The sequence below is a fragment of the Oenanthe melanoleuca genome, chromosome 13, assembly GCF_029582105.1.
Source record: "Oenanthe melanoleuca isolate GR-GAL-2019-014 chromosome 13, OMel1.0, whole genome shotgun sequence".
Taxonomy (NCBI): Eukaryota; Metazoa; Chordata; class Aves; order Passeriformes; family Muscicapidae; genus Oenanthe; species Oenanthe melanoleuca.
The window spans coordinates 7,252,100-7,324,188 of record NC_079347.1 but is presented as its reverse complement, the minus strand read 5'-3'; the positions used below and the strand labels follow the sequence as shown (position 1 = coordinate 7,324,188).

Sequence of the window (72,089 nt, the reverse complement as noted above, 5' to 3'; positions counted from 1 at the left end):
TGTTTTCCTGGGTACTGAGAGGCAGAGGCATATTTGGAAATAAGGGTTGGATGTAGAATTCTGTAAAATTGTTGATAGAATTCCTACTTAAAGGGAATATTGGAACTTAAAATCTATAAATAACTCTGGATTTTAAATTATTATGTAAGTTCTCAGGGTTGCTTAGAAAAAATACTGTTTTCTGTTTGGAAGAATCAATTTGATATGATAAGATGATGGTGTCATCTGAGGTTCCTGTGATGGATCTGTCAATTCCAGAACATAAGTTTATTTTCAGTTCAGCTGAAGGAGACACAGAGACTCGTGGAAAGACCCCCTAAGCAAGCTGGGAGGTGCTCAGACAGCTTATGCTCTGTATGAAACCAATTTCCTGCAATTATCCAGCTGGAGAGGGCTGGCAAGAAGACAGTGGATCTCAAAAAATAAATGTGATTAGGTTAATTCAGAGGAAACTGATTTAGATATCCCTGCTGTGGCCATGAATTACCCTGCAGCCCAGTCCTGCAGATCAGCTGTTTTTACACAGTCACTTTGCAGTTACAACAAGCACTTTCTGGTATGTAAATCAAACCTTGAATGCACAGTCCCTAAAGCACAAGGTGAGAGATCATCTCTGGTTCACATATTTTATTAATGTGGAGAACTGTGTGAGATTTCAGACCAAGTCTTTTCCCTGACTCTTAGTAGGAATTGTACAGCAATCCTGGGGCTGTGTTTGCACAAACAAATGGGTACCAAGGCCTGGGTGAAAGTTGTAAATAGTATCTACCCCTCTAGATAAGTTACACTTGCAAAGATTTCTGGTGTGCAGGTAAGGCTTGTGTGAGCCAGACAAGCTGTACTTTTTTACTGAGTTCCTCCACTTTTGTCCTGGTTAAAGCATTATTGCCCTGAGGTTTAGCATGGTTTAATTGCTGCTGCTCCTTAGAGTAATTTTATTTCCTTGCTGAAGGCTTGTATGGCTTTGAAGGATATTCAGCTGGCTGCTGAAATTTTAACTGAAACAATGCATTTTCATCAGTTTAAACTGGTCTAGTTTAGTAAGTGGAAGGATTTTGAGTCATTCATTGTTTCAGAAATCCCCTTGTAAAGAAAAGGAACAAATCTGCTACAATTCTTTATTCGCAGCTCGTAACTAATCTGAGGTAGCCTTAACCAGGCATTTGTCTTTTCTGTGAAACTAACTCTGCCCCCATGAGCTTTCTGTTCCCTCTCAACCACTTTTATTTACAGTTGGGATTACTTGGCATGTTTCTGAAATGTAGCAAAAAGATTTTCAGCTAAGGCTGATTTGGCTGTGGGCTATGTAAAGCAAAACCTTCACATTTTCTCAAGTCTTTGGGCTTCTCATTGTAAGAAGAGTTTTGGTGGTCTGGTAATGGCAACCACAGTGTGCTACAGTGCTTGGGGCTTCTTCATTGCTATTGTTGTGAACACAAGTGTTGTGCCAAGCTCTGCCATACTTGTACATAGAGTGGATTTCTACATGGTTTTTAGATAGATACTGAAGGGAGAGTTTTTACAAGAATATGTCATGACAGGAAAAGTAGGAATGGCTTCAAACTGAAAAAAAAAAAGTAGGTTTAGATTAGATATTAGAGAGAAATTTGGCTGTGAGGGTGGTGAAGGCCTGGCACAGGTTGTCCAGAATAGCTGTGGCTGCACCATCCCTGGAAGTGTTCAAGGCCAGGCTGGATGGGGCTGGTGGAAGCTGTCCCTGCCTGTGGCAGAGAGTTGAAAGATGATCTTTCATCCATCTTTCTAAGTCAGGCCATTCTACTATTCTCTTCTATGATTCTGTGTATTTTGGTGAAGACTGGTGATGTTCTCTTTCTGTTCTAGTCCATGAAGGCAGCCCACTGGGGGAGCTCCATCGCTGTGTCCGAGATGGTGTCAGGATCAACGTCCACATCCGCACTTTCAAAGGGCTTCGTGGAGTCTGCACGGGCTTTTTGGTTGCATTTGACAAATTCTGGAATATGGTAATTGTTGTTTCAGCCCTTGATTTGTAACTGCTACATTGAAAACTTGAAATTTGTGATAGGTTTAAGTAAATGGCATATGGGGAAGGTTGATGTGGTTTTGTGCTTCACAAACTAATTTGCTCTGGTACCAAGTGCTGGGTTTCAGACTTAGGTGGTACTTGGTGTTGGACTGGTACATCTGGGATGTGCCCAACATCTTAAGTTTTAGGTGAGAGAGAATCTTTGAAGTGTTCCCAGCATCTTCAGAGGTTTTGTATAAGAACACAGGAAGGTGGAATATGAGGAATATCAGAAGCTTCCAGAGCTTTCTCTGCAAAACCCAATCTTTTTGTAATGGTGGATGCTTCTCTGTTTTCTCTCACTAACATCACTGAGCTGCCAGTTACAAAAGCTTTTCCCTGTTTTCTACTTTGGGAAGATCTTTAAGACAGTAGATGGAAAAGCAGCTATTAAATATTTGTGAACCTGGAGGCGTGAAAAGTTTGGAAGTGGGGAGGAGGGAAGGATTTTGCATATAAGGATAATAGAGATTTTGGATATAATGCAGAATGAACTTTGCTGCTGCTTTTGTACTTCAGTACAATTTAGATAATTAACAAACCAGCTCCAAAGCACAGCTTGTTCCTGGGATGGATTTTCTCTCAGAACATAATTTCATAATACTTTGACACAAAGCTGGTCCAAAGCTGCTTCATGTTTTATTTTAATTCCAATCTTTCAGTTTCTTTTATCTTTTTTAGGCCCTGACAGATGTGGATGAGACTTACAGGAAACCAGTAATGGGCAAAGCCTTCTATGCAGAACCTCAGCTCTCACTGACCCGAGTAAGTGACATCTCCTGTTTTCTTTCTTATTAGGATGTTCTTTTTCAAAGTAATAAAAGGGGAGCATTGATTTGGAGTCCATGTTTACATTTGAAATATTTTATCTCCTTTTCTTACAGATGACTCTAAAATAACATGAACTGAGCAAAAAAAATACCCAAAATGTGTTCTGATGTTTCTGAAAGTACTTTAGTAATTCAGTGTTACAAAAGCTCCACTTTAGAATCAGATCAGAGTTGCTGCCACTGCTTAATGTAACATGCTGAGCTTCTAGAAGGTCACTCAGTGGGTTTTGTTGTGGGATTTGTTCTGTCTGTTTTTGCACCTGTGGCTGATCAGGTCCATGTTTGTCGTGGCAGGGCATCCCTCTGGTACTCTGGTTCCTCATAACACAGTCTGTGTCTGCAGCCAGAGAAACAACCAGCTCTTTGGTCATTTGAGCTTCCAGTCTGGGTACTGTGAAGCCCAAGATCTCCAAAGCTCTCTACTCTCTAGGATCCAGCTGCAAATAGAGTTGTTTACCACGTTGACAACTGAAGACATGATAGATGAACTTCTGAACAATGAAGGGAAAAAAAATGTGACAGGGCAGTGCCCGTTGAATGGCAACAGCTCCAGGCCTTTTGAACATCAGAGGAGCATCACAAAAACCATTTAAACTGTTGCATTGTGAGGAGTTTGCTTTCAAATTCCTGCCTTTTAAATCTGTTTTCTCATAGATCCCACCCTTCCTTTTTTTAAAGATTAGTTAAAAATAATCAAGTTGTCATTGTTCCTTTAGCTCACTCTCACAGTCACTGGCTTTCCATCCTGTTGCTGGGAAGAGAGAGGCTAACCAAAAAATCTCATTTGTCATTATTTCATAAAAGCTTGTCTGCTGCCAGAGTAAAAGCAATTTCTTTTCCAGTTTCAGCACCATGTACTCTTAGATTAATGAGTTCATACAGTGCTTTGGGTCTGCTGCTGTAGCTTTTATCATTTTTCTGTTGTTTGTGGCCTGCTCACCTCCCAGAATATCCACACGTCATCTTTTACTTTGTTTTGGGGAACAGTTTTTTAGTGTACAGACTTTGCTAGTGGGGGCCCCTTATCTTAGGGATTCATGACACAAGGGTGGAAATCTCTCTAAAATTGTCTGACAGCATTAAAAGAACATGGGGAAAAGTGAGCTGTAGGAGCAACTTGGTATCTATGTTTCTCCTGACCAAGGTTAAAGGCTACCACCCAGCACTGTTGCTCCCAAGATTAAGTCCCCTGGTGCTCACATTAAGATAGTCATGACCATGCAAGAGACTCATTCACCTTCTGTCAGTGATTGACTTCGGTAAGCAAACATGGTCTTTATTGCTGATGGAGATCTGTTATACATGAGAATACAATGTAAAAGTGTGGAACAGGTGGCCTCTTTTGTTTTACCAGTGCGGTCATAGATACAATTGTCCTTTTCCAGCTGTTTGACAGACTCAAGCTGCAGGAATCCTCGGGGAAGAAGGGAGCTGACTCAAAGACTGTCTCAGAGGAGCTGGCCCTGACAAATGACTCTCAGACGCTGAGTTTGAGAGCTGGATCTGGACGAGGGAGAGCAGAAGAGGAGTATGAGAGGCAGAAACACTTGGGCAGAGCTGGAGAGAAGAAGACCCCAGGTGACAGAAGTGAAGCTGATGTGGGCAGCAGGACTGCCCACACAGAGGGGGCCAGTGCTGGTGGGGCCCGAGCAAGGAGCCAGTCCCGGAGGAGGAGGCGGCCCAAGGTGGATTATCAGCAGGTGTTCACACGCCACATCAACCAGATCTTTATTCGAGGAGAGAATGTCTTGCTTGTCCATTTAGCACATTGACTTGGCTGGGCCTTTGTCAGCATATTTATTTGATAGCATGACTTGCTGCTGCAGCTCCCATTGCTATTTAGAGTTGTCATTGAATAGGATGGTACCGTGGCTGGTTTCCCATTGCCACCACAAGGTAGGGGAAAGAATTGTAACTTGAGCATCCTGGGCTTGATGCCAAAGCAGCCCCCTTAAATCCCTGTTGGGGGTCTCAGGAAAAGGTCAGCAATGCAGCTGTTTCTGTGATATGAGGGAGTTAAGCACAGATCCTACTGTTTCTTAAAAAGAAGCTAAATGGAGAGGGTTGTATGAAAATTTTGGTGTACTCTCTTACAGGAGCTACATGTGGCATACATTTAAGGATAAGGTAAATAAGACCTGCAATAAATCAGAAATGCTCTTTTGCACATTCTGAGTAATATCAATAGGAAATTGCTAATGAAACCAGCAGTTTGTCTCCTGCTCTCCCATGGATGTCCTCTTTTCCAGGCATAATTCTGACAGTCATTTTGAAATTGTTATAAAGTACAGGAGTCACATCCTGCTGATGGCTACTGGCCTCTTTGCCATAGTTAGCTCTGTAATGCCCTGTGCGATAGGAAACCTCTTAATTGTAAACTGCTCTTTAAATGGGTGATGGTGGGACTGTGACTTGTTTCCAGTATCAAAACTTAGGCTCTCTTTGTAGTGCTGTGCTTTGGCTCTGTGTCACCAGCAAGCAGATGATGTAGCTGATCCAGAGACCTCCCTGTTTGGAGTTTATCTGTGGGTGAAGATGGAAAACTATCCTTCAGTATTTCACCCACTTGCTACTTAGTGAAGCTGGCAAGGATTGGGTTTTTCTCAGGTGTGTTTGTGCTGAGCACACCTGTCCTGTATTTAGACACCTTTCAGGCTCTCTCTATTGAAACCAAAGCTGCTCTGTCTCCAGTAGTTCTAATGGAGCAGGAATCTTCATGAGTCTTTCTTGTCCTTGTGAAGGATGCATCATCTAATTCCAGCTGAGCTTTGGACATGCGCCTGAAAAGGTTTTGGAGGATAAAAGTCAAACTCAACTCATCAGTGTTTCATTTTAGCAAGGCTGTTGAATTATTGCAGGTCAGGCCAGGGTTCTGCAGGTATAAACTGCTTTCCAAAAAACCTACCTGCAGAAGTTTGAGGGTAAATGAAGCTGTTCCATTATGTAGCTTGTTCCCTTTGTTGTCAAAGGAGATTTCATGCTGCTATTCTGTATTCATCTCAACTGCCTTGTGCTTTGCAGCAGCTCTGTGTGTTTAAGCTGAAGTTGGGAAATTGCTTTATAGCAGGACTTATATTGCATATAGATGCCTTGAGTTCTCAAACTGAGTGGCTGTACTGTGGGTGGCATGAATTTCAGTTGCTGCAGATGCAGCATTCTGCTTGCTTGGTCGTTAGGGATATGTCTGGTGTTTGGGTGAATCACAGTAATCATTTAGCAGGCATTCTGGGCACACAAAGCAGCTGTTTGCCTCTGGGGGAGCTTGAAACTTATGTCAACATTTCACATGACATGGGGCTTGATGAGCTCAGCCACTGAGCTCAAAGTCAAGTTCAGCTTGGGACAGAATAAAAAGTGTGGCTGAGGCAAAATAGTTTCATCAAGGGTAAAGAAGAAAAGGAAAAAAATTAAGTATTCTCTATAGCTTCTTCTGAAACAATGCTTTACTGCTGTAATTCCATCCCTCTGTGAACTGAGTCTAGGCACTGAAAAGTTTCTTCTCATGGAGCTTCTTGTTTCCCCTCCCTTCTTTGCTGTTTGTGTTTGCATTCATGTGCTCTGCAGTTTTTCCCTTTTTTTCCTTCCTTTCTTTCTTTTTCCCTTTCCTTTCTCCTGTCAGTACTTTGTCTCCTCAGGACATTCTAACTTCTGGTTTACAAAGACTGTTCTTGTTTTCCTGGCTTCTGCACCCTTTCCTGGTTGGTTTTCAATGTACTAACCAGAACCCTCACAAATTACTAGGAACATGTGTGGCTAGAAACAAGGTGCTTATGTCTTCTCCTGACTTCCCAGCAGCTTTCATTGCAAGTGAATATTTTCTTCCTTATGTTTAGATTGTGAGGATTTTCCTCTCTTTTCTGGCAGCTTTGTTTTTATTTCAGCTGCTTGGGATGACTCTTCTTTGCCTTTTCTATTAGTACCAAAGGCCACTGGTTTTGACCTCTCCTCTTTCCTTCATATTTGACCAAAGGGTGTCAGATCTCCCTCAGGCTGATATACAGTGACAGCTCATTGAATTCTTGCTTTTCTTCACCTCATATTCTTAATTCTGTTTGTCTGTTTAGTTCATGCCTTGTGCATTAACTAAGATACAACTACTATGAATGTTTTCATGGCTGTGCTGCCCTCCCTTGTCAATTGACACTTCCCCAAATTCTCAGTTGCTGCTGGAAGCCTCAGTGTTTCCTTTCCTAATGGGCTTTTCCCTGAAACCTTACAGATGTTTGTTGCTTCACATCTAGGAGTTTCTTTGTTTACATTTTATGAAAAATGCTGGTGCTTAGACTTAAGTTTGTGCCTTGATTTTTATATCATCCCTGACCTGTTCTTCCAGAATCATCACCTTGGTGAGAAAACCTGGTTAAGGATTATAGTTAATCTACTTTTTTTTGCACTACCTCATTGGTAAAATGTTCCTCCTCTCATCTATGAAGCTGGTTAAACTGCTCTCTCCCAGTTTAGATTTAATGAATTATTTGTTGGTTGTTCTTTTGTTTCCTACTTTCCAGTCTACCTTTCTCATAATTTCCAAGCTGCTTCCCAAATACTGTTGCTTCCTCTTCTACAACTTCAGATCTTCCAAACTGTCTTCCTTTCCCCACTTTTTCTGGCATTGTATATTTTTAAAATGCATTATTAAAATGCTATTTTATGGATTTTGTCTCTTTCAAGCATCGTGATTGTGATGAAGCAAGTGATCCTGTAGGTGTGTTGTCACTTGCTTGTTCAATACTTCAGATAATGTTGCTCTTTAAATGAAATTGAATGTCATGTTCTGAAATGGATTTTTCTACCTCACTGAAGTATTCTCCCAAATCTGTTATTAAAAAAAAAAAAAAAAACAAAGAAAAAGAAAACAACCTTTGGAAACACATGAACTTTGGTTTTCAGTGTTTTTTTTTTAATTGTTTCTGTTGTTCCTTTCTATGGCTTTCCTTTTCCAAACTCAACATGATTTTTTTTTCTTCAAAAAGTTTTTTGCTCCCAGCCCTTCCTCTCTTGCTGCAGTGGTGCTATGAGCACAAACACACCAAAGTCTTTGTGCTAAGGAATGAAGAGTAAGAAGCAGAGAGCAACATGAGAGTGAAAAAACTTTGGACAGATATGAAAACCTCCCTGGAAAGGATCCACAGGTTGCCACCTGTCCTGTATTTCTAGAACTTTGCTCAGCCTGGTGCTTAGCAGTGGTTCTTTAAAGTGTGTTTGGGATGAGGTTCCCAGTTACTGCAGGGAGCAGTTTTCTGCAATAACTTTGAAGAAGCATTGGGATAATTTGAGAAAGTTTTAAAATAATTTCTCGTTTCTGGCATTATTTCTTAGGAAATGTTTTTGCACAGGTGCTTCATTTTTATCAAACACTTCTTAGGCTGTGGTAATAGAAAAGGTACAGCCAAATGAGGAAAGAATCTTATAAAAAAGTGTGGGTTTGGTTCCTTTTCTTAACTGACTTGTCCAGCTTGTTAATTGCCTGGAAGGTTTTTTTCTGACCTAGAGTGAAGTACTTAGCATGTCCTCCGCAGGTGATTACTGATTTAATCAGTGAGTGCTGTTTTCCATCTGCTTCTTCTCCTTTAGTGTTTGGATTCATTCTTTTTTTTTGTGGCATTCCCTCAGCAGGGCAGTGTCAGCAGGAACAGGCGTGAGTGCCCACTGGTTTTTACCCTTCCCTAAGGAATGTTACCCCATCCAATTTTGAATCCAGAGAGGCTTTGACTATTCTTGATTTTCATACTGTTCTCTTTGGATTTTTTTGGAATGGTTTGGTCAGAAGAATTCATTATCTTGGATAATGTTACTTTTTAGAGTAAACTAATCTTTTGAAACTTTTGAGAAATAATTTTGTTACTTATTTTCCTTCACAAAGTGCTAGGTTTTCCCAGCTTGTTGTTGCAGTCATCCACTTGCCCTGGTGAATCACCAGGTAAAGAGGTGTGCAGGATAAAAAGAGGCAGAGAAAAAAGGTGTCCAATTTTTATTGTATTTGACATTCTGTCCAACATTCTGCCCACACTCACCCTTTCTGTTTCTTACTGGCACTGACCTAAGTGAGAAAGGGGGAAATTATTTAATCCAGAATCTTGAAGGATGAGTTTATGAAGGTAAACTTCCTGTCTTTGATTAAACAGATCACTGCAAGCTCTGCCACTGCATAAAATTGGAAGGCACAGTCCTGCACCTTGCAGTGATTCCCTCAGCCAGGACAGCTCTTGCCTGACAAGCTGCTCAGGTATATGCCAGTGTCTGCCTCACAGCATAACTGCAAATACTGCCAATTAATACAAGGATGTTTTCTCTCCTGCCTGCACTGCCAAGTGTAAAATATGAATGCTGAGGTCTGCAGCATCTGCAGCCCAGAACTACTTCAGTTCATGCTTTCGCTTCTTGACATTGGCGTAAAAAAATTCAAGTTTGTACTAATAGCAATCCTAAGACAGTCTGTTAGAACATTAGGAAAGGCTGCTGCTGACTAGAAATAGTATTGGAAAAGGAACTTTATACAGAATTTGTGAAATTCTGCTTGTAATTAAAGTTTTGCAAGCCAGGAAAGGCTGAGAGAGTTGGGATTGTTCAGCCTGGAGAAGCTCTGTGTGACCTAATTGCAGCCTATGAATACCTGAAGGGAGCTTACAAGACAGATGGAGAGAGAATATTAACAAGGGCCTGGAGTGCCAGGACAAGGGGGAATGGCTTCACACTGTCAGAGAGCAGCATTAGCTGGGATATTAGGCAAAGACAAAGAAGGGGAGAGGAATTACTCAGGTGGTGATAACTTCTTGACATAGGAAGGGGCTTTCTAGCCTGTGCCTTGGGCACAATCCTGCCAGCACTGGGCAGTTGACCTGTGTAGATGAAGAGGAGGATGCTGAGCCAGCTCTTGAGTGCAGCCTCCCTTATGCTGTGAGCCTTTCACAGCACCTGAACTGCTCCTGGAATTTCTACCCCTAATGACTGACATGTTTGATCCTGCCTCTTAACATTTTGCAGAGGAAACCCAGTGGGAGAAGAAGGAAGTAGCAAATTTGCTCTTTTGTGGTGAGGATGGAGCAGGCTTGGTTTTCCTTGTTGGTTTCCTGGGGTGCAGGAGAAACGACTACTTTAATGGGGAAATAGCAGAAATGATTGTCTCATGATGTTTACAAGTCCTTTCAGATGTCACTGTAAGTGCTCTTGCTCTAAGCTGGTGGAAGTGAAGGCCTGTCAGGGAAGGAAAATGCCTCCTGATGTTCCTGGATAACTATCTTATTAGCTTCTAGCTTTCTGGTGTACACCTGGATGACTCTGTTGAACAAAATTAGTACACCTGAGACTTTCAGTCAGTCTTGTATTTGTTTAGAATGAAAAGTAGTTTGATCAGTTTGTGTGAAAACATATCCATCCGTTTTTCCTCTGAAAAGATCAGTGCTCTCCCTCAGGAAAGAAATGAAAGCTGCTCCTTCAGAGATTGCTTCTGATTTCCACTGCTTCAGAGCAAAGTGCAGCTGTGCCAAGGTGTCTTCAGCTGACACATTACTCTGAGAGGACAAGATGAGAGAAATGTTTGGTTTCCCTAAAACTAAAATGGGCATTACAAGGGGAGCAGATGGGTTGACCTCTTTTGAAGTGGTGCACACACCCACTGTAGTTGCACAGTCTGGGACTTGTTAACCAATCAGTCACCTATAAAACTTCCTTAGGGAGCCACAGACGAGCAGCATGAGCCACCAGACTGATTGGAATTGGGAACTGGAAGTCAGGGGCTGACAAATTCTGCTCTCTTCACTGCCTCTCGCTCACTGAATGGCCTCGGTAGGTCGCTTCCATCCCTCTCCCTGATGCTCCACAGCTGTAGCACATCCAGGAGCACTCCTTGCCTGCCTGCAAGGAGCTGGGGAAATGGTAAATGCTGTACAAGTGCCCAGTGTTATCAAAACTCTGTCAGGTGATGCAGATACATCGACCCTCTGCGCTCTCCAGGCTCCTGACTGTTAGTTAACCTCACCTTGGCACACAAAAACCATGTGGGGAATCAGGTACAAAAACACTCTTCAGTCTTGAAATCACTGTTGTCTTCAAGGTCACATTTGGTGACTTCAATATCTGTTTCACAGCTGCAGTTCCATGTTTGGGTCAGAGTAATAAATGAGGGTGTAACTTGTTTGTAATTCCTTCTTTGTCTTCCTAAACATTTTGTTTCTTAGGAAGCTGATGCTGCTATGAACATACTGGATAATACTGGACTTGCAATATTCTGCTTTCCAGATATAAATGTTTATATTTAAAATTGCTAAGACTGCAATGCAATAAATATATCCATGTAACAGTTTGCCTCAAAGCATGAACTTCTTTGTGCTCTGCAATACAGTGATGTGTATTGTGTCAGTGAAGGAATTGAGACTGCTGTGGTTAGGACAGTTGCTGGATGTGTAGACCCACAGGTGTGAATAAAGCACTGATATCCACTCACATAACTGGGAACAAACCAGTCATTTGTGTGTTCAAAGGTTATTAATCTGCAAAATAACAATACCATGATACTTGTCTTTTAGAGATGCAGAAGTGAAGCGAACTTTATGTTGATAAATGTAACACCAGTGGCCTGGTCTCTCCAAGGTCTGTTAACTTAGCATGTGGTCTTCCACATCAGGAGATGGTTTTCCATGAACTGGGGAGGTCCAGAGCCAGCATCCAAGCATCTGCTCCAGTGAGTGCAGAGCCAGTGGGGAACCTGCCTTCCGGGAGCCTTTCTAATCCCATGGTTAGTGATGCTGATATGTTTGGATCAGAGTTGTCTTTTTAGGGAGAAATTCTTCCTTTTGTGGGTGGTAAAGCCCTGGCACAGGGTGCCCAGAGAAGCTGTGGCTGCTCCATCCCTGGGAGTGTCCAAGGCCAGGTTGGATGGGGCTTGGAACAACCTGGGACAGTGGAAGGTGTCCTGTACATGGCTGGAAGGAGTAATTCCTATTGCAACTTGAGAACTGTGGATCAACAGGTGCTCCCTTTCTGTGCAGGGACCCTGCTCCCAGGAACCCCATCCCAGGCAGGAGGCAGAGGCCGGAGGGATGCTCTCACTCTGTGGAGGGCCCCTCTCTGGGAAAGGATAGGGAGATTTTCAGGGCTCTGGATTTCTCCCTTCCACGGGCACTAAGCTCTACAGAAAGTTTGTCTAAACACTCCCCTGTGTACTACACCCCTTCTCTTTATTCCCCCGGGAATCTCAGCCAGAGCCTCTCCTAGGTCGGGGCAGCGCAGCCATGGAAGCGCCAGGCGGGCTCTACCCAGCAGGAATCGCTGATGCTCCCTGCGGGAAAAACGGGATATTGGGGCTCACCGGAGGCACCCCAGCCGTGCGGCGTGGGGGCTGCGGGCACGGGCCGGGCCCTTCCCGGTCACTGTGCTGGTCCCGATCCCGGCCCCGGCCCGGCCCCGATCCCGGCCCGCAGCCGCCGGGCCGCGCCCCGCCAGGGGGCAGCAGCGCGCAGGGAAACCCCGCGGCGGCCGTGAGGGGACGGGGAGAGCGCGGGGGCGGCGGCACCGCGAACACCGCCCGGGAGCGCTCCCGCAGGGACCGGCAGGCTCCGTCTGGGTCTGTGTGTGTGTGTGTGTGTGTGTGTGTGCGTGTCCGTGTGTGTGTGTCTGTCTGTCTGTGTCCGTGTGTGCCTGTGTGTGTCTGTGTGTGTCTGTGCTCCCCCATGCTCCGCACGGCCCAGGTCAGGCCCAGGGTGCTGCTCCTCCCTGCTGTGTGAGCAGTGTTCGCACAGCATCATCTCTGCCTCCACAGCAGGCCAAAGTTCCCCCTAAAAACAGCCGTCCTGGAGTGCTGGCATGGCTGGAGTCACTGAGACAGAGTCCTCACACAGTCACAGAACCACTGAAGTTGGAAAAGACCTCCAGGACCATCGGCTCCAGCCTGTGACTGACACCCCCCACCTTGTCAGCTGGAGCAGACATGGAGTGCCATATCCACCATTCCTTGAACACCTGCAGGGACAGACTCCACACCTCCCTGGGCAGCGCTCACCTCCAGCCCTCGGCTGACAACAGGGCTGATGGCATGCATTGCTCAAAACTTAGCCCCTGTGTCTTGGCTGAGGTGCACCTCTGCAAATTGACTTCTGGTTTGCACCAGAGCCTGCAAAGGGAACTCCATGATGGACAAAACATCACAGGGAATGTGCAGACACAAATCTGGAGACCTTGCAGGGAAGCAGTGCTTGGTGGAGGGAACCACGGCCAGGCCAGGCAGGAGTGACAGCACAGCTCTGCCAGGAGCTCATGTGGGTGCTTTGTGTAGGAGCAGAGTCCTGTGGCTGTGCAGCACGGGTGAGGACGTGGCTGGAGGAAACACTGGCTGTGGGAGGATGCAGGAGTTGGTGCTGGGTCTGCTAGAACACAGCAGGAAGCAGCGACTGCTGGCACTGCTGCCCAGGCTGTGAAACAGCATTCTGTGGGTGTCCTTGCCTTGTCACATATTTACAGGCAGCAATCACACATCATTTACACGCAGTGATGCAGTGAAGTAAATCCCATGAAATAGTGTTGTTTGAGAACGTGGGTGCTGTGGTAGGGTTATGTGTAAATGCACCAGAACAGGCTGGAAAAGGAAACCAGCCCCCTGCTGTCCTGCCCTTCGGGGGACAGGGCTCAAGCTCTGTACGTTTTTTCCATCAGAGCATGGTCAATGGAACAATTATACAACATGTTGATCAGGAAAAGGATGTGGGAGCTTAAGTGGAAAAGCTGATGCTATCGTGCTAATGGCAGAGCAGCAGGAAGGATGGCAAACAGGATACTCACCATGCTCAGAGGAGAGAGCTGGGAGCGATGCTGGGGCTGCAGGGCTGGAGTCAGCCAGGGTCTGTTCTGTGAGCTGGGACAAGCTGGACCAGAAAGCAAAATGTTCCTGATCTTACATTTCTCTGCTGGAAGCGAAGGCTCCTTGCTGATTCTTTTTGGGAAACGTGAGCAACTGTTAGGCAACATCTCAAAGTTGGTGGAAAAACTAAGTGGCGAAAAACTTACTTACAGTTGCCTTAGAGGCTTGGAAATGAGAGCAGTGGGAAGCTGAAATAAGAGGTGGGAAATACTCTTGGCAGGACCTCCTTGCATCCAAAGTGTAAATGTGAGAGCAAAGACATGGCTTTTAGTTGTCTTATTTCGGAGGAGTGTCTCACGGGGAGGGGGATCCATATGGAAAAAGGAGCAGTTTGTGTACGTGAGACAGTTACTGTGTGTCAGGAAAGGGTATTTGGGTGAGGGGCAGCGGCTGTGTTTTGCTCCTAAAATTGCCCGTGTTTGTAGTGTTTTGAAAACTAGGTGTTAATAGTTAATATCTCAAGTGGGCAGAGTATACTGGTCCAAAGGCAGGAGTGTCATCCCGGGTCCCTTTCCCACGTTGTGAGGGCTGGCAGGTGATGTTGCAACACTGAAGTGAAAGTGGGCAGTGGAGTCAAGGTGCACTGAAACAGATCGTTGATTTAACTTTCCCTAAAATCAGCCCACAGGTGAAATTGGAATCGGCTCCAGACCCGTCCTGTTTGCCTTTGCCTTTGGAGCTGGATATTCCAAATGCGTTCCTTGGTGTGTTGCTGGTACTGCGGTAACATTTTTTTTTTTGTGTGTAGCCTCATTTACAACTGCTTTGCATCTGGGTTTGCCCACCCTCCTCATGTGCTGACAGTTTTATACTGATAAGATAGTGGCTATTAATTAGTTTTTTAAAAGCAGCCATGTGCTTGTCATTCCTTATTGGGTCAAAATGCTCTGAAGTCATCCATTCCTCAGCTTGGTGTTTTAATTAAAAAGACCCTTAAAAGAGGGTGGTTCTGTCTCCCGCTATTGCAGTCACGGCAAGGTTACTGCAGCAGAGTGTGAATCACTCGCCGAGAGCATCTTCCACCCTGGCCTCACATCTATTAGCAAGTGTAAACTAATGAACAAAGAGCTGGTGTTTGTCACAGTATCCCCTGTAAGGGCTTCCCAAAACTGCTGCAGGCTGACACGGAGACATTACAAAGAGCTGCAGCCCCTAACCTTAATAAAGGCTTCAAAGGGAACCCCTGAAAAGTTTTTGCTGCCCAAAAAGGAAATTCTTCTGGCAATGCAGCACTTTAATAGCCAAAACTAAACCAAGGCTCCTGCTGACTGGGTGAAACAACGTCTTTGTTTCAAGTGTGAATGCTGTTCTGTAAAGTCTTTTCTTGCTCCATTTATTAAATATATATATCTATATATACTTGAGGCTTCCAAGATGAAGGTACCAGCTTACTCAGGCAGCCACCTGCAGCGACCCAGCTGGGCAGGGTATGAGGGCAGGAGTGGGCAGCAAGAGCCACGCAGGCACCAGTCCCTGTGATGGGCTGGGATTGCTGAAAAAGAGAGAGGACAAGAGCATGAGTGACAGGACAAGGGGGGAAATGGCTCCACGCTGAGGGAGACTAAGTTGAGGTTAGATATTGAAGAGAAATTCTTGGCTGTGAGGGTGTTGAAGCCTGGCACAGGTTGCCCAGAGGAGATGTGGCTGCCCCATCCCTGGAAGTGTTCAAGGCCAGGCTGGATGGGACTCTGAGCAATCCGGCCTAGTGAAAAGTTGGTTGGTTGGCAGGAGGGTTGGAATTAGATGATATTTAAGGTCCCTTCCAAACCAAACCAAACCAAACCAAACCCAAAACCAAACCAAACCAAACCAAACCAAACCAAACCAAACCAAACCAAACCAAACCAAACCAAACCAAACCAAACCATTCTGTGATTCTATGAAGATCAAAGAAAATGGTGGAGAAATAAGCAACTGGTCAGGCACCCACATTTGTTGTGAGTCCGTCCCTGGAGAGGAGCAGAGTGGCGCCCCGGGGGAGCCCGGGTAGGAGGTGCCGGTGCGATCCCATCGGGGCGATCCCGTCCCGGTGCGGTCCCGTCCCGGTGCGATCCCGTCCCGGTGCGGTCCCGTCCCGGTGCGATCCTGTCCCGGTGCGATCCCGTCCCGGTGCGATCCTGTCCCGGTGCGATCCCGTCCCGGTGCGGTCCCGTCCCGGTGCGATCCTGTCCCGGTGCGATCCCGTCCCGGTGCTATCCCGTCCCGGTGCGATCCCGTCCCGGTGCGGTCCCGTCCCGGTGCGGTCCCGTCCCGGTGCGGTCCCGTCCCGGTGCGATCCGGTCCCAGCGCGCTGGGGCGAGGCTGCGGCGCTGCCGCTGGCTGTGCTGCAGCTCGGGCCGTGCCCCCCTCTCCGCTCCCTGCCCGCTGCCGCTGTGCTCCGTCGCACACCAGGTCGCTGCCCCGTGTGCCTCTTGTCAGGCTGCGAGTGCTGAAGGCAGAGGCAGCCCCGCTCCCTCCTGTGCGCTGGACCGTGCTCCGCTGGCCGTCACTCCCGAGGCCCGGGGCAGAGGGGAGACCGGGGCAGCTCCTCCGGCCGGCGCAGCTTGTGTCTAATTAAGTTGAAAACTGTCATCCTGTCTCTCCTCCTGCCTGCAGCCAGCCCGAGGCCTCGGCCGGGGGCCGTGGGCAGCTGACCCTCATCGCCACGGCTGCCCCCCATCATTTTTCCTACTTTATTTTGTTTGCAGAGATTTGAGGTCTCCCATGAGCTGCAAGCGGCAGCACAGGGAACGGAAGGCGATGAGCAGCTGGTGTGGTTCTCCCACATCCCAAAGGCAGCGTCCATGGGACAGAGCTCAGGTATGGCTGCGGGCGGTCAGCAACTCCCTTTGTCTGCCCAGTGCCACTTTCCTGGGAAGGGAAGTGGCTCTGTGACAGCTGTATGTATATGAGAGAAAGATGGAAAATGGCCCAGCACCAGGTACCATGAACATCAGACTGGGCTGGAAAACCACTTGGAGGCCAGTTCAGGAAGCTGAAGGTGGGTGAGACACTTCCTCATCTCCCTGAGAGGATGTGCTCTCCTGTCCGGAAGGTGGAGGGACAAGGGGCAAACAGAGGAGGGTAGAGAGAAAACTGAAAGAACCAAATTTCCTGGCTTTTAGGAATTCAGCCTTTAGTGCTCTCCAATCCTGAATTTTGTTTGCAAATCAAAAATAGGGAAAGATTTTGGTAACCTTATAGTATCACCAACAGTTTGTTAAAAGACTAATTGCCAAGTAGCTTATGCATGTGGGACCATTAGTAATTCTGTAGCTATGCAAATTAAAACAGTGATGTATGATTTATAGCTTTAATAATGTTCTGAAGGCTCTTAAATTTTAATCACTTGCAACATCCTTTTTAATATTCAATTACTTTATTAACTAATTAGGTCACTTGCTGAAAAAGCACATAAGGCTGGTGCTATTTTAATATCAGCTGAACATCACAAAATACCTTTGAAATGGTGTAAATGGTTTATTTATTTTAAATAGATCATTAAGATGTTGTAATTAATAAATCAATTACAGAAAAAAAAGACAAGAAATTGATAGATGCCAAATCACAATAGTAGTGGCTTCTCTGCTTACTTTATAATTGTTCACTGGGATGCTGAACTTGGTGAATGTGGCCACTGAAGCACCTTCCTGGATAATTCGTATTCAGCTGAAGGGATAAGGTTTGAGATCTGCTTGGTTCATTATAGATGCTTTTTGTATGGATTTAGCTTTCTGATTGATAAAAGCTCTACAAACGACCTTGAAAAGTGAAAGTACTTATAAGGGCAACACTCCTTTGCCTCGTGCTCTTTTGTCTTCCTCAAAGAAGATAAAACCGTGGGTTCTGAGGGCACTGCTGAAGCCGGGCTGAAAGGGAGAGCCCTGGGTCGGCTCCCACCGACCAACCTGCTCCTCTCACCGCGGGCAGCCCTTGCAACTGCCCGGGGGCAGTGGCAGCGCAGCACCGAGGCAAGGAGAGAAAATTCCAGCCCTGCAGAAGCCAGGAAGGTGCTCGGCTGTAGTGAGAAGTTTACACCTCCCCTTCACACCAAGCCTTGAAGTAAAATTTCAGACTCGCAGAAGTTAAACTTGTCACCAGTGCGCTGCAACTCTGAGATTTTGAGAAATCTACTGTCTTAAAACTAAGGGTGAGACAAACACTATTCTAGGAATTAAGTCAATCTTATTAACAGGTTTTGGTTTAAATTGTATTGATGTGATGATATAAAGTGCAAATTTTCTCTCTTGAGAAGCTGCTAGTAAGATCTGCAGTAATTACAGAGCACTCAGCTTCCCATTTTAACTTATCTTGCTTCCATTTCCTTGTAACAAAAACCTGTAAATCCAGGGGCAAAAAGCTTCATATTACAATTTCTGCTAAACTGAAGACTGCCCTTTACAATTGAGCAGCAAAGAAAACTTCTCCAAATCTCAATTTATAGTTTCCTGGGATCTGAATCATACATAGTGTAAGTCTGGCTCTAAAGCAGAGTCCAGGTGTGGTACCAGGTCCCAAACCCAAAAGTAAATGCTGCCTCTTCCCCCATCCCAGGGGCCTGCAGCCCAGCTCTGCTGCAGCTGACAGTGCCCTGTTCCAGAAGGCTTGAGCTGAAATAATGGATTTTCTCTTAGCAAAACGTCACTAGGTACCATTCCTGGGTGCTGTGAGAGGCCACTGCATGGGGTGACCGTCCCTTGAAAGGACGGACACACTGGACAAACACAGGCTGTGCAGAAGGGATAGAGAGCCCTACAATAAATCCATTTCACTTTTTATGGGAGCTGCCACAGGAAACAAAGGCACAGAACAGCTGCAAGGTACCAAATGTTGGTACAGCTTGGGACAACGTCTGAGCTTCCTGCCTTGGAACAAGCACAGATACAACTCTTGAGGGGTCAGAGATACCTGCACAGACACACGAGGTACTGCTTTAAGGGGATTTATTTCACCCTACAACAATCGGCTTGTACAACACGGCTCAGGGGCTGTTCTGAGCCTCCTTACAAAGCCTCAGGTCTCACTCAGTGCATTTTTATCACATTCCTGTAGCTTCTCCCCAGTCATTAATTCACGTGAGCGATTCCTGCGTAGCTCGAACCATTTGTGCGGGAAACCCCACATCCTCCTCTGTCAGCCTCAAAAAGACAAACTGCTGAATGGCAAATAAAAGGCCAGCGGTGCCTCAAACGCTGGTACCAGGAGGAACGAGGAGGCAAAAGGCAGCAGCAGCAGCCACCCGCAGAGCCCGGCGGGCGCAGCCCCGTCCCTGCCCGGCGCTGGAGCCGCTCCGCCGCAGCCGAGCCGCCGTTAACCTCCCCGGCTCGATTCAATGTGACAGTGACACTTCACAGCACATTGCATCCAATCTCATTTGAAGCTGACAAAGATTGTTTCTGTTTTATATCTATTGGTTTATTAATGGCCTACAGCCTCTTAAGCAGATGCATATTCATTAGATAGCCAGCTGTTAGGAGGTTCCCAGATGTCGAAAGTAGCTCTGTCTTGGTATACATCCTTTTTTTTTTTTTTTCCCCTTCTCATGAAACAAAGTAATTGTAGCTCGATTAAAGAACCAGTTAATTAGTGAGCCAGTACCTTATGGCACGGTTTAAAAAAAAAAAAATCTGGGAATTTTTGAGGAGTAAAGACATTTTTAAAAACAGAGATGAGCTGAGCCTTCGCTGTGTTGAACACATGCAGGATTTATGTGGAGACTGGATTACTCCATGTAAAGAACCCCAGCTGCAGAATCCAGGGATACACTGAGTTCTGCAAAGGCACCCTTCTTCATTTTCCACATTCTGAAGATTTTCTTTTACCTCTTTATCATTCCTTAGGTGAATAGTGGACGCAGAAACACATAAAAAATGAAAATGAGATACATCTCCATTTTTAAAGGTCATTTTACAAGGAGAAGAAAAATTCCACGGCATCTCAGCTACATAAAACTGCGACCAGATCATTGAACAAGCTGTAGAGATTGACTTACAAATTCCAGGGGCCATCCTTCTGAGTCTCACAACATTAACCCAGCTCACTGAGATGTCTCTGCAACTTACTTTCTCAAAGCTCTAGAAGCAGCTTCCAGATTCAGGGCTACCACCAGCATCCTCCTACCACCACCTCCAGGAAGCCTTTTGCCCATGGAAATGCTGGAAACATTGAAGACAGCTCCAAGTTCATGGGATCTGGGCAAAAAAGGTTCCTGGGGACTGTGGTTTCTGGCTAACTGCACACAACAGCCCCACTCTGCCCCAAGGAGCTGCACCTCCATCATCAGGAGAGGAGGAAGAGTTTGAAACCCTCAAACAACTGAAAACCTGACACAATTCCAAATTTTAGTCAGCGATACCTTGGAATAAAACACGTGAGGAAGGAAAAAAAATGAAAACCAAAATGCCCTCAACAGCATGAAAAGCCTTAATCAGAAGCCAGCGATGGCTCTATAAAATGTCATCTGCTGTGAGTGTTTACAGGCAAGCACAGAGGAACATGGAGGCAATTTTGTAGAGTGACTCCTGGAGCAAAGGCCTCTGAGAATAAAAGTGTCTTTAGATATTTGTTATCCTGTTATAGCTGGTATCACCTTGAGTATACAATGCCTGCCTGCATTATGTAAACACTTCATTGATAAATCCCTCCCCCACCTCCCCTAAGCTGTGTCAGACTGCTCTTAGCTGACAGATAGAGCTGAAACAGATGCTGCTATAAATACCCTTGTTTAGCTGTTTTGAGTATAATTTCTTTTGTAGAACATGGTGGATGCTCTAGTTATCACTGAACTTGCACCTGTGCTGGAATTTATTACTCCTTTGTACACATCAAGATGCATTTTTTAACGATTCTATAAAAAACCGAACACAGAGTTGCAAACACTGCTGCTCTTTCTCCCCTTCTGAAGTAAAGACAACCTTTACAAAGGATTGCACTAATTTTAATGGAACTCTTTTAAAGTTTAGAAGCTACAGAATCCAGAGGTGGTAAAAGCTTAACTCTGAGGACCAAACACACAGTTAAGTTAAAGAATCATTTAATTTTACTATTGAATGCTATGTTTCTGTACACAGATAAACAACACCCAGCCAGCCAACCCTTCTGGAGAGATCACAAGTCCTGGCTTCAAAAATGAAGCAAGCAGTTGTACTAACACAGCAGCACAATTTTGGCTATATTTGAATTCTATAATGCAGCAGCTGGTAGATCTGTCCCCATTCACACAGTAGCTCATTTGTATTTTCACCCAGAAAGGCAATTTCTAGCTTAAAGATATTATTTTGTTCACACCTGAAATATCAGCGATGGAAACATTTTATAGTATTTATCTTAAACATGCTCAGTATTGTTTTAAGCAAATATCCATTTTATATTCAGGCTTTAAATAGTTAACCACATTCTGCTAAGCACTGCTACCTGTGATCATGTGCTTGAACTGGGGAGAAAACTTCCAGGTTCTCATCACTGCAGAAAACATGCACAGGGATGCACCTTGCCCACATGCTGAAGGTGTCTTTTCTTGTCTGATGTTTATTTTGGAGCTGCATCTCACACTCCACACACCCTGATTCATGAGGTATTGATTCATGGGATGAACATCAGTTCACCCCTCTGGCTGTTCCCTGAGCCAGGCCACCCTTGACTAAGGTGTAACTGGCACAAACCAAAGTGGACACATTTTCCACTGGAGTTACTCCAACCCCTGACAAACCTGCTTCATTACCACCAATGTCAATTAGAAACAAAACCAAGGGTTTCTCTGAAGAGATGTGAACAACCTGAACAATAGCTCAGTCAGAGCTACTATTTCACTGGCCAAACCCACCTTAGAGGGACAGCACAAAGAACACTCATCCTATTCATCCCAGAACCTTCCAAGGAAGATTGAGGAGCACTGCGGCCAACAGCACGACAGGGTAACAACACTGACTCCAGGTTTAGCTTTCCCCAGCCCTGGCAGGAGCTTCCTTCCCACCACAATTCTGCATCCATTGAACCAGTCTGAGCCTTCCCATCTGCTCCAACGAGAGGGTTTGAAGATGATCATCCCAAATAAGTGTAAAGGTTTCAGAACAGGAACCAGAGCCATCTCTCCTCTTCAGCTGCTGAAGGCTGCCTTGATTACTTTGATGTAACAACACTTGAAAGCTCCTATTCTTTGAAACTAATTTAAACACATTGAATTGTTGAAAGATTAAAAACCACAGTCAGCTAATTACACTCACTCTCATCTCTTATTCAGCAAATGAATCACTTTTCATTACCACTTAGCTGAAGTACATGAATTTCTGCCTAATTAGAAATGTTGTAGATGGAGCATTAGCAAGGCTGGAGCGGGTCAGGATATCTTGCCTGCTTCATTTTTAATTCCTAACGGTAGAGCCAGATAGGAAAGGCTTCAGATAAGAAGTCATTAAACAATTTTAAATTATTTATAAAAATTACTTTGCCCAAATTATAATTATTTTTTTTTCCCAAATGCTCTCATAAACGTCAAATGGAATGAAAGGAAAAGCAGCCCAACATTGATTTTAATGAACATTTTAATGTTATGTATAACAGAACATTATGAATACAATGGAAACAAAGTTTTATCAATTTAATAATAAAAAAAGAAATCCAACATAAGAAAAGGGAGGCAATAAATTTCATACCTATAGTATAGTGCTTATTCTTAATAGTATTCCCAGCTTGTGAATATAACAATGTCTTTGTGTTCCAGATTCTAAAATCTTGATTCATGTGAACTTAAATGCAGAATTACAGAAGGAAATAAACAAAACCCCCCAAAACCTTAATTCATTCTCTTGCTTTCAGTAAATCAGTAAAATCTTTGACTGCTACAGGTCTCCTTTATTAATATATATATTTTTTTACTCCTCTATTGGATTCCACAGCTGCTAATGCCATATTTACACAAAAGAATCACCAAGTGTTGTATAAAAGTTAGGATCCAATGCCACTGGATTAAGTTAAGTTCTAGATTTACATCACTGAAGTGTGATTCACCTGCTGCTGATGCCCTAAACCAGTGGCTCCTTAGGGACATTGGTGCTACAAAGGATGCCAAGTGCCACTGGAGAACTCCAAGAAAGTGCATTTTCTGGAGTTTTCTGAAAGGAAACCTTCCAGCAGTCTTGGATAAAGCTTCTCCCAGACTTGCATGGGATATCAGTTGTAACATTAGAAGCGTGTTAAGACCCCAAAAATCTGTTGATCACCAAATTGCTGAGAGAGGATTTTTACAATAAAAATTTGGGTAATACAGCAGTGTGGCTGCAACATTAGCAAAAGTATATATACATTCCAGGTCCCTTTGAATTAGCCATAGTCACATATGTAAGCCATTTCTGGACAAAAATATATATTCTTATAAAAAACTGATCATAGTACTTGAGTGACTTCACAATTGTGGACTCAGTGGTAGTAAAAGGAATGATCCAATCATGACAAAGCGATCAGGGACAGGGGGAAAAGAAAGTCAAAGCTCTTCAAGAAAAAAGAAAAGTATAAAATTAGATTCAAACATTTTTACCCAGTCCCCAATCCAGTCTTCCATCAAGTCTCAAAGTTAAAATTGGTTCTTCTATGTAGGAAAGGTTTTTTGATGGTCTTAATACAAATTATTTTGCAAAATCATCCAACACATTCCTTAGAAGAATCTCTGACCTCTCCAGAATTTGAACACTAGTTATTTCAACACTTAGAAAATAGCTTTTGGTTCTTTATGTAGACACTTTAACTGATAAAGAAAAAAAAAACCAAAAAACTGATCAGTGTTTTCCCATCCCTTCCCCAGCTATATTTGTGCAGCTAAAAATCCTTCATTCAGTCTGCCCATTTATTTTATTTTAATCTCATTTTATGTACTTATTTTACAATCTTTATTTGCTAAAATTGGCAAAATTTGCAAAGGCATCTTGCTTGGGTTGTACAGTCCCAGGAGTCAGCGAGGCCATAGCCATGCTGGGCACGCCCATTCCCAGAGTGCCCACGTTGATGCCCATCACGCCCTGGCTGAGGAGGGGCGCGGGGGCCATGGAGGCCATGCCCACGGCCCCTGGCACGGCGCCGGGCAGCGGCAGCCCCAGGGGCGCCCCCAGCAGCGCGCTGCCCTGCGCGCGCACCGGCACCACGCTGGGCTGCGGGCTGAGCGTCACCGCGGCGAAGCTCTGCGTCATCACATTCATCGGCTGGTGCAGACCTGCAGCAAGAGAGCACAAACACACTGAGTGCACCTGCTCACCCTGCAGGAGCTCCTGTAGCTAGAGAAACTTGCCTGAACATGGACACCATGGCCAGGCCTCAGCTGTTTCTGATTTGGACATCAGAGGGATTTCTGCACGGACAGGGGCTGCCCAGGGATGTGCGGGGTCCCCGTGCCTGGAGGTGTCCAAGGAAGGGCTGGACGTAGCCCTCAGGGTTCTGGGCTGGGTGACAAGGTGGGGATGGAGCACAGCTTGGATTCAGAGATCCCTGAGGTCCTTCCCAACTTCAATTATTCTATGATTTTACTGCATTTGTATTCCTGTTTTTCTGTGTGAACACTCACAAAACTTCTATAGAAGGTATGAATATAATTAATTTATACCAATAAATCCTCTAGAGAAGTTCTAAAGATGAGGAAGCCCAAAGTCAAGATACAGCAATGGTGCAAGCTCTACAGCAGAACCTGCACAGACACAGCCTCCTGACACACCAATCTCCATTTAAAGAACATCACTTGTGTCACAATGTGTGATAAAGGAAGGAAAACAATAATGGACAGGAGACTTGGATCTCAGGGACAGCCTACGGAACACAGACAGGCTCAGTGTGCAAAACACTGCAATGATCACTTACTCTGTTGCTGCATCATGGTATTAAGCGATGGCTGTTGGGGCTTGGAAGGCTGCATCCCAGGTACTAAATTGTCCAAACTGATATTTACACTGGGATCTGACCAAGTTGAGGGGAGAGTTTTGCTTGCATTTTTCTGGACTATCTCTGTCCTTGCATTATAAAGTGAGTTAGGCTTCGGCATCATTGGATTCATGCTTTGCAGAGGCTAAAAAAGAAAAGTTTATGGGGATTCACTTGAAACAATTTACTGGTAGGAAACAGGACTAAACAACAAGTATTTAATTTTCCACAGAAGATAATAAAAACCCATGAAGCCATGAACTTTAGCTCTTCCAAAGCAGGGCTGCCAGGTGCTGTTCCACAGTTAGATTAGAGGAGTATTTGTAAGCAGAGGTCAAGTCCCACATCAATGTGGAGTGACACTGACCAGCAGCAGCCAAGTTTTGAACTCTAACATGCTGATTCTTTCCTCCCAATACCAAACTGATCCATTACCGTTTCCAAACCACCCTCCACCACAGCAGGCACTTCTGTCTTTTCCAGCCCTCACCTCCACCTACTTGAGGCTGTAAACCTGTAATATTCTGTGGAGAATGGCTTTACACTACCAAACTCAACTGCTTCAAAAAACCAGCTGCACTTCCTAGAGCAATGAAGCCCATCTTCAAGAAGAGACTTTTCTGTTTAGGAGGCAATTGAAACATTTTTGACAAAATGCTGATCACATCTGAGTGACCAGGTCTAATGCATTCCAGGAGAGGAATGGATTCATCTTCAATGCTGTGATTAAGGAGAAGTTGATTAGCAAAGTGTAGCAACAGCAGCATACCTGTGACCTGGACATGGGTAAACTGACGCCCATGGAATTGGAACTCATCATGGAGAAATTCATGCTTTGGGAGGCGGTCATGGTTGTCTGAGAGGGTCCCATCAAGTCAAAAAGATCCATAGAATTGGAAGCAGCTGGGGGCTGGCTCGGGGCTGGCTGTGAGCCACTGAAGAGCTCTAGAGCTGGCTGCTGTGCTGTGCTGCTGAAGAGCTCTTCAGACGAAGCACTGGCACAAGGAGAAGCTTGGTTGAAGGCACTCCAGTCACCAAAATCTCCATTTCCACTTGTTGCTGTACCTGAAGGAAAGGCAAGTTTGGGAGGAAGGAAGACAGAGAAGAAAGACAAGACTTAGAAGAAAGGCACTGAGCAAATGTCATATTCCATGAACTGAAACAAATGAGAGCTGATCTGTGTCCGTCCAGATTAACATCTGCAGGTAGAACCTCCATCTGGACATCATTCCCTCTCATGAATATTCCAACAATTTTAACAAGGTACGAAAGGAAATATGAAACACCCGTACACAGAGAGCAGAAGATGTTTGATAAGATGTCACCTGTGGATGCCAGGCAAGTAGGGACAGGTTTGCTTCAGTTTGAAGTACAGATGGAAGATAACTTAGGGTAGACTGGAGACTATAGTCAGAACAACACTGAGAACTTGGATAATATTTATCAACCTTTTATCTTGGCATTCTGGTACTTGCAGAGAGAGCAGTTGTCAGGAACAAGCAACTGGATAAAGCAAATTCCATCATGATAAAGACAATTATATCCAAATTTGATTGTATACAACTGTAGCTTTTTGTATAAAACCACGCTGAGGGGAATAAAACCCAGAACTCTGAGAGCAGGTTGCCAGGGAAAGCTTATTTGAGGTGATAAGGAATAAGCACTTCCCATCCATGAAGTGCTCATGTAAAACACATTAGGTTTTTTAAATTTGATTCCTGAATTAAATGCCTTGATTTGAAGCAGAAATTTAATCTTGGATCAATCATTTCTCTCAGCAGCAGCTTTGCTGAACTCTTGTAGCTCATCACTTAAACACTGTTGCATTTCAATAGATGGGGTTTTTGGAGACAAGTGTTTAAATCAGAACACAGAACTCAGAGCTCTGTTTTTCTCTGTGTAGACACCTGCAAGGGCACCTCTTCAGCATCACAGATGTTGTGACACAAACCAGTGAACTGAGAGCGTGTCAAACCTTGCAGTTTAACAGGAGGAGATGTTCCCTTGCTCAAAACACGTGTTTCCCTATTAACAGGGAAAGTGATGGGGGAAGAAAAGCTTAAAACAGCATTTGCAGAAGATGCTGAATATAAAGCAACACCATTTAAACAGCTCACAGGCTACACAGTGAATCACACCCTGAGCTTGAGCCACTGGCCAGATCAGCTTTTTGATTCTCTCACTGATTCACTTTTGGTACTTCAGCTACATCACAGACAACAGCACTGCCATAGGAAATGAACTCTGAGTGCTGGTGAACACTTAAATCATCTCTTGGATTTCTTTAGCTGACTGAACAAAGACTCAAACATGTAGAGCTGGGGCAGATGAATCCAGTGCCAATTTCTGTTTCCTGCCCTATGCAATGGCTGCTTCCATAATGTATTCCACCCACTCATGGGTAACTGCAGCACTCTTTTATACTTTGTGTAAATATTTATCAACATACACCTTCAACCTTCAGTCACCTCTCTTTACCAACACATTATAATTTAACGAATAGTAGAAGAGTAAATTTGTTCACAAAATCCAAGTATTGCCAACAACTTCAGTGCATGAAGTGGGCTAATATTCATTAGCTCAGGGCCTTACTAGAACATTTGCTTTGATCTTCCTCACAAAGAGGCACTATATTAGAATGTTTCAATTAGTATTACATATTAAAAATTAAAACCTACTTTAAATATTCTTGATAGATAAGTAAATGCTGAGTGTGCTTGTTCTGTCTTCAGACCTGAGCACCGAGCACCAATAATGGAAGTGGGGGTAAAAGGGAGAAGGTTTTGCCCCTTCAATAGAACTTCAAAGATGATTAATCAAGAAGGAAAAGATTTCTAGAGGGGCTTACACTGTTCAGGAACGATTAATCATTTCACAGGACTCCTTGTCCCTTGCATAATGGTGATTGGAATAGATTAATCATGTTAATGCAGATAAAGGATTGTATCAATTTAGGCTGTATTAACACAGGAGTTATTTGCATAGTAGGCAGCTTAGTGTTTGCAAAACAACTTGGGTTTGACTGTGAAAGCCTGTAAAAAACCAAAGCAGTTCTTTCCTACCAAGTGAACTGAAGATCTATTAACTAACCCAGGCCCAGTAGAGACTTCCTAACACTGCAAAATAAAGGAGGAGATGTAAACATGCTGACTAAAAGCTGGTTGCCAGGTAGATTTGCTGCTCAGCCCCTTTGCAGTTCTTTTCTCATTTTGTATTTGATCCTGCACCCTGGCTGAGAACCCCCTGTCACAAACAACACTCCTGCTCAAATTAACTTCACAAAGGACAGCCAGCCAGCTCTCCCCACTCCAGGGTAGTCTGTAGCCCTGCAGGATCCCACAAATATTCCACCAAAGGAAAATGGATTACTTTAGGTGGTTTCCAAGCATATTTTATTATTTGCAGTCCAATTTTAAGGGAAACCTTTTCAGATGGTGGCCATGTCTCCTGACAAGCTTGTCTGTCTGCAGGTAAAATGTTTGCACATGCACTGAGCCAGGCTGTATCTTCCTTCCTCCCAGAGCACTTGTGGTCCAGTTACACACACACAGTTTACCCTGGAAAGGGAAGGCACTTTCAATAATGCCACATGGCATCTCTTGCTCTCCTTCCACCCTTCCTTGGCACTGCACTCCCTAAAACAATCCTACCTTGTGACGATGGGAAACTCGCTGAAGCAGCAGGTGAACTAAAATCAGCAAATCCTCCAAATGGGTCACTTGATCCACCTAGGAGCAGAGAGAAGCCAAAAGCTGTTACAGGACTGTGCAAAGCTCCACTGCAACAACTGCATGTGGGATTTATGAAGAAAAGCTGTTCTGCAGTTGACACGATGGATTTATTGGTTCTGCTCCCTAAGTCGGCTCTGTTTTCCTGTTCATCCCCACACTATGTTTATACAAGCCTGAGCAACAATAGACTGGATTATTTCCAACTGCCTTGCAGATCTTGCAGTTTTGTTTTCCATGGGAAGAACTAAGACAGAGAAGTTTTTGTCACCTCTAAAAATAAGTTCTGAGATATTAAAAAGATTAACAAGTTTTTAACTAGGAAGCAATGCTACCAGTCCGGCACTTGGTAAAATTAAAAATTGGGAAGCAAAACATAAAAAGGCCAAACATTCTTACTGTATAAAGTTAATTTATTATGCTTCCTATGAAAAATTACATGTCACCTTGTATTTAGTTTTTGTGTTACTTAAAGCATGAATGGTTCTGCAATGATCTTGAATTAAGATTTCAGGGACAGAGCTTGCATTTGTGTTCATTTTTTAATAAGTTTGCTTCCTTTCTACAGTAACATTAAGTTTTCCAACTAGATGTTTGTATACAGCGTATAAATTATTAACTTTTGAATACTAACAATTTTTCACTAAAAAAATACAGCCAAGGTATAACAGCAGAAGATTTAAGAATCATATTGTAAAGCTGATTTAAAAAATAAACTCAGAAAAGAACACCTAGTTGTGGTTGGTACTGCTTTTAAACTGGGATTCCACTGACCAGAGGAAGCCAAGAAGTTGACCTTATTTGTTTGTCCTCAAAGATTTCACCTCCAAGCAGTCCCACCCTCAGAAGAAGCTGCAGCAGTTCAATTATTTTGCTTTTAGTGTTCTAAGAACATTATATAGGTTACATCACAGCTGCTTAGCCTGCAGTGCTTAGGAGGCAGCCAGGTGGGACTGGAACATCTGTGCTGCACTCAAACACCACCAGGGACAGCTTCCAACATCTGGTGCCATTTCGGAATTGTCTTATCGCTGCAAGACATTCTGCCCCATCTGCTACTCTCAACTGGGTTAATTAAACCAGAACCATCTTCTTTTTAATAAATGGCCAGCAGTAATAAAAGGAACCATTCACTTCCTAATACATGTGTACTTGTATTTCTTTTTAATGTTATTTTACTGTAGACATTGCCAGGAAGGCGACTGCTCTTCCAAGGGGAAATGTCTTCTTGCAGGATATAAAACACAAGCAGAGAATGCAAGGATGGTCTCTGAATTCTCAGACATAGACCTACAGAAACTCTTTTAACACCTTTTCAAGAGGGAAACAACTTCACATCAAGTTAAGAAATTTCTTCAACACAAATTCTGAAGTGATCTAATAAGCATCTCATGTTGTTTATACACAAGTTCGCTCTGATCCCCAAGAATGAAAAAGGGACAATGAAATATAAACTAAAAACCTGATCTGATCCTGTTTACCCTGTCTACAGCAATGAACATTTTCAAGTAATTTTTTCCCACATATGTGCTTACAGAGTTCAGAACAGGTTAATGGTTTGAGAGTTTATATGCTGAATGAGCAACACAGATGACACATGCTCCTGACCACATGCTCAAAGGAAAAAATAAAAATCAATGCTCCCTGCTACACCCATTATCCTTGGTTTGCCTGACAGTGCCTAGGGATTAATTTAATTTTAAAAACAGAACTAGGTTCAAACCCAAAATAACCCCCTTAACACCTTCAGTCAAGTTTAACTTTTCCTCCCCATCTCTTGCCTGTTTTCAAGTGAAACTGAGTTTCAGAAAGAGGTGACAGATATTTAGCTAGATGCAGTAACTCTCTAAAGAAGGTTAAGGAACCTCAGCTCAGTAACACCAAAAAAAAATCCTGCCAGCAGGTCTAACCAGGGATTTTACATCTCTTTTATGGCAATACCTCCTCACATACAAACTGTGTTCCTCCATTAATGAGTAACACTGAGCCCAATCAACCCTTTCACATCTCTGCACCTAAAAATACACGGATAAGCAAACCTTAAGTTCTCTGAATTCACATCACTTCCCTGCCAGTTCCTTCACAGGACACATCAAAGGCTGCATTTGACCCTTTCCCTCTGCCTTGCCTGACACTGGGAATGTTCCCACACCCTGTGCAGCAAGAAGCAATGGTCAGAACAAGTGACCTGCTCGTGAAGGACAGTGCTAATCTTCTCAACATGAGCAAGCCTCAAAGATTCCCACACGAGATCTGTCACTACAAATGAACCCTTTCCATCTGCCTGCTCAGGTCAGCAGAGGTTATTTAGCAGGACCAGCTGGTAATGTGCCTCTTCTCAGCACCATTTCTAAATCTGCTTTGGAAAAAGGAGAAAAAAAAGATTAAAAAAAACGAAAAAAGGCTGACTACAGCAAAGAGTCAAATTGATGAAGGATTTAAATACACTGTAATACAGAAACTGCCATAGCTCTATTTGAAATATAGGCAGGTTCACTTTGAAGTGGAAACATCTACTCTCAAGGAGATCTTATTTTTATAAAAATAAAAACATACACACTGTATATAAAACAAAAAAGGTTCCCATCTCTTTTGCCATAAGAATCAGATGGAAATGGATATTCATTATTGATTCAGGATAGGGTTTGGATCCAGGATCTTAAACTTTAATGGAACTGTGGTAACTCTGGTGTGCAATGAACACCTTTGTATGTGAAATTAAAAAAATAGGAAATTCAGTTATTCCCTAAATTTACACATTTGTGCATAAAAACAGAACACGTGAAGTGAGTTCTACTTCTTAATCTCTAGGAATTAACTCATTTCAGAACAGACATGAAACATTGTCTACTTTCCCAAAAATAACAGTGAGCAATCTTTTAAAACTATCAAAGTTTTATCTACTCAAAAAAAGAAAGGATTAAGACTGATTAAGTCTGATACTAAATTATCACGACAGTTTCCCTCCCCTGCAGCAGAGTTCTGATAGATTTCCTAGTGTATTAAACACTTACAGAGGTAGGGTAGTGATGAAAGGAATCACAGAGTCACACAGAATGGTCCCAGTACTGCCTTTGGTCAAATAGATCAAATCCATGGTGTGACCCTACAGCACCCCCAGCAGTGCTGTAGCTTCAGCCAGGGGTGAGCAAGACCAGTCCCTACAGACACCTGACTGCAGCCACTCTCATGACCTCCAGGCACGCTGAGCTGCCACTCCTCAGTGCAGCCTCTGTCATTTCACCTTTAAAGCAAGGGCCCATCAGAGCCTTGGCTCAGTGAGATACTCACACCTCTGCAGTGCCAGCACCATCCTGGCCACCAGGGGACATCCCTCATTTGCAATGGGAAGGTCTCTGAAAGGTTTCTCTCTAGGAAATGCTCATGTTTATTTACTACTCAAAGTGGTCTCATGTTACAGCTCACTTCTCCCAGCTGTGCCACCAGACCATAAGTGCACAGAAGTCCTATTTCATGCCACCACAAACCCACTGAAACAAGGAACCTGCAAGAACAGTAATAACTCTGAATTTCAAATCTTGGGTTTTGAAAATCAACGCACCAATCCTCTGAACTCCGACCAATCCCATAGGAATGCACTGAAATGTAACACACTCCTAAAAAGAATCTGCATTTTGGGAGCATAGGGGTAAGCTCATGTGAAGATTAACAGATTTGCTACACATTTAGAGAGTGAAGAATGTGTTTTAAAATTAACAATTGCATTTTCAGGTAGCAATTTCTTTTTGGTTCTAGGCTTTGGATCAACCAAGTACCAAGAGAAAATAAGACAAAGAAACAAGTTTGTCATATACCTCAGATGAAAGCTTCCATGAAGATTTTCCATCTCCACCTGCCCAGCCTTTGAACTGCACTATGAGAAATGCTTGAATATGAATGGATTGCACTTGCTTTTAGAGTTAATTATAAATAACTGCATTACATACAGAGTTTCTGACAGACCAATCTAGCAGTTAATCTTTGTGCCCCTAACATTTATTAGTCCCATGCAATAGCACACACAAATACCTTGCCATAAAGGGTTCTTTCTAGGTAGTTTCACATTTTTTTCAAGTATTAATTTCCCAATTTATCTACTTTATTCTAGCAACAAGCAAGCTTCTTCTCAGAACTGGAACAGACCCCAAACCTACCTGTGGAAGCTGGCTGGCTGGCTCCATCAAACAACAGGTCCACCAGGTCATTAGAGGACTTGCTGCCAGAGGGGACAGCAGCCTGGAGAAGAAATTACACCACATCTCAACTCATGATGTCTTTAATCAAATGACATTAAGAAGTTCTGAGGTTTTGAAGGATTTTGGTTGCTTTTGCTTTGAAGAGATAACAGGTTTGTCTTTAAAGCCAACAATCATGTGGCTAAATAAGAAATCAAATACTGAAAAGCTAAAGGCTCATAGTTTTTTATAACTGAAGAATTTGGTAAGTTTTCAGTAAGTGTGCAGCTTCACAGAATCTTTAACACTTCATGCTAAAATTCTCTTTGCTGTTCTGAACAAAACATGCTAATAACTATATTTTAAAAAATCTACACCTTAAAGCAATCACAATTAATTACAATTATACGGTTCCACAGATTGCGATAAGTCCAACTAAGCATTTTTTTGATAAAACAACTCCCTTGAAGGCTACATCACAAAACCTACCCTAAATAAGAAATTGTCTCAGAGGATAAAAGAAAACAGCTTCCAACATGATGTGCTGTCCTGCAGTCTCACCTTTGTCGTAGGCTGTGCAGGATGAGCAGCAGAGTTCTGTTCTGGGCTTGCTTTATCTCCTGTGTAATGAGCTGCAGCTCCCAAGTCAATGGTTTTTGAAGGGTTTGCTGAGCGTTTCTGTCTGATGGTGGTAATTTCTGTAGCTTGTGCAATATGAATGTGTTTTGTTGTCACAGTCTCCTCTTCATCTTTAAATTCAGCTTTGGGAGATTTGCCTCTTCTTGACTTTTCCTCATCACTGTCACTAGAAAAACAAAAGTGATAGCACAGCATTTGTGATGGAGTCCTCAGTTCCTTGAGCAGACATTTGGGTTAAGCTACAAGAGTTTTGGTTACTGCAGTTTCTTGTAGCAACAGTTCATGATAAAAATGCTGCTTTTTCCTACATTAGAGAAAGGAACTGTTTCACCCTTACATAACACATCACACCACACAGCACCTGTTGCACAGCAGCAGTGGAGAAAAGCAGGTTATTTTGTTAAACATGAACTGCAAGTCCACGACAGAGGATAATAGGAAATCAGTGTTTAAACCCAGTACACCGAATTACCTCCTGACAGGAACTCCCCCGCACATTATGTAACACTTCAGCAACAGAAAGTTAAGTTGGCAGGTGTGCTCAGTACTTACACCAAGAGACAGAAAGCAATGAACCACAGTCTGTACTGTCTTTCAGGTTTGAACAACTCCATCTGTATTTCAGCTCGTTTCCTTTTCCAGGGAAACAGGCTTTCATATTCTTTAAGATGTTGGTGGGAAAAGAATGCTTACAGAATTATGCAATGCAATGTTACCATCATCAGAGCATGCACAGTTGTTCTCAAAATGCAAAAGAATAAAAATATTACCCTTTTAGGCAAAAAACTTTCTAGATGTTGCTGCACATTATTTGATTCATTTGTTACATTTTCTACTTTCGTATTTTAAGTCTTTCACAAAGAAAGTAATTGGCCCCCACCACCAGTCATGTTGCCTGTTATCAGGATTTGTACGTAACAGTGAGAACTGCTGTAGAGAAAGCTTAAATACACTGGAATGCATTTTGAAATCATAATTCCCTTAGCAACAGAGTTGAAAGTGGAAGGGTTTTATATTTTAATAATGCATTAGAATACTAAAACTGAAAAATTTAAGAAAGGCTGTCCCTTTGTCAGAGGGAATGTGACAGTAACTGCAATGTACTCTGGGGGGTAGCCTTTGTTCTCTGCTAACAATGGTGGCTTTTTGGGAACACATTGCATGTGCCATTTCCTCTGTGCATGTTACCTGCTCACCACTGGGATGGCTCAGTTCAGTAACATCACTCGGCACAAACCCTCACTCACTTTTGCAATTCTTTTACCGTTAAAAAGATACATTTCACAGCTGCTGACCAACCAGCAGCTCCTTGGCCTGAGCCAGCCCTTCACAGACAAGGGAGCTCCAATAGCATCATTTAACTTTATTTTTCCAAAGCACTTCAACCCTGCTGTGTGAGCACAGCCCTGCTGCCCACCTGTGTGCACAAACCCCCAGAGGGGACCACAGCCCCACTTCCATTTGTGACATCAGAATTTTCACAGGAGCCCCCAGAGCAGAGGGACCTGCACATAATCATGGTGTACACAGGGCACCCATCCCAAAAACCCTGGAGGGGGAAGGATGCTGCTGGAAGCATCCAAGACCAGGACAACACAATTAAGGCTCAGTCTCTCCATGTGTTGTATTTAATACCTGCAATGCATTTCTTGTCCACACTAGAGAGTCCAAGAATGTTCTGTGGGCTGAGGAAACAAGTGACAAGCAAAGTCTGATTGATACAGAACTGCTACAGATCAATCTCACTAATGCAAGAATAAAAAAGTCTGTCTTTGGTGATATACAGAAAAATAAATTACTAAAGGCTCTGAGGAACAAAATTAAACATATATGCCAGAAAGAAGAGTAAATACTACAAGACTCAATTTTCTATGACAACCTGTACTGCTTCCAAGCTCTCTCAGGAGATCCACTTTTTCTTTTTCTTTAATGGTCACATTAACAAAAAAAAAAAAATTCAGATTAATGTTAGCTCTAAGTGTGTTTACTATGCTCAGTAAAATTGCAGTACTTCATCTGAGAATTGCAGAGAGAACTTAAAAATTATAGCAATGTACCAAATAATTAAAAAACTTCTGCAAAGAAAGTATACAATTACAACTTTCAGAAGTATGGACACATTTTCTTTTCCTTAAGGTTTTTGTAGTGACTTTGAATTTTTAACAATCTTTAAGAAAACAGAAACAGTTTACGGAAACTTTAAGTATATCTAAATTACACCCCAATATAAAAGTAATTCATTAGATGCAAGTTGCCTTTAACATGGCTGTTGCCTCCTTTCAGGAGTACTGGAACCTTTGCTTCCTTTCTATTCTGTTACCTGCATCAACCTGTCTAAGTACTGGAGAAACAAGAATTAAGAGAGTTTTAAGAATTCTTAGGAAAAAAATGCAGAGTTTTAGAACCACCTCTGTGCTTCTGCAGGTAACTCAGAAACCAGAATTTCAGTGTGCAGGGCTGGACTCAGGACAGCAGCTGGCTTACTCATCTAAGAACTAACAAGCACTGAGAAAGAAAACCAGAGGCTTTCCCACCCCAGGGGGCATTGCTTGTGGTTTTCACTACTTGCACAGAGACATATTCATGGAAAAAGGAATCCACTGCCCCCATAACACTGTTAGAATTTTTTGTCTAAATTTAATAATAATCATTAAAAAAGCAACAGATCTGCCCTCTCCAAAGCTCACTGTGTAAAGCAGCTGCACTGAAATCTACTGTAAACTCCACATTTTGTATCATTTAGCTCTCTGGTAAAGTTCTTATTTCCTTCAAGCATTTTTTTCCATCTATGCAAACTCCTGGCTTTGCAAGTAAAGGCAGAAATCCACAAGTTTGGCCAAGCTCTTCTGGTGTGTAAAAACCATGGCTTCCAAATTTTATTGGCCACAGGTAAGATGTGTAAGACATTTATTCTTTGAGCTTCAAGGCTTTTATTGGCTTTACAGTACTCAAGCAATAATGGCTTATAAAGTTATTAAGACAGAAACAATAGAACATAACAGCACATTTGCCAGCTGAGTGAATATCACCATTTAGTCACTTTCCCAAGTGAAATGGCAACTTAATTGTTATTATATAGCAGCAGGCTACAAATAAGCCAGTACATTTTTGGCACCTTTTTCTACAAAAAAATTGCTGAAGTGTGAAAACACAAATGCAGAGATTTCATAAGGCATTTACAAAAGAATGTTATTTTGAGCCTAAGTTATATGATAATTAAAATTTCATGCCACCTTCAGGTTTAATATTTAAATACAGTATTTTGCTAATAGAGCATGCACTAAGGCATGTATTTACAGTATCTTTAAGGATAAATACAGACATTCTACAACCTTCAGTTCAATCTTCTTAGATCCTCTGATGGCTTCTGTAGAAACCTCTTCATTCAAACCCTTGCATAAAATCCCTTCCAAGGTATTTGATCCCCATGCCAAGAGGAGCAAAAAAAATTCCAGGCTGAGATTTGGAGCAATGTTAGAGAAGCTGAAATGCTGCAGCCTAGATTCCTTCTTACAGCAGAATAACCTGCAAGCACCAAACTTTGCTCATGTAGGTCCCAAAAATTACTCCTTCTATTTTGAGTCCCAAGTTTACAATTTTTATAAATTTTGAGACAAATTCCCCACCTGACAGACCAAAAAAAAGGAGAAAAATCAAACAGAAGAGACAAAGGTTACAAGAGCAAAAATGAAAAATGTAATATTAGCCAGAGAAAAAGAGCAGTGTAACTTGGGGTAGAGATGTACAAAATAAGCTGGTTTTGCTCAAGATTAGACTTCAGAAAGGACTGTCTACAGCACTGGAAAATACAAAATTTTATCAGCACAAATAAGAGACAGGAGCCATTCAGAAATAAAACAAAGGAAATAAGATTTTTAAAAGAACAACTTTCCTGTACATCCCCTATGTGAAATGTGGCTGGTGAGGTCTGCAGACATCATGGAACAAGTGGCTTTTGAAAGGTAAGTACAGAAATGCATACAGAAATGCACCATTGTTACATGTGAAATTGTTTACTTTTCTTCTGATCCCTTCTCTTTGTAGTCCATTGATATTAAGTTCTAAGAGGGAACCCTGATGTGTGCAAAGAATATCAGTTTTATGATTTATTAATGCCCCAGCAAGAGGACCACATGGGCTTTCCCCCAGAAATGCTGCTTATTATACTATTATTATTTTTTGTTGCTGTGCAAAATTGCTTTAGTTTTGTATCATACAGATGTGTGCATGTATATTTTTATGTTCATATACATGTGTGACTACCTAAAGATATTCTTGTAAAAAATATTAATCAAATCTCAGTGCAAATTTGAATTTTCAGTTGTTTCCCAAAAGGGAATAATTTCAATACACTTGAGCACTTTCTCTACAGCAATTTTAGATTTTGTTAAGTACAAACTTGATCTCCAGATAATTAAATTCAATGCACCTGTTGAAGTCTCACAGATGTAAAGTTCTTTCCATAGCCAAAGCGGGGTAGATTTTCTCCCTCAGTGAAGAAATTTAATGACCAGATGTAAAATAAAAGAACTTTTTTGAAAAGCCTCAACTGAAATAGACTTTCTTTTTTTTAAGAAATCACCTGCAGGCTGTCCTTCCTAAGATCAGCTCAGGGAAACAGCACTGTGTCAAAGCAATTTCAATTTTCTTTCTTGGCACTCCAGCATTCAGAGTGTGTGCAGCATTAAGTGGCAGCCTGGCACATGAGCACTGAATTGCTGAGACAAGGAAAAGCTGAGGATATTTCAGCCAAATTCCCTGCTTTGCCAGCAGCTGGGGCAGTAATGGAAGGCAGCCAAGAGCTGTTAACTACTGTCAGAGCCACGCTGCTCCCCAAGGCCAGGGCACCTGCAGAAGCCCAGCAAGCAGGAACTGAACCCAAACATGCTTCCCCCTACAGACAGAAAGAATGGCAGAGGATTGTAACTCCTATCCAGCAATGTCAAACTTCCCGAGAGCAATCTCACAGATAAACTCAGGTTAGAACAGCTCCAGTACCTGCACCTTTCTGGAGAGTCTTCTCTATCTTTCCTTCGGAACTTGCTGATGGTGTCATCGATCGTGCTGCCGATCTTGTCACTGAGCTCCCCTAGCTTATCACTGAAAGGAAAAGCTGACTTCTTATCCCACTCTTCATCCCATTTGGACTTGGGCTCAGGATCGTATCTTTCACCTGGTAAGACAAAGGTAAGGGCTATTAAAGGTATCAAAAAATGCCTGTGGTCTTTCTGGGATCCCTCTCACGCCCCCCTGCCCCACACACACCAGCTGTGCAAGTCTGTTACAGCAAGGCACAGCAGGGAATGCCCACCATTAAGTGGCAGGAATGAAGATTCAGAAACTTTTGTTTATGACAATGACCCAATCTCCCTGCACAGCACATCAGGATGTGTTTGGCTCTGCTGGAGAAGCACCAGAGGCACAAGCAGCCCTGGCTGCAGAAGCAGCTGGTCAGGAAGGGCACAGGGCACTTCTGGAACAGCCCCTTAGTGCAGGATATTCCATTCCTGGCTGAGCTGTGGGATCCCAGGTAAATCACTGGGGTTTTATACACTGACATTAATAAACAAAAACACAGTACCAAAATGCTGAAATAAGATACATAATGACTTTTCATTTTCCACACTTAGGAATTAAAAAAAGTTTAAAAAATTTTCCAAAAGAGATGAAAAAACAAAAGGCACTAAAACAACTCATCTTTTCAGGGGCCACTGAATACCCTGAACATCTTTCCTGAGTGCTATTATCACGAAACCAAAAACTTTTTCTTCTAATTTAGTATTCCAGACCTCCATACTGGTATTTTAGATTACAAACAGCTGCCAGTTTTACTTGAAATATGCACATTTGTTGTACAATCCCATCAAGAAAGTCTACAATACTAAAGTCTTGTTTATTTATACACACACAGACAACTTCAGTTTAATTGAAATGAAAAAAACAAAATTTTAATAAAGACTTCAGTATCAGAAGCACTGCACACTTCAATTTGTATTGTGAACTTGTACTGGATCTGCTCAAAATTATATATTGTAGGCCATCACACACATGAAATAAGCCATTTTTTGTACATCTTTTTAAATGTGAAACAATAGTGACTTTTTTTTTTTACTTAGGTTGAATAAAATTGAGTAGCAGAAAGGAAGGACAGTAAAATAATCTCTACCTGAAGTTACATACAAATGATATTGTAGCTCATGTGATGTTCAAGGTGTACTCAATTAAGCCATTTTAATAAAAAGGAAATTATGATTCCAGCACTACAAGGTGCAAAATTTGAATTATGCCTGTCTGATAACTTCATACCATATAGGGTGTATTTTCTTAGTAAAGACACAGGTGCAAGTCTCCAATGATATTTGTTTTGATCTATAAAATTTTTCCAGCAGAGAACCTGCTACAAATCCATGAGATACTCAGTGAGATCTTTATCATTGGAAAAGGAAACACTGCTCAGAAATGACTGCTGTTAAATTTTGCAGGAGAAAAAAATGGCTTTATTTCAGTTTGTGTCAGGCTCTCAAGCATTTTAATGCAGATTCCTTTAGAGGGGTTTTCCTGTGCAACACGAATTTGAAAATTAAAACAGACACCAACTAGGAGCTCAGTATTTTCAGGACAAAACAAACAAATGAAAAAGCTTAGTACAAGCATTTTATATTGAAATAAATAGAATCTTTTTGATTAGAAATCTCACCTGGGAAAGAGTTTGTTCTGCACTGCTAGAGTGACTTTACTCAACAAATGAAGGAATAATTTAAAACCCTTAACTACAAAAATTAAACACAAGACAAAGAAACTATCCTTTAAATTAAAAAATCTGAATGATACCTAAAGAGCACATGGAGAATTGATTCTACCCAGCCTACAAGGATAGATCACGACTCTGCACAGAGAAGTCAAAGATAAGCTCAGTGAAAGAACAGAGGGACAGGTACTCAAAGTACAAATACAGTGACTCATAACCATTTACTAAAGAGAATCACCACAATTCCAAGCAGGTAGCAAAAGCCTAAAGAAATGTAATAAAATGAGAAATATCCTGCCTTGGAAATTTTTAACCACTCTGCATATGAGGAAAAGGGAGAATGGAGAAGCAACCTGTTAAAAACAGGAGGGATGAAATCTAAGTGGAAGGCTCACAAAGAAGATTGAAAAAAACCATAAAGCATCAGACACAGACAGGTGAAGTTTAAGCCCTGCACAGCTACTACTGAGCTCTTACAGCAAACTCTTCTCTCAAAGAAATCACCAATTCTAGCAAACCAGAGTCTTGTACCATTGGGACTTTGGTATTCATCCCTTACTAAAAGCAGCCAAGGATTTACTCAGGCCAAAGAAAACACAGACTGGCAGCTAGATCATGGATGGCATGCTGGGTACATCAGATGGAAGCCCCAGTGCAAACTCAGATCCCTGCTACACACTATGGCAGGCACTGGGAGCAAGAAGAAACATTGGTGCCTGTATTTAAAGACAAATCTGACAGACCCCAGGAAACACACACAAAATCCACAGATGTATTTCAAAGCTCCAAATAGTATTATTAGGGAAAGCAAAAGTGGATTCCAATCCTTGCCCAAGGCAGCCCAGTACTCACTGTATCTGAACCCTCCAACACTGTCTGAGGACACCCCAATGTATTTGTCTTTGTTCTTCTTTGCTTTCTTCCTCTCTTCCCGAAGCCGATCATCGTCTTGAGCAAACTCAACCATTTCCTTCACCTTCTGGCGGATGTTTATCCCCTGGTCTTTGCCATTCTCATCTGTGCAGGTAATGCAGGCCAGAGATGATGAATGGAAGATGGGAGGAAAAAAGGAAAATAATAAGTAAGAGGCAGCAATACTGAACATCAAATTGGTTAAAAAATATGAATCAAACACCGTGGTCAAAGATTTCCTGACTACTACATGAGGTCCACTGCATCTGCTTAAAAGGGACCAATTAACACAAAGTTTAGATAAATGAGTTTGCACTGAGTGGTGTACTTAAACATAAGAGAAATTAACAAAGACTGAGACAGAACTTGTATTCTCCACTTGAACAATTTTAACCCCTCAAAACATCACCCTTTTTCCTCAGCCTTTTTGCAAGTTTCTTTGCGAGAACTCAGTCTCATAGCAAAACTCATTTTTTGAAAAATGGCTTTCAGTTGGGAAGTACTATAAGCTAAATGTGTTTCTTTCCAGCCTTTTTCAAATTCAAAACACACACTGGCCTTGCTGCCTTTGCACTGTAAATATTATTTGGTGGGAGGAAAAAACCTCAGCTTCAAACAGATGTGTGTGTTTTGGAGCTCTAACCTTTTCTTCCCATATGATTAAAGCTATTCCTTTACGGACACCACAGGGGACCAGTCTCTAGTGCATATTTTAATATAAACCCCAACACTCATGTTGTGTTGGTTCTGTTGTTATTAGCCAGTCTTTTCTGCAAGTTCTTGTCTTCACTAATTAATACTCTAGGGCCCCACGTCTTGGATTCTGCACTCTTCACACAACTGGCAACAGTCACATTTTAATTAGACTGGGGAAGCTTCTAAGCTGGTTCAGGTGACTGACAACTCCAACTACTGTTTTAATTTGCTTATAAGATTTTTCTATTGCTCACCTACAAAGTGGTAATTTTCCAGGGATCGCAAATCATAAATGTGTTCTCTGGCACTTGTAACAACACGCTCTGATCCATTCCTTATGAGGTAAGCTAGGAGCAGCAAAGACTATAAAAATACAAAGCACCTTATGATTGCATGAACAAAAACTCTACCTTTTTTTTTTTTTTTGTAAAAAACCCCAAATCTACCCCCGTCCCCAAATTAGTAAATAATAACTTTCCCTTTTAAAATAAATGCTTGTTATATGGGTCCCATGGAAAAAAAATCTTTTTCCTCACATGAATCTTTTGCTCTTTAGACTATCAAAACTGTATTTTTAAAACTTTAGCCTGTTACAATTAAATCACAAGTAGTTACCTTTTTCAGCTATTGCTTATTTTAAGCAGTAGCAATTAAGGAGAAAAAGTTAGCCTGTGAAATGAAGCATTTCCTTTTGCCAAAATTTTCTCTTTTGTCCACAATTTTCCAATGGTTTTCACTGAAAGGCAACTAACTTGTACAGGAATTTAAGAAGCCTTCTGCAGGATTCTATGATACAAAACTGCATTTCAGGAAGTTTTTAGATAAGTGACAAAGCAAATTAAGTTTAATACTTTAGTTCTTTAAGTTAAGGATTTATACCTAGAAAGAAATAATGCACTTTCTCTGAAGCAGTTCCTTTATCAGCTAAAACTATCATTTTATTTCAACCAATCTAAACCTGATAAGCAATTTCAAGAAGTCTTTATAACATTAAGTAGCTATGTGTGATAGCATTAAATATTAATTTTTATTGTACTTTGGGGAAAACAATTGCTATTACTACAAAACATCAAGCACCTGTAAAAAACACAAACCATGCTTTAGAATTAATTGTGTCTTGCTACAATCCTGGCATCAAGAAAAACAAAATATAATCTAGTCTAATACATCAATTCTAAAAAAGGAGGTTATATTTGCATAATTCAGTGAACACTGAACACCACTTTAAGTGCAGCACAACACAATCTCAAGCAAAAACTTTCTGTACCAAAGACAAGAAAAATGCAAATGACTCTGATCTTTTCCAAAACACAATTAGAACATAAAACTGTCATGTAAGATCTGTAAGGAAACCTGGCCGACTCGAAGATGAACTACAACTTTTAAAGCATTACAAATTGGGAGAAAATTAGGATTAGTTTGCATTTTATTTCAGGTATTCCTGAATTCCTTCAAAAAATCTTTTCCTGATGGCACAGTAACTTAACATCTCCTTCTCATGGAGCTTAGTAGCAACTCCTTTGGGTAGATTCAAACTGTGAGTGCTACTCTAATACCTGAATAGCAGTAAAATAGAATTGCTCTGTGTTCATTAAGTAACATCTTAATGTACTCCTAAAACCAGAAATTCTGTGGGTTTTTCATATACAACATCTGAAAAACCTTTCTCTTCACTAACAGAATTATAAAACAGTTAGGGAAGAAATTCTAGGTTGCTAGAGGAGAAAGTGCTGAAGGATTATCTAAACAAGAACTCCACCAGGACACTGCAGGAGCACCAAGCCTTGATCCTTACACACCTTATAAACTCTCCTCCAGTTCTTTTTGTTGTCTTTCAGCATCCGAGTCCACAGCATGTTCATGAGCTCTGGAAACTGCTCGTACATGAACGTAGCCCTAAGGAAGGGAACAAAAGCAGCACAGAAATGTTTTCCTGGGTTTGCCACAGGAGCTTGTTCACACTCAAGGCTGGCAGTAGATGGCAGGAGTGATCTAAGCCCAGGCATTAAAGGGAAAAAGCTGTCCCTGCTTTAAACTCCTAGATCAGTCATTTACATCCCAGGACTACAAAAGAAAAGAGTAATTCTAAAAATCCTAGGCAGTAAAAGAACCTTCACTAATTTGTAATGAGAATAATGCTGAATATGAATATCCTAATAACCACTACAACTGATGAAACATGCAACTTCCAAACTGATTTTAATTTTACAAAAATGCTCAAGGAAGAATTCAATATGTTTTGCTGTTTTTGGAGATGTTACAAGTAAGTGCTTTAGAAATAAAGACTCCAAAATAGTCAGCTATATTGAAAGAATCCTGAGGATACATAAACGAAAAATCAAGAATTTAAAAAATACCTGGGCTTCATTTTTTTTGACAATTTTCAATATATTCTATGATTATGCATTAAAAAACCTTTTATTTACAGCAACTTTTCAGCATTATCAGTCTCAATACCACGGAGTTGACTTAGCATCAAATTTCACATTCTTATATAAAATGTACCTTTCTTTTCTTCATCACTGAGTCAAATTATCACTTACTTGGCAATCTCTCCCATGAGCTGCCCTGAAGGTCCCCACGGATCATCATTGGTTGCTTCTCGAACCTTAGACTCTATTTCTGAATAATTCATAACCACATTGGTGCTGCAAAGGAAAAAAAATTTCACACACATGAAGATTAGCATCAAAACTGAGAAACACATGAAAACTTAATAATGACACTAGTGCAGATCTCACTTAATGAGATACCTCTACAGAGTGGGAAAGAAAACAGCTTTAGTGCCCAAGTTACCCTGAGGACACTATACACCACATTTAAGTTATCTTTAAGAAGGTTTTACTATTCTATTAGTCTTCAAGAATACAGATGAGAAACTGGGGATTACATTACAGCTGTATTCAGTCCAGTAAAAATGGCTTTGGGTCAAATTAAAATGCAAACCAAACCACCAGAGTCAAAGCTGATGGCTTCTGCAGCTAGGTATGGTTTGCTTACAGGTTTGTAATGGTACAGAGATATATGCAAAAGGCTTTATAACTCAATCAGAGGTGATTTTTTTTTTAATGATATTATGAGAGAAAAATCAAGAACATCAGTATCAAACAGGTGTTAGTGAAAAACTAACAAATAAAAAAAAAAAATCACATGGAAGACTAAAGTAAGTGAGATGAGACTCACCAGAAAGTCTGCTTCCTAGCTTGAATTTAATTAATTAAGGGAAAATAGCAAAAGAGAAGCTGCAGAGCACTCAGTTACAATTACAGCAATGCAAACACTGCAAGGAGCTCAGGCTGTCTCTTTGAGAGGTCACAGAAAAACCTTACTTGGAAAAAAAATTTCTGTGATGCTGATATTAAAATAGTAAACATTTGATTTCTTTTTTAATAATCTTTAAAACAGGTAACATGTGAGTCCAGCAATCTCCTCTGTGGCCCTAAAAGCATCCAGCTGTGTTTGATAACACAATGATTTCCCTCATCTTTTAAGGTGAGCAAGCAGCCCTGAAACCTCACTCATAGAACATTTGAAAACTGCTCTCTGCTTCTGGAGCATCAGGACTCACACCAGCAATGAAACCAGCAGTGAAAGGAGACCCGGTGGTCTCTGCCTTCCCTTCATACCTGGAGTGTACTGAACAACACATTTACACCTAGCATGTCAGAGGTTTGAAAGTTTACTTAGAAGTACGTAACTGATTCAGATGTTAAGAAAAACCATTATGAGTACTTGTAACACAAATCAACCCACAATGACAAATTAAACTGTAGGAAAGATCTAAGGATTTATAATGCAATGTGGAGAAAGCATTTGCTGCTTAAGAACCTCTTCTGAACCTGAATAAGCTAAAAGGAAAAAAAAAAAATCAAGATGCTCAATAGTCATTCCAACAGTTATCCCTCTGTCCATGTAGGAGTTTGCACAAAGCAGCATTCAAATAACCCCTGCTCAATTTTATTTGGCATAAAGATAGCAAAGATCTTGGAACAGGGAGTTATAAACAGCAGAAACAAGAATGAAATCCCCCTAAGTCTGAAAGGAGACACAGAAGGTAATTGTTAAAACAGAATAAAATTTCTGGACTTAATCTTGGATTCTCAGCATGAGAATTCCTGCTGTCAGATCCTGATGTATGATTTTATTCAACTTTGTGTCTAAAGAGAGCATAAGCTACATGACTGAATAAACAATCAGCAAGCTCACAGAACCTATGTATATTACAACAAGCATGTAAGAACACAACAGTACTTTAGAACAACAGCAATTAAGGTTTCACAAATTCATTTATGCTGAATGCACCTCAAGCTTCTGTTTCTGGTATTTTTTTACTGTACATACAAACGTAAACCAATCCCCATCTTTATTTCCCACATACATGGAAAAAACACAACCCCAAAGCTCCAGGATTTGCAGCTTCCAGCACACTGGTTCCCTTGTCCAAAGCAAGGAAAGGCAGGGAACTGAATGGAAAGGTTCTGCTTGTTTTCATAACCCCTCCTTCAGCATTTGTTTGAGAGACTTGACGGAGACATGGAAGGGGGAGGCATAAAATGAAGTATTTCCTTAATTTCTTAGAGCAAAGAATTTAAGAATGGAAAATGCTTGAAGAGATGCAAATTTAGTGTACAAAAACAAATGGCAGCACTGGCTATGCAAGAGCTCAGGGCACGTGGCTAAAGCAGCAGCGGGGCTGGAAGGGGGAAACGGAAGGAAAACAAGGGAAATTAAGTAATGCCAAGAGAAAAAAGGTGCAGTTAAGCCTCTCTAAGTACAGAAACATGCTCAGCTTCTAAACCCCTCCTGCAGAAAAGTTATTGTTCTCAGCAACTAGGAGAATGCCCTTTTATAAATGCCAGGCTGAGATTTAATGGAATAAACCATTCCAAACCAAAGCATCTTAGAGCCATATTTAATTCAGCAACAAAAGTAAACTTCAAGGAGAAAAAAAAAAGCCTCACTGTTGTATAGTTTGGCACCGTTCCAGGTCACTTAAAAATAACCATTTCTAAAAAGGTGGAAATACAGTTTTATTCTTCCTTTCCCATGTTTTCTATGGCCCTCATTCCTTGCCCTACCCATGATTCCTGTGACCTTAGCAGCAAAAAAATAATTTATGTCCAGATGTGAAGGGAAAAAGTGACTAGCTTGATTGCCAAGACTTCCTGTGATTGATATAAATTTAATATCTGAGGACACTTTCCGACACCAGGGGGGGCTCTCTGATTAGTTTATCCTGGGCAGCTTCCAGGGAATCGTGCTGGATCGCATGGACAGGCTGCTCTGCAAACAAGCGGGGCTGACAGAAAGGAACTTCTCAGGCAGGGCTCACAACCCCCTGATCTGCCAGACTACAGCTGGATTCACCCCAAAGCGTTCAGAGACACCCTGCACCACTGGAATCTCGTGACAAGAACATTTACAGAAACTTCTGACATGGACAAAGATATTAGGCAGAAAAGTGTATTTTGAAAGTTACATCCGAAAGAAGGGTCCAGCAATAAAGGACTTGACATGAACATCACAAACTGTTACATTCTTCTGTCTTACTTAAATCTATTGAAACAGATTAATGACAACAGATTCTTTTTAGTCTTTACTGTACCCCTCACAGCTGATTTCAGTATAATTTTCTTTTTTTTTTTTAATAAAATTGTTTTGAAAAGCCAAGAGAGGGCACTGTCACATCTCTATGGAACAAGCAACACTGTGACAGTCAGCAAAATGCTTTTAATTTTCTTGCAACTTTAAATGTTTGCATCTGCAATTTGCAGCAACACTGAACAGGTAGCTCAAGTCTGAGACTAAATTCCTCTTAAGTGAATAAATAAACATTTAGTCCAAAATTAGCAGGTAATAGCTTAAATACCTGACCATCTCCAACTGCAGCAGAAAAAGAAAGACATTTCCCCTGAAATGCTTTATATGCATTTTAATAATTATCATATGACATATATTGAAAATTAATTAACTACATATCCTGAAATCCTACTTTGCCCACAATTTGTCTGCATTTTTCAAATAATTCAATCAATTGTAAATAGCTTCAAGTTTTGTCCTAGGTTACATTTTGAGATTTGTACATTTGAGATAAAGATATCATCCGAGTCCAGGTGTCATACCCTACAGTGTACGAAAAAACCAAAAAATAAGCAAGAGGGAGGAAGGAGAGGGATGTGAGAGGGGAGAGCAGTATTGAACATATCTCGATTGTGTAATTTGAGGTAAGAATGATGTTTAGCTGTTATTAGGGAGAACACACAGTGAGCAAGAGGGGACAAGAAGTTCTGTACCTCCTCATATAAAACTCAGATCAGAAAATCTTTGAAGGTACAGCCAAAACATTCATCAAGTATCTGCCACTTCAACCTTTACAGTTGCAATAGTCTGAAAGCACTTGGACTTTCAGGCACGAAGAGGATAAAAATCCTACGGGTCTGAGATTGTCCCCAGCACTTTGCTTTGAAACTGGGAAATGAAAGGCAGCTTGTGGATGGCCAGCATGAAAATAAAACCTTACAGACTGCAGGAACCCTTCACAGATGACACACAAAACAGGCAGCCTTTAAAAGCAGCCCTGTCTTCCTCCTCCCTATCAGCAGATACTGAACATAATCCACAATGTGGACATAAATACACATGACCACTAGTAAGTGATAAATGTATCTGCAGGAAACTTCTATTTGTGTTTCATTTCAGACTCCCATAGATATATCTGCCTACTCTGCTCAGGCTTCTGATCTTACACAACACATGAATCAAGCTGTAATGCTCAGAAGAACAATACTGATGGGCATGAAGGTATATTCTGCTCTCAGTAACATATTAGTGCCTCATCAACATTCCCCCCACCCCCCAATAAAATAGCCACAAAATAATTACTGAAAAACAATTTGTTTTTTCTATTCCAACCTAAGAAATTATTTTTAAAATTACTTTTACGCTGGCAAAGTAAAATCATTGTACTTCCACCCAAGACGATAATAAATTAAGTAAAAACTACATCCTAAATTGAAATGCCTTGTTTCAGAGTGAAGATTTTTCATTGCTCAGGATCACAAGGTGTTCTCTACAGATTCATATGCTCTAACTGAAGCCAATTATCTGTTAGGAGATTACAATCACTTATACACAACTATAACTGTACTGCTTCTGGTAATAGCTTCCAATTGGTAACATTACAATTAGTTTTGTTGTGCCTGAACTAATTATCCACATCAATCATTGCTGGTTCCACACTGAAAAAAAAAACCCACCCTAATTCTCTCTACATCATCAAACTTGAAACAGAAACTCTTTGAAAATATGGATGTGGGGACACAAGGCTCTCCATATAGTCAGCAGCATAAATGGAAGAGTATTTTCTCAGCTAATGTCTACTCTAAAATTAACCCTCAAACAACATTTCATAGCAATGGTTTAAATACACTGCCAGCAATCCTGCTAAAGGAAAAGATGCAACAATTTTTATGTGATTTAACACTGATGAGTACCATGGAGGCAGCAAAAAGCACAGGAAGGAATAAATAGATCAGTGCTCATGGTCTTCCCTAAAGAACATCACACAGGTATTTCCACTTTTTGCTCCTTCTTCATGCAGCATCTCCTCTATCTTCCACATTTTTTCCATGGTCAGTGGTGTTCTGTTCCTCCACCACCCTGACAATATATTCAAGTGCATGAAATCACAACTCATAAAGGAAGCTTGCAGTTCATGGTGAGATTTTGGGAGCAATGTTCTTTGGAAGAACTATTCATAAGATAATCATTCATCAGGAAAGAAACAGTGTTATACATCAAATTTTCAGATCTTCAAACATCACATTTTTGTTTAATGTGATACATTACACAAAATTCAAACTCAGCATTTTGTATGAATGCTCAAATACTAGCAGTTTCTTAAACATGCAGAAACCTTTCAACAGCATGTGCACAGCTAACCTGCACTTGAAAAAATAGGCACCATGAGAAAAAGAGGTATTTATACACTAAAGGTAATGAAAGAATAATAAATATCTATCCATCCATTCAGAATGGAACTTACTTGAAAACATGTTAAGGAATCAGAAAGCCTAACAGATCTTTGCCAATGTTTCGGCACAAATGTAAAAGCCTCGACTATGCCCTGGGGCGAGAGTCAGAGCACTCCATTAAGGCAGGGTCAGGATTAGAGCCGCTATTGATGTGGGTGGCGTCACCGAGGACACAAGAACAACTCTGGGCATCAGACCCACAGAAGATTTGTGAAGTGCCAGGTCTAATCTTAGGACAGCTAAAATAACCAGAAGCCACAGAGAGGGGACATTACAACAGTTTCTTTATAGTGATGATAAAGGTATTGGATTGGACAGGGTGAGCCTAATTAGAAACACTTCTCAAGCCTCTGGGAAGCTGCCCACTGTGCTGAGGGACTCGGCCGCAGGAACAAGAAACCTGGCTACACAGTTAATGTTTTTCAATGTATATTTCAAACCAATTACAATATCATGTATACGTGGGACTCCTATGTGCATAATATTATGCCTTTAACTATTACTCCAAGGACACCACTGGATTATGCACCTTCTGTTTTCCTTTTTTTTAATTTTACAACTGGGAACACTAAAATACTAAAAGCTGAGATGAGAAACTTTGTGCATTTTACCACCATTAACAGTTTCCAATGAGACACTACTCTGCAAATATCTGCTTAAGGACTAAGCTCAGAAGAATAAAAATTTGAAGCTTTACTCACATGTATGTACCATACATCCAGTATGAACGTTTATGTTATTCAAACAGAACACTAAATATATATATTTTTTTTAAAGAAAGAAATTAGTCTATTAGAGAAGGCAGGGTCTGGATAAACAGAGGACAAGAGAAGCTCTGTCACTGTAAGCCCTATGAAGTGTGGTGCCAAATTCTTACAAGAAGCAAATACTTTAACCTTTATTTAATGTGTCAAAACAGACACAACATGATTTTATCTTCTGAATAATGTGTTTAACATTATCCTTTCAATAGGCAGTCTCACATACTAATAGTTTAACCTCATTCTTTTAGTAATTTTGTTAGCAGTTTCCTTATTTTCAGAAAGTCTTCTCTGTGCTTCCTTTGACTTTCACATAGAGTAAAGGGAAAGCACACTTTAAATTTGGTCGTGACAGAACAGATGTTACTGACCCTGAATCAAATCTCATCACCTCAGCTGGTGACATAGCAAAGGAGACCAATACAGCAGCAGTCCTTACATTCCACATGGACAAACCCCAGCGTGGAAACAATTCCACAGCTCTATGCTGGTACTTCTTGGATCCAAAACAATGGACTGCATTATCCAACCAGAAAGGTTCATAAAATAGTCAAGAAAACATTAAGTTACAGCACAAGGACGTTTGCTTGAACTGAAGAGAGAACACACACAGATCCCACCATTTCTGTGGAAAGGCACCCAGGTGACAACTGCAGTGCTTTCTCCAGGGATGGTGCAGTGCCAGCACGGCAGTAGCTCCAGGGGAAGCTCTGAACGAAGGCAGCAGTAACTCACAGCTGGAGGCTCAGCCAGCTCCCTGCCCCTGCAGCCCCAGCGCCGCCTTTGTCCTCCAGCAGCTGATTTTCCCAACAGCTCCCTCTCACTGAGAAGTTGCAGTCACCAACAAAGACAAGGCAGGGACCACGAGTGACTGCTCACAGGATCCACAGTGCATGTTTTAGGAGTATTATCCAAACATAATAGCAGCAATTTGTGCTCAGATTTCCCAAAAACCAGTAGAGGGGCTGACAAGGCAAAATGACACTAATATAATGTAGAGTTGCATCTAAACATTTGAGACTGTAGCTGTATTTGTTTTTTAAAAGAGAGAAGGACTGAACGTACTATATAATGAGCCAATTGAACATTCAACATCTGGAGAAGAGACAAGGCAGGCCCTGACAATATTTTCACAATACAGTTATCCAGAAGACCCCCACCCACAGACACACATTTAAGATGAAGCCCTCAGAGAGGAGTGAACACCAGCTCATCCCCACCATTCAACTCCTATGAGTCATGCATCTGAATTATTTTTAGTATCTAGATTAAAAGATTCCTGCAAATGAGGGGTGGAAATACAGGGAAAGCTTTCTGAGAATACAAAGAATTTGCTTTAATGTTAAATGATCCTTTTTAAATTGCGTGCAGAAGTTAGTTTCAACTACAGAGAACACATAGTAAATAAAAAAGCTACACAACTTGCCCGAGTACAGGATACATCTCCCCCACTCCCAGGTGTAGGAATCTTGGCATCTATTAAACTGTTAATTAGTTTCCAGAAACACTTTTGCCAATTAAAAAAATCATTTAATACTTATCCATCTGGGCATGAAATACTTTCAACAGAGCATTTGAATCAGTGAGCTAAAAAAGAACCGATCCCAATCTGTGCAGCACTGCCTCCCAAACCACCAGAGGCCAGGACACGGAGCAAGCAGCACCCCATAACCAGTGGCAGCATCTATTAACTCTACTTGTTTCTGTGAGCATCCCTTCCTTCAGGCTCTGAGGGATTTCAGATGATCCCTGGTCCAAACTTGTGTGCCAAGAGACTGAAAGGATTCAATACAAAGTCAAACAGAAAAATGCATTTCAGGACCAGATTTAAAAATGCATTTTGGGGTAAGATTTCACTACCCTATGACACTGTCACTCATTGTCTTGGAGAGCTCAATATGCAGACTGGTTCACAGACAGAGGACATCATTTATCCACCTGTTATCCCAAACAATACAACAGATATTCAGGAATCTATGTACCTAATGCTATTAACAATTATTCAGAGAAGACATTAATCACCTTCCAAGTAAAGATGCTCTTCCCTTCAGTGAACTCATGTATTCAATCTCAGCCAGCCTCTCTCCCCTTGCTGGGTGAAGACTAACTAAAAAACATGTAACAAACTTAATGCATTTTCATTTTGCTCCTGTCAGTAATGTCACTTTTGTTATAAAACATGCAGCTTAGATTTAGAGCCTTACAGATAAAACATATGGATACCAAATAGGAAGCCAGCAGTCCACATTCAATGAAGAAACAGATGGGGACCCATCTGCCAAAATGCCTGGTGAAATACCTCAGGTTACAGAGAAGTAACAGCACAACACTAGTGATACTTGACCGTTTGAAGTTCTTTATTTTTCAGCTGCTCCTCAGAACCATTACAAACATGACACCAGTCAGTTTAGCCCATGAATGCCAGGTATTATTCCAGACCTTCTATGCAAGGAACAGTCATACTACTCTTGATCGATGATACAATCTTTGTTATGTACAGTAGGATTTGAAATACATTTTCAGCTTTTCAAGTTCAGTTTCATAATTTATGTGGCAGATGTGCAAGGCAAACTGCACAGAAAGAGATAAGCCAAGAAAAACATCCTGATGGCCACAAATGAATTACAACTTGTGGGAGGAAGGAACTATAAAGCTATTTCCTGTGCCTTACAACTTCTAATCACAAAAGACTACCAAGTAAACAAAACAGCCCCAAATCCACCACACACACTGTCAAAAAGAACTGACTTTGAAAATTAAATTGCAGTCTGTTAGAGAACTTAGACTTTTCTCTTATAGAAACAAACATTGCACCTTACTGAAGTCTTCCCTTTCAAAGTTCCCCCTCTCAGGAGTTCCCAATTGCAGAATGCTATATCCTAAATGGTTTCGTAATCGCTTGCTACAGCTGAATTATTTTTTGCAGATGTTGGGAACATGAAGCATGGGAATATGGCAGTTTTAAAGTGTATTTGTGCAAGGAACAAACACTTCCTCACCCACTTGATTTCACCTCTCCTACTGCAGATTCCCTGCAGTATGTCAGTGTTAACACTTTCATACTCTTATATAAAACAATCCCTTGTGGTTCACCAACAGACACATGGCTGCTTTATGTATCTTAAAATATGGTAGTAAATAACTTCTCAAACTCATCAAGAATTTTGCCATGTTGATAATATTGACTGTGGGTTTGTACACCTCTATACAAAGTGTACCTTCATTTGAAGTTCAGACCAATTTCTTTATTTCCCCATTTTTAATGGGAAATTTTCATTTCAAACACCCACCCTTACATTCTTCAGTTATCATCCCCTAAACTTCACCCATTATAGACTATCTTACCTTTAAATACATAATTCTGCAGTTCCATTTTTAAAGGCTTAATAGTGTTGTCATTTTATACTTAATTCAAAAAGCATTCTTTAAAAGGTAACTTACGAAAATAAATGCTACACTCCATCACATAGAATGAATCAAAATATTTCCTTTTAACTTACACAGTAAGAACTCTATAACAGTATTACCAATGGTTTTCAGTATTAGTTTTTAGGTCACATTTTTAGTCGAAATTACACCTAAAGCATTCTTGTGACAAATCTGATTAAACTTAAGCATAAAAGCCAATTTCACAAACAAGTGGAAAAAAGCTGCCATTGAGGCCACACTTGACACTTTGGTGGGACAGTGACACACTAAACAGAAACTCTGGTTTTGATTCAGATACAAAAATTTTGCTGCTACTGCCCTGTGCAGGTTTTCAGTCTCCTTGCCTCTTGTGAGCTTCCATCTGGCACATCAGATTAGAGTCACTGCTTTGCAGCTCCTATTCCTGTGGACTTAATCTCTTTCAAAGTTCAATACACTACGGTCACACAACTGCAGCTGTATAGTCCAAAAAGAAGTGGACATGAAATTTGTGTGACCTTTTGTAACTGCAGAACTAAAGAGACTTCCAGATGCATGCTGTAACCACATGACTCAATTTACTACTGCTCAAACCTCACACTTATGTTGCCACTCTGCTCCTTACTCTTCAGTTCTTTTTTCCTCTGTAACAAGCAAGCTGCAACAATTTAAACTTTTTTTAGACTTAACTACATCTTGTTACAGAATTCAGATTGCACTTCAACCTTCAAGAGTAAGAAAATTTTCCATCATGTGATTTATCTTTAATTTTTCCCTATTTGTGATCCAGTCAGGTAACATGACTCCTACTGAAAAAAAATTTAATCAAGTAGGACACAGTGAAATCTAATAAAAAAACCCCACTTCAGTAGAATGCTCTTTATATTAAAAAATACCACCACAAAATTGTCAAGCCAAATAAACTCCGGCAAGCAATTATAACATAACACTAAAATTTAGATACATTATTTTGGGGGAGAGAGTGAGGCACCATAGCTTACACCCTCCAATCAACTGTGCTTCTTTGTGCCTCATAGCATTCATAAAACCTCGAGTTTAACTTCCCTTGAAGATAAAAAGCTGGTTTCAGATGTTCATAAGGTGTGGCCTAAGTACTCCTCCACATTTGTATCAAGTGCTACTTCCTTCCTTGTATGCACACAGAATCGAGAGACCACATTCCAGCCCACAGCTCAAGTGTTTCAAGACATCTTCAACAGATAGAGACTAACAAGCACTCCCAGTCACTGGGTTTTCAGGATTAATAATTTCAGGGCACAATATTTTAATGCTGAGAAAAAAATATTTACAAGAAGGATAAGGTCCTATCCTCCTTGCAAAACAACAAACAAAAGGGATAGAAGTTTTCAGAGGACAAGGAAGTTGTAGCTACACTCAGCATGAGGCACCAGTGAGCTTTGAAGCTGTGAAACTTCAACTCACTCATGTATCTCAGACTTCCTATTTCTGACCACAAAGAATTTTGAGAGTGACTTTGAATGGAGGCTTGGGAGGAAAAAGACCAAAACACCAACCTTAAAGTAAAAATAATACTAACAGTATTGTTACTGTTTTACAACATACCCCCTAAATGTTCTGTAGTGACCTCTGTATATAGAAAGTATCTCAAATTTTCAGAATTTCAGAAGATGTGGCATTAGTGCTTTAAGATGATTCCCCCAAAGGTACCACTGCTTTACACACCCTCTAAAGCTCCTGCAATTCTATCCTCTTGCTAACTACTGAGTGAAAGTATTTACTAAAAAACTTCATACCAGAGTTTTCTGATGCCATGAAGAGCTTGTAATAGCTCTAAGCTCACAGTAATGCACCAGCTGGCCAAGGAAATCTCCTGATGCCACACATGCTTGAAGTGCATTAGCTGAACAGTTACAGGTAAGAGATTTGACTTGGAAAAGCAGGAACATTGCACAGGAATCTGTGCACCTGTGAACAGCACAGACCCATTCAGTGCAACTAATCATAACGAATTCTAAATAATCCAAACTTTCCCTACTCAAAGAACTGTTTCAATTATTTGTCAGTTGACAGTCTTTGGTGAGGACAGAAGAATGAACATACAGTTATATGGAGTTTAATATTGCCAAAACCCACACACCCCAACATTAATGGGCCATGCTTAACGATCCTTGTAGTTTCAGCTATCCCTTCACTGCAAGCTGAATACCATTAAAACATTGCCCTAATTCCAGATTTATTACAAATTAAGCATTACTCCAAACACATGCTTGCTGCACACCAGGGAGGGCTGATTAAAGTTTAAACAATGCAGGCACTGAAGCTTTTAACACACAAACTGCTCATTCTCTGCTGCCATATCACCACTTTGGCACTGTGACATCCCAAGCAAGCCTGTACTTTGCAATACCAATTGCCTTCTGCAATCATTTCTGATGAATAAACCTGAGTACAGGTAACTCCTCTAAGCCAACAGTAAGTACCTGTTACAAGCTCTTCTCTGATCAGATTCAGGGGCAAAGTACAGTAACATGAACAGATCAGTCTGGGGTCCCACTCTAGAAGTGCTACTACCCTTGCTGCCTCCAGAGCTCCAATTCCTGAACTCCCTGGTCCTTCAGGCTCCAGGCAGCCAGGGTCAAACAACAGCATCCCAACCGCACATAAATCACACACACTGAACATGCCCAACCTTCACCAACACAAGCTGCCCTCTATCCCTAACACCCAGACTCCCTCTGAAGGGCTGGCAACCTCATCCTGCCTTCAACCACACAGCCATGACTCTGTAGAGCTCCCCATTCCACCTGTGTGATAGCAAAGTATTACCAGCACATTTCCTAGGAAAGCCTGGGACGTGTTATCTCATCAACACAAACATATCTAAGTAGCAGATGAAGCAATTAAACCAGAGAACTTCCAACTGCACTTTTAATATGGCCTTGTGCCCTGGAAAATGTCCTAAGGCTGAGGTAGAAGCTGAACTGCACTCGTGAGCAGGAGAAAGGAACAGGAAACAACAGTTTACACAAAATAATCAAATTACAGGTTCATAATCAGTTGTTTTCCTTCATTTATGCAAATGTCCTGCAGTAGAATTGCTAAGCAGGAGGTATTCAGGAGGAGTGATACACACTTGAGATCACTACCTTTATCTTGGCTGTTACAAAGTGAAGTGCATTATCCTTTACTAAGCCTATTTCTAAGCTTACAGGAATTAATTCTACAGTTGCTGCTGTTTGCAAAAAAACCCAAAATGCACCACCTCAGCATCAGATTTCAGACTTTTTGTTTCTGGAAAATCAAAATAAAACCAGAAAATCAATACAGATGTCACTACAGAGAAATTGATCAGCTTCTTTTCTCAAAATCAGTCTGCTTGTTTGCTATTTGAAGCTGAAAGCAAGAATTGTTCCATTATTCCATGAATGGCTACAGTAGGTGCTACACTCAATAGCTCTAATGCACCTGCAGAATTTCCTTTCATATCCAATACTGAAATCCAATCCAGAGGATCACTACATGTCACACAATGTAAGGAAGATGCTGTCTTTATGTAAGATTACATGGAATATGTCTGGATGCAAGAAACTTTTTTCTTGACTCCACTGCATGCAGACAGAGGAGAACACACAATCAAAGAGCTTCAAGCTTCTGTTTCAGGGCCTCCAAAACTATCCTCTCCCTCTTCCCAAGAAGGAAGCTATTTGAAACACTAAAGCTTTCCCTGCAACCCACTTAGCCAACAAGAAAGAACAAGAAATTCAAAATCTTATAATTAAATTGCAATTAAGACTTTGCAGTCTCACAGCAAGTACTTTGTACACCTTTAGCATAAGCAGGGCTGTGCACAGGGAAACCTTCTCAGCATCAAAATCTGACAATGACAAAAGATGCTCATTATTGTGAAAAGAGTAAAGGCAAATATGCAGTGCTAATTCTGCAGTATAAGCTGGGAGCATCCAAGATTTTACAGGTAGAGACAAAGCACAGTCCTCTTCCTGAACTTGCTCTGCCCTCAGGCTTTTAGTCCTGAATTAAAAGTTCCTAGGAATAGCACAATTATTTAATTTTCCAATGGTGAATTAAAAACAAAGCAAAACAAAAACCCTAATAGTTTCCTACTTCAGATCCTTCATCCATTAATAAACCTGAATTACAACATTTCTTCTCTGCTACAAGTTTATCCAAGAGTAAAAAGTAGTCACCATAATCCTAAATAGACTAAACATGCTTAATACCAATTGTCTTTAGTCATTCTATTTGCCATGAAGGCAGGTGACAACCTAGCAGTCCTGCTGCTGTATTAAGCAGCTGGACAAAGAAATTTTGGCTAATAGTTAATGACAAAATGTCCTCCCAGAGCTATTCACAGCTGAGTATCCAAAAATGGGCACAAGCAGTAAGAATACATCATTTGGAATAAGTACTGCAACAGAAATACCACATTAATGTTATTCCATTAAAATGTTCAGGTTGCTATCTCACATTGGCAAACAAAAACCCCACAAGTTCACAAAAGGGCATTTTGACAGAAAGCAAGTGTTGTTTTGTGAAATTAGTCTGGTCAATTATGACAAATTAACTTTCACATTTCCAAGCCATGTTTATTTGTGGAGGATAATGATGTTTCCCCTCCTTTCATAGGTATCCCTTTGTTAGACTGGTTCCTCCAGGAGATCAAGTAACTCATGTCCTAAAAAGGTAACAGGAGCTGTTCCATTTGCCTCAGAGACCCAGTTTCTGGTTCCTGTCCACACAGAGATAGTAATTTCAAATGACACCGTGTATTTGCAACAAACAAATTTCACAATGGCTCAACACAGGCACTATTTATTTATTTACTCACTAATGGTAAGATTACTGGATTTTTCTGAGCTAATGTCTGCAGCTACAGGAGTTACAGTTACTGTGTAATTAACAAAAAAACAACATTGGCAGTCTAAAGGCTGACATTAACACTACATTTTCAAGCTGTCTCAAGAAACAATCATCTGTTTGGTAGCAAGGAGAGCTAGAACACTGTGATAGAAATTAACTCGTTTAGAATAAATACCTCTGAAGAGAGGATTTCCCCCCACACACTTCACATGATCATACAGAGAAACAGTTTAAATAATTAAGTAATTGTCAAAACAAGGAATAATTAAAAGTGACAGCAATCTTTAAGATATCAGCTCTATCTGTAGATACAAGTTACCAAGACTAATTTATTTTTCAGAAGATGCATTCACCTACTGCAACTCCAATAAAATTATCTAAGGTTATCAAAAGCCTTCTTCTTCTCTTCACATCCCAAGTGATCTTAGAGAACCTTTCAACTGAGTAGTCTTGTAGAATGCAAAACACACACCTCCAAAAAAATCACACAGGGAGGTATTTGTTTACTAAGTAAAAAGTAATGTCTTGAGAGGAAACAGTGAGCAGAGTCTGTAACCTACATTAGGATGATTCTAAACAGCTTGACAGGATGGGGAGAGTAACCACCAAGAAACACATTTATTGCTCTGACTCAGAATGGAGCACAGAAAAAAAACTTTCCCTAAGTAACTCCCAATAGATCCCATTATTATTACAACAGACTAAAAAAATGCAAGCCAGTCTCATTAAATAAGCTGAATATACACTAATATTTCTAATTGTATCCCAAATGAACCAGTTAATATCTATTAAGCATGCAGTCAATATTTAACTGGTCAGGACAGGACACACCCTTTGGATGAAGGAAGGAAAAAGTACAACTTTGAGGTGGCTTCCTTATAACCCATTAATAAACACTGACAACACTGGTGTCATGGTAATTTCATTCTGACAAACCAAACACCTCTAGGAAGATTTAATTTATTTAAGGTAACACAGAATACCCACTTCACCAGTCTGACACAACCCAAATATATACCACCAGTATTTGTATCACAATAAGCTGTAGAAATTGAATTGAAAGCTTCTCATGTGAAGATCTGTCGGATCCTGAGATCAATTTGAGCCTGAATCACTCAAAGTAGCACCACACAAGACACAAAACTGTATTTCAATTTATATCCTTTCTAAGAAGTTTGAGACCCAAGAGTGGGACCAAAATATTGATGCTTACCCTCCCCATCACAACAGTGACATAAACAAAGGCTGGCTTGGGACCTTCAAGTTGTGATATATGAGATACAACAACCTTAAATTTAAACTTGCAGTTAACAAACCACTAGCAGTACAGTCTTAAATAACAAAAATATGTAAAAATGTCTTATGGAAAAAGGTTCCCACAGTCAATCCTCCTATAATTTCCCCATCACCACAAGCGTTTGTGGTGCCATGAGCAGCTGTTTGTAAAAAGTGGCCAAATCAGTTATGAACCCTGAAACCATGGGGGCCTTTTGGCTGTTCTCAACAACAGAACAAGCAAATACTGAACCACACACCAGCAGCACAAGGAGGCAAAGACAGGGAATAGCCAGGTCTCAACCTGCTTGTGAAATCACATGCTAAGGGTGTTTTGCACTCAACTCGTACTTTGCCCCCAGCCACTTATTCTTGCCCAAATACCATTCCTTCCTTTATGCCAGCACAAATATTTGTGTGACCATGGAGTTAACTATACCAGGGAACCAACCCAGTGGAGAAGTAAATTGGCAAAAACAACTGGTTAGTCAGAGATTCTCTCATCAAGCAGAAAGTCTGCAAGTGCCAGCCAAAGGGAGAGAAGTGTGCAGGCTGTGGCAGACGGGAGGCTGAGAAACCTCTTTCACCATCAGCCCACGCTTACATTGACTGTGAAACTACACACTCTGAGTTCATGGCTTGGGTTAGGTTTTCTGATCAGTGAAAGTGCTGACTGTGTTTGAGATTTCAGGGCAACTACAAAGGGAGACAACCCTGTGTTCAATGTCCTCCACTTACATGAGAACTTTGAGGGTCCCTCTCCTTTCCCATTTCAACATCACTACTCTAACTCAAACACAGATAACAAAGTCCTTTAGGGAGAGAAAGAGCTTCCAATTGGGTCTGTTCCTCTTTCCAGTTCCTCACACAGCAATGCAAACACCATCATTACACAGCACACAATGCAAGAATGAATACTCTTCCCACCTGGTACTGGAAAAGTACTCAAGAGTACTCAGAGCACCACAGCCTACACAGCCTTCTGGAAAGAAGTAAGGTACCAACTCAACACATTTTCACATGACCTTACCTTAGCATATCTTAAAATAAAAAAAAAAAAAAGTACACCCCAGTTAGAATTAGATCTTGTCTGCCTCTTGCAGAGGCAGAACAGAAGGACCATTTTGTTCTGGAGAGTTAAGCTCTTCTATGCAAGTGCACTTTCTAAAGAGGCTACCCAGCATCGTTCAAGTTTAAACTGGGTAACAGCTCTTTATTCCAAATGGAATAGGTAAATAAATAAAGCTCCTGCTCCAAACTGAAACACAACAGCAGCTAGCTGTAAACCCTTGTGTCTAACTGGATCCATATTTGACCTGTGTCAATAAGATCCAGATCACCACAAGGAGCTGGAAAAAGGAGCTGCAAATCTGATACTTTACTCACTTGGTATGTTTGCTACTAATTTGGCTTTTCATTCTCTTGCCCTACATTACTTTTGCCTTATGAATACAAAAAACTGAAATAAGCATTTAAACAAAGTCTGTAAAACAGCCAACTTTTAACAAAATATTATGCTATTGTACATCTTTATATCAGTTAAAAAACTATTAAAGGGAACATCTCTTCTCAAGGAGTTTCAACTTCCGGCCCCTCTTCTTTCAATACCTTCTCAATTTAAGTTCAGAGCACACAGAGGTAATTTGGAAGCTTGAGTTCCTCATCAAGCACATGCCAGCAAAGTATTTGAAACATACTTGAAGCAACAGGTCAACAGGCCAGTACACTCAGTATGCTGGAGATGAGTTCAAATTGGAATTCTTGCATTATGACTTTGGACAAGCTGTACCCAAACTTCAGAATAAATCAATGAAAGATATTCCAGAAGTTCCAGAATGAAGCACACACCTTTCAATCATTACATTTTCCTGTTCTTAACCTACCACTCTGTGAAGCAATGCTTCTCCAATGGCTCATCTTAGTTTTTTTTTTTAATATAATTTTCATATAAATATAGAAATTAATTTAACACTTGAAATGAATGGAGACAACTATAAAAGAATCAGATCAGCATTTTAAGGTTGTATTTTAGGACAACTGCAACACTTACAGTTGGACACCGAAATCACAAAGCCTGAGAAGATAAAGCAGTAATATGCCCAATGCTTTGGAAGTAATTAAACCTTGTATATGAAAAAAATTATGCAAATCAGCTAGTATTCTGTAATACACTAACTGGCAACACAACCAAAAGGAATTAGCATAGAACTGAGTTAAGCACCTCAATCCTTTTGACCACGGTTGCACAGTCATGTAGGTAAGGCTCTTATCCTTGACCAGTTTCATGCACTCCCCGGGCAGGAGCCCAGTCCTGCTTGGCAAGGACACACAAAACTCTGCTTTAGAAGCATTTCAAGAACACAGAAATTGTCACACATACACCACTCAGATTCCCTGAAAATACATAAAGCCAACACCTGAGGCAGCCTTACACAACATAATACAGACTATTGTCAGCTACCACAGCGTGTGAAATGGCAATAACACATTTGAAAGAGCACTAACAAAAGCACCACTTGGAGTGTGCTGATGAAACTGTGTGCTTGGTGACAACTACCTTATGCCAATAATAATAAATCTTAATAAATCTATCAGCTTGTCATATTGCCTGTTTGATGGATTACTCCACCAGCTGAATATTCAAACAAGAGAACGCCATGTCTATGTCTGTGAGATAACAGAGCATACTACTTTCACAGATGCTTATCTCCCATACTCAATTACATGCCCAAAGACTAGAACCCTTTTTCTTCCTTATTAATACCAGCAACTTTCTGGAAATTTTTTAAGGGAAAGAGGACAGTCCTAAGAAGTAAATTGCTGTTACAAGAGCTTGGCAGACACAGCCATGACTGGCTGCAGAGCCAAATGCTGTGTTCGAATCCAGTCCTCCTTTGTATTGCCAAGACTTTCTTCTCTCTCTCACCTCTCTGGTAACCAGGCAGAGCACAAACCCTTCTGGGGTGAAGATGATTATCATCATCATCTTGCTTGTAATAATAATATAAAATGCTGTTCTTAAAGCACTTACCAGCAGGATACCGCTTTAGCACCAATAGAAGAATAACTCATGCAGTGAGGGTTAACTAACTATCCCTTATATAAAACTGTGGAAGTGTTCACTGCCCTGAAGATCTTGCTTATGCAAACCAAAATAAACCTTAAACACAGAGAAAACCAAATGATCCTGAGACTGAAGCAAAGGATTTTACAGGAGATTCAGACAGCAATGGACAAATGTTAGACAGCCATTAACCCTTCTGCTGGATATATTACATGATGGATCATTTACAATAATACCTACTATTACTGAACAAGCAAACAGCATTTCATTAAAGAGCTCAATAGTCTGGGTGGACAAATCCATGAACCACAAGAAAATCGCCTGTAAATAAGAACAATTACAGGCACATTAAAAAGAGAAAGCAGTTAGGCTGCAGAATTGAAAACCCCCAGCTAAGGGTACATGAGATCCTGCCTATTTCTGGGCAAACATGAACATCCCACAAGCAGAGAGCAACCAAGAGTTAACGGTAAGGTCTGTAATTGTAGGGTAAATGACTGGGGTGCATTTATCACATCAGTATCCTGCAGACATAGCATGAGGTAGCAGACAGCAACATGAGACTGGAACTCAACAAATGCAGAATTATGACTGCTGGCAGCACAATGTGACTTGGTTTACTTAACAGAATTCTTTACTATCTTCCCTCATCTGTGACCTGGGAGTGAAGTGCAAGGTCTCATTACATGCTTTAGGATACAACAGCAAGAAATTGCAATGACAATAGAAGGAGCAATTCACTCTGTTTTACCAATAATTTACCCTCTTCTTTACAGACTGTACAATTAGAAGCACTAAAGAAAACATGCTGTTTATCAAACAGAACTTCTCCCCTGCCTAGCTCTATTGGAGCTCATGACAACAGCTCCTTTAATCCCTCCTTTTCCCCAAATACTAAAAACCCTTTCTCTTTGCATAGATTCATCATTAGAATAAATAATAGAGGACCCAAGTGCCTACCTCTAAAATAAATTTTAAAGTGTTATAATGCTTCTCTATTACAACCAATTCTAAACAAGACTATTTGCTCTCCATTTAAAAAGAAATTAAATTATTACATACTGAGGCAATTCATCAAGCTTGTGAAGTGTATGGAAACAGCTCTGCAACACTTCACCTCCCACTCTACAACAAACACATTCCTGCTGGGCCACCAGAAAGGTGTGGCTAAGAGCAGTACTAGCAAAGTAGACAGGGCTCAGGTGGACAAAACTGAACTGGAAGGAGCATGGAACAAAACAGGAGTGTGGCAACTGTCATATTCCTATGACTGGCAAAAAACTTGCAGGCTCCCTTAATTTTTGAGTAAAAATGACAACTACCTCACTTACCTGAACTAATGCAAATGAACATCTGGATAATACTGTCCTAACTACATTTAGATCTGTCACCTTCATCCCTTTTTTCATCAAGACTGTTTCTAATCCTTTGATGTGTGGAAAGGTGCTTAAAAGGAGCTCTCTCACATTAAGGTCATGCATGCAGAAGATCACAAAAGCTAAGAATGGCAATGGAATTTTAAAGAAAGTGGCTGTAAAATCTCACCACACTGTTACATAGGCAGCAATCTGATCTCAATGGGTCCATAGGTCTTCTAGCCTGCCTGCTGCAGGTCCTACATGTCTGTGACAGAAAGCAGGCAGCAAAAACATTAACATGACATCTTACATTAAGAGAGAAGTTATTGCAATGAGGAGTCCAGCTGGCCTTGCTACATGTATACACACAAACACTGTGTTCTGCTTTGAGCTGAACCCCCTCATGCAGATTAACAGCATGCAGGAACCTTTCAGTAAAATAAGAATCAGCAGTTTCTGCTTCAAGAAGAGGAAATCCAGCAGAACTAAAGAAAGACAATGGCCTGACTTTTAAACCTGGCCACTAGGCCAAGCTGATACCTTCAAGTTTCTGACAAGAAGCAGAGTTTCTTAATATTCCCTGGTTTTCTTTTAAAAAAACAGTCATGGGGTCTTCTTTGTAGAACTCTCGTAGAAATCGCACAAGGAACAAAAAGCACAACATGTACTTGTACAATAAGACTTAAAAGTGAAGTCACCAAATTGCATAACACTGTATTTCCACAGCTGGGACTCCTGAACTCACTCTCAGTGACTGCAGCACCTTTTGCCAATTGTTATCACAAAGTGAGGAGAAATTTGGTTAAGGCCCTTGGTGATGTGATTATCAAAGTACTGATACACCTATACCAATAAAAATATGACTTTTCTTGTGTAAGATGCTTCTACACAGTACCAGGCAGCCTGCAGATCCTTAGTCTCCTGCAGCTCACAAGCAGTAAATGCAACACTTGGCCTCAAGTTTCACCACAACTGCAGGATTGTTTCAGAGCAGGCATGGGGTAACCTGAACCCTCTGCCAGGGCTGCCACAATATCTGGAACTGCTCTCACCAGAGCATCCAGAGACAGAGCTGCAGATCCCACGGTGCAGCAGAGAAGTGGGAGGGAGGGAGACCAGACTGCTTCCCACCTGCCAAATGTTCCTGCAGCTCACACTCCCACCAGCAGCTCCAGTGTGTGACATGTGCCTCTGGGCTCTGTCACAGGAGCTGGCCACCTCCTGCCTGGAATGCTGAGGCAACACAGCTCCACTGCAGCCCTCACCTAAGCCTATGACAAAAGAGAATGGAACAAGAAATCTCTGACATTGCCTCAGGAGTGACTCAGAACTGCCACCTGACTCACCAACTTTGCACCAAGCACTGCCCTGGCCCTGAGCCATCAGAAACCTCTGCCATTTAAACAGAGTTCACTGTCCTGGAGCCAAGGAGCTGAGCACAGAGGGCTGCATTTATTTTCCAACTGTTTACTTTACTTTCCAGTTGAGTTTTGAATTACTGGGGAAAAAGAACCCATACAAGTGAACACAAAAGTGAAAAGCTGCCTTCTTAAATTAATTTATTCACATAATAATATGAAATAGAATTTACCCCAGAAGAAGCAACAGTATGTAGACCTGCACCTTCTAAACTATAAACTAGCCAGAAATTCAACAGAAATTCAAAATAATTTCACACACTTGAAGAACTCTTGAACACACTGCAATACCCATTAAGAAATTGGAGGGTGGAAAATTTTTGACAATTATTTTGAAATTGCAAGAATAAACCTTATGGCAACCAGATTTTACAGGGTACAGGTTTAATTAATTATTTGATTTAGACTGCAACCTTACTCACAATGCCCAGCCAGAAACAAGGTATTACTGTTCAGTCAAACCTAATATAAGTACTTAATATTTAAGGGAGGGAGTTGCATTGGCATTGAAAAAGCAGTAAAGTTAACAAAGGGCAGAACAAGACATGCAAAAAAAGGATTCCACCATATCCTAGAACAGTAAATCTAATACTCTACCAGAGTCTTCCTCCTAAACCTCAAATCCAATAGGACTGCCACTCAGTATCTAAAATAACTGTCTCATGCACTACAGGATGCAGATACTCTGGAGTTACTAGAAAAAGCTACCATAAAAATAAGAGGTGATTGTGGTGTGAAGAGAATTATAAAGCAGAATTTACCTGATGAACCTCACTGCCCAATTCCAGCCACACCAAAGAAATATACAGACCAAATACTCCAAAAAACACTAAATACAAATTTGAATTTCTCATATGTATTTTTCAGTTGCTAACTTATTTTTTGTTTCTAAGACTTTGATGAATGGTAACAGGTTACCATTTTTACCTGGGCTTTTGCACTTAAAGTAACCCACAGCTATTTATCATTGCTTACAGAATCTTCACACACCAAAGTATCATTGTGTAAGAAAAGTCCCCCATGTTGAAATAGCTGACCTCACCAAGCTTTCAGCCACTGAAGCAAAAATAAGGATAAAAAAATAAACCCCAGATGAGTAAACTGAAACTCTAAGATAAGTATCAGCTGAATATGGAACTAAGATGCAGAACTGAAAACCACTATCAAATCTATCAAGGTTTGAACTAGGAAAATTTCAAGATATTTCCACATTTTCAAAATCCTCATATAATCATATCCCCTTTTTTAAGGAAAGAAGGGCAGTTTCTTGCTAAAGTTCACTATGCTGCTGCCACAGCATCAGCTGTTATTTATGAGGCAGATTATATCACTTAGCTTCCTCTGCAGAGAATTTGGTAAGTCATGGCCTTAAGACAGAAGACATTATGACAAATCTGCACCACACACAATGGGACTATTGATCCTGATGTCTGTAAATACTATTTATTCTGCAGGCTCCACTTTTGTCCTGCCCCTCCTCTCCCTTTTTTTTAAGAAACCATCTGCTTTATTTGGATAATGCTATTCCCAGAAAACTGAAGTTTATTCAAAAAAACAAATTTTTTTATTATTGGAAATGTTTGCTTTTCACACCTGTTCTGGAAACAGAATGTCTTTTACAATTCAGATTTTGATGTACTGTTGGACTTAACTTATATCCTTGGAAGTAAACATTTTTAAAAACAGTGACGGTATTATAATACTACAGTGATCATTAATGCTGCAGACAAAAAAAAAGTACACAAGTAAAACTTAGGAAAAACTTGATTTCCCTGAAAGGTCCTGGAACTCAAGTCAGGGTTGTACTCCTAAACACCTCATCTGTCATTATTAAAACTACTTTAACCAGGGTTGACTTTGTATATAAGAAGCTGTAAAAAGTAAATAACTTCCTCAGGACAAGACTTAACCACAGTGGTTTTTAAATATCATCCAAATCTTGGCCTAGAAAAGTCTCAGTCTAGTACACAGCACCATGAGTTGTGTATCATGTTGATTATCATGAATAAGCTGACACCTCAATTTGCCATCTTTAACCCTACACATCACACAGACCTCTTTATAAACTGTTTGGAGAAACAAAAAAAAAAAAAAATAAGTTTAAAACAGAACCTCAGTTTTGAAAGACTGTTCACTTGTAAGGATAGGTACAACTGTTTATCATTAATATCATATCGTATATATCAATCTACAGACTTTCAGTCAGTTATTCCTCTTAGCATTCCACAATTCATAGAACACAGAATGGTTTGGACTGGAAAGCAATTTTAGGAAGCATCTAGGCCAACCCCCTGCCATGTGCAGGGACATCTTCAACTCAGAGAATTACTGGGGCTGGAAGGGAGATCTGGAGATCATCCAGCCCAACTCCCTGCTAATGCAGGGACACCTGGAGCAGGTGGCACAGGAACACATCCAGCCAGGTTTTAAATATCTCCAGAGAAGGAGACTCCATAACCTTTCTGGACAGGCTGTTCCAGCACTCTGTCACCCTGAAAGTAAAGAAACTTTTCCTTATATTCAGACAGAACTTTTGTGTCTCAGTTTGTGTTCATGGCCCCTTGTCCCATCACTGGGCACCACTGAAAAGAGTGATGGAGAAGGGCTCCAAGCTTTCCCCTATACAGTTATTATTTGAGGAAGCAAAGCAATCTTTGCTAAGTTCTCCATTGTATCAAATTTTTCTCATGCCAAAAATGAGGGAGTGGCTGACAGACACAATAATAACGTCATGCTCTCCATCTGCAACACAACGACCACGATAACCGAGTCCATAGGCAAGTTTTCAGTGGGAGGAGGCTCTATTCAAGGAAACAAACTTGTAAATGTCTGAGCTATTTAAGTCTGTCAGGGGTGCGAAGGGGCATCTCAGTTCTCTACCAGCTTCACCTCTGAATGGCAGGGGCTTGTGAGTCAATGGCAATTGCAGGCAAACCTGTCCTTAGGAAGGAGGGAAACACTTTAGAGAGAGCATGTTGTGACTTGGAAAGCTCTCTGAAAACCTGCAGGTGATTCTTTACTCCCCTCCTGCTTTCAGGAACTTGTCTGCTCCCCCTCAGGGGCCTAAGGGCCACGCAGGGAGCCAATCCAGCAGAGACGGATTCCAAGGGCTCGTCCCCAAACCGGGCACAGGAGGGGCACCCAGAGCTGAAGAGCTGATAGCCAAGAGCTGGAAGGCCCCAGATACGCCCGAGAGGGGCGGGAAAGCAGCCAGCCATAATGGAAAGGCCACAGACTACCTGAAAATCAACTCCTGCCTGCCTGCAGCCCCGGAGGAGCCACAAAGCCACGCCGGGAGGGCGTTCGGGGCCACCCCGGGCAGTCACCGGGGAACAGGGACGGAAGTAGCGAGAGACAACGGGGCCGGGGTCAGCCGGGCACAGAGGGGGTGTGAGGCCGCCACCTCAGCAGGGGAGGGGCCGCGGCCATGTTGGGGGGGGCAAGGGGAGCGCGGGCCCGGCTGAGGGGCCACGGCCGAGCCGCCCCCGGCCCCCCAACGCGCGCCCCACCCTACTCACGCCTTGTCCACCAGCTCCCGCACTTTCCACATGTTCAACATTGGCGCCGACCGCCCGGAGACCCGCCCGGCCCCGCTCCCTCCGCCGCCGGCCCCAGGAGGCCCCGCTCGCCGCGCTCCGGCCGCCGCCGCCTCCGCCGAGCCAGGGACGCGGCGCCGCTCCCGGAAATGAAGGGTCGGGCTGCCGCGCGGGCTGCTGGGAGATGGAGTCCCGGGGTAGGGGGGCCGGGCGCGGAGGCTGCGGCGGCCGCGGGGGCTGCCGGGAGTGGTAGTTCGCGGCTGCGCGCGGGGCCTGCCGGGAGCAGGCCTGAGGGGCGGACGGGACGGGGTGAAATTGAGGCTGCCGGGGCCGTGTCCTGAGGGCTCCACGGGCGCTCTCACACGGCGGGGACACCGAGGGGTTGTGCCCGTCCGGGGGGCACGGACAGCCCGGCTCAAACCCGCCCTCAAACCTCCCTCACACCCCTGCAGCATGCATCCACATCCCGGCGAGGCACAGAGTGGAAAAAGGCTGTGAAAGAGTTGATTAAAGTCAAAACACTGGCATAGAACCCGTGTCGGACCAGAATGTGGTTTTATACTCGATTTAAGAGCAGCATCCTGTCCTTATGGCTGTCCATCTGCTGAGCGTGGTGTACGAATGCTGAGCATGGTCTGTAGCCAATTGCCGCTGGAATTCCCAGATCCCCAGGATGCAGATTTGGGGAAGAAATGGCTGGAAAAGCAATGGCAGCATGTGGGCTGCCCCACAGCCCAGCGAGGCACTGCACAGGCAGGAGCCTTGGCTGCACTTCTGGAGAAAGACAAGTTTATTGACATAACCCAGGGAACAATCACCCACATAAAAGCTGCCTCAGGAGAATATTTTAACACACTGTCCATGCAGGTATTGAGCAGGAATCACAGTTACAATGAAAACAGTGAAGTCATCAAGGTGAATGTACAATCAGGATTGTCAGACAGTTTCATTACATACATTTATTTTCATGCAAATTGTATTTAATGTGAGTTTTAACCCAGTTTCATTCTTGATGTATGTTTTTTGTTTGTGTCATAAATATATATATTTTGCCCAAAGACAATATACATCTGCAAACTTTTATCCTTATTTATATATGCAAAATATTTTCATTTTAGTTATTCTCTAAGAGCTGGCAAAACAAGGCACAAGGAAGGTCAGTTGCAATAGCACTTGCTGTTCTAATAAGTCACTTCTTTTAAAAATTAGTTGTTCTCTGAACTTGTCAGGAAAGCTAAACAGCTGATCTTCTGCCCATTTTCTGACATCCCATAGTATCTTTTCACACAGACATTTCCATGGCTTCTGGCTCCTGAACATGTGCATGAAATCTCTTTGAATATAAGAACTTCCTGAACAGATCATCAAATCCAGCATCCTCTTCCTAATGGCATTATTAGAGGTTCATTAATGTAAAGGATGTAGGTGGATCAGTCCTCAGGTCCATCTTTCATATTTTCAGTTTTCTGTGGCTTAGGGACTCAGCTCTGGAGTATTCATGGTAAAACTTTGCCTTTAGGAGCACTGGATGCACTTTTGTTTTTTGGATTTAACTGGTTGCTTTTTGAGCCTTTTTAGATGAGCCTACACTACACCTCCTGGCAGTGAATTCAGTGTTCTGTCACATGACAAAATTGTTCCTTTTGTGTTTTAAATTGTCTGCTTCATAGCTTTACCAGTTCAAGTAGTGTAAGAATTCATGCATAACAATTCCCTAGCACTCCTCTCCTCGTCAGTTGCAAGTTTAGAAATCTGTAGATTTCTTACTACACAGTTTATTACTGCCTAAGACTTGCAATGTACTTAATTTTTGCAGAAGGCTATGACCAGCCGAGAGATGGTTTATGGCTTTTTTTCTCAGTTCCCTTCATAAGAGTTCTTAAGAGAGTTTTCATTTTTGAATGCTGCAGAACCCTGAGATGATACTTTAATCTGCAGCACAATATCAATGGTGAGTGTTGTTGGTGTGTAAGTGAACTCTGCACCAGTTTTGCTGCCCCCATAAATGTGAGGCACATTGCCATTGAGGACTGGCAGGAGGGAGATGCTTAATTTCATACTGTAACACCTGGCAAAGCAGGCTGGGTGAGGACTCTTGCTGTTAATATCAGCCTTTTGTTTTTTTCTGTGAGTACACTGACATTTGTCTTTGGAGGCAGATGATGTTTATAACCTCTGTTTAATGAAGAGATAACACAAGGTATAATAATTGGAGCTTGCAGAAACACACCTTTTCTGATTGGCTGGGAATGTTATTTTTAAGTGTGGCTTCAGTCCATATTGGATCAAGATCAGATTTCTAAATACAGTTTTGATGAACTGCAAATTCCCCAGATTCTGCTGTGGTGCAATGAAATTGATGTTCTTGTTAGATCTGGTTTCCTTGAGCAGCTGCAGAGTGCTGGGGCAGAGCTGCCAACTCCTGGGGTGCTGCCAGATTCCAGGGTGCAGATTCAGCCATACCTCAAAGTGCACATATCCCCAAAATCAACTGCACCCATTCCTCACTATTTTCCTGTCAGGGATAACATTTGAATTGAAACAGTTAAGGGTCAATAAGCCATTGGGATTTGGCTGATTTGTTTGTTTTGTAGAAGTTGTTATTTCCACATGAAAAAAAACCCAACCTACTGTAATTGCATACTTCAGAAAAAAAGAGAATGGTAAAGGTGCAGGCATAGGAGAATAACAATATAGCAGAAGAAAGAAGGGCTGAAGCAGGGATTTAAAAGATGAAGGTGAGTATATTTTAAGCATTGCTAGCTATGTCTGGATGCAGTAATGGGGCAAGGAGAGATGACTGGCATTTATTGTCAATTTTAAGGTATGGTAAAAAGCAGGTCTTTATATGACATTGAATGCAACATGAGTGAC

The 72,089-nt window shown here is 41.5% G+C and overlaps 2 protein-coding genes across 2 annotated transcripts in view; one reads left to right on the top strand and one right to left on the bottom strand.

Annotated features, from left to right (window-relative positions):
- LSM11 (LSM11, U7 small nuclear RNA associated) overlaps positions 1-11,307 on the top strand; it is a 13,581-nt gene extending 2,274 nt beyond the window's left edge. The window contains exons 2-4 of the mRNA XM_056502521.1: positions 1,843-1,982; positions 2,726-2,809; positions 4,260-11,307. Of these exons, the coding sequence (XP_056358496.1) occupies positions 1,843-1,982; positions 2,726-2,809; positions 4,260-4,646 (611 nt within the window). The 3' untranslated portion in view covers positions 4,647-11,307. The remainder of the gene's footprint in view (positions 1-1,842; positions 1,983-2,725; positions 2,810-4,259) is intronic.
- A 10,920-nt stretch (positions 11,308-22,227) lies between these two features.
- Positions 22,228-69,356, bottom strand: CLINT1 (clathrin interactor 1). Its single transcript, XM_056502327.1, has 12 exons — positions 69,198-69,356; positions 44,046-44,150; positions 43,302-43,398; positions 41,757-41,865; positions 40,747-40,911; positions 38,145-38,319; positions 33,069-33,312; positions 32,487-32,568; positions 28,255-28,332; positions 25,374-25,669; positions 24,545-24,749; positions 22,228-23,906 (listed from the first exon to the last, which is right to left on the bottom strand). Exons 1-12 carry the CDS (start codon positions 69,236-69,238, stop codon positions 23,587-23,589), a joined length of 1,917 nt encoding a protein of 638 aa, XP_056358302.1. The 5' UTR covers positions 69,239-69,356; the 3' UTR covers positions 22,228-23,586.
- Positions 69,357-72,089: the final 2,733 nt, after the last annotated feature.

What these genes read in the sequence shown, in the direction of transcription:
- CLINT1 (XM_056502327.1), bottom strand. Translation starts at nt 69,238, where the DNA reads ATGTTGAACATGTGGAAAGTGCGGGAGCTGGTGGACAAGGC. An exon ending in CGGGAGCTGGTGGACAAGGC is followed by an intron (nt 44,151 to 69,197) that starts GTGAGTAGGGTG and finishes TTTCCTTTGCAG; the next exon opens with CACCAATGTGGTTATGAATT. An exon ending in GACTCTCCAGAAAGGTGCAG is followed by an intron (nt 33,313 to 38,144) that starts GTACTGGAGCTG and finishes TTGTTTTTCTAG; the next exon opens with TGACAGTGATGAGGAAAAGT.